The sequence below is a fragment of the Ostrinia furnacalis genome, unplaced genomic scaffold, assembly GCF_004193835.3.
Source record: "Ostrinia furnacalis isolate ACB-3 unplaced genomic scaffold, ASM419383v2 OfSCF1268, whole genome shotgun sequence".
Classification (NCBI taxonomy): domain Eukaryota; kingdom Metazoa; phylum Arthropoda; class Insecta; order Lepidoptera; family Crambidae; genus Ostrinia; species Ostrinia furnacalis.
In genome coordinates, this window is record NW_021131507.1 from 224,779 (window position 1) to 296,867 (window position 72,089).

Here is a 72,089-nt window from a genome sequence, read left to right on the forward strand (position 1 = left end):
AATTCTATGATCGAAGTATTATTTAAAAATGGACATAAAGAGAACGAAATATTGTGCGGCGTTCGGGTGTTTAAATTCGAAAAGTAATCTACCGGATTTATCTTTTTTTTTCGCTTCCCGAAGATGCTGAAAGGTATGTTGGCCATGTAGGTATCAATAATTCTTAGGATAGTATAGGAACCTAACCTACTATGACTACTGCTCAGAATGCGTTCGTTCGTTTCAGCTAAATGACGTCCACTGCTGGACAAAGGCCTCTCCCAAGGTTTTCCATAATGAATGCATACTTACCTACATACGTACCTCATTACAAATAAGTAGATTAATTATTTTTTCACTAGACAGCAACCCTAACAGCGTAAGAAGAGTTCAGAGGCACGCGATAGAGAGAGACAAAACTTGTAGGTGAATAAAATTGTAGGTACGTAGTGCTGTGCGAGCTGAATTCCACTGTATCGCGTCGTAGCAAGACTCGCATTTATTTAACACTAGAAAGGCCGCCGTCCCATTTTTGTCCCACTCGCGAGTTTGATCGTCTCTAACTTTTTTATTTTTCAACGAAAGTCCATGAAACTTTTTGACTTTTTCTGATTTGGTGAATTTTATCATTTTTTAATGTTTTTATTAATATAACATAAATAGAAAAACAATTAAAATCGGTTTTACCTAGAAGCGCCACTGGGTCATTTTTGTCCCACCCTGGTATTTGCAACAATAATTCGATGAAAAGTCCTTGTTTCGAGGAGATACGAGAGTGGAGAGGTGAGGAGCGTTTAGGTGACTCGTGACAATGCAGAAATGTAAATCTATTGTGCTAGTTTTTGCCTGTGACTTCACCCTTGAGAAATTAAGTTTATCATAGAAAGACCTAATTTCTTGACACTTATCGTTATTTTTTGACCAAATAACTGAATGTTATTCTAAATTACAGCCTATATTATGTTATTCTGAAGTATTAACAATAGAACGGCGAAGTTTTATTAAGATCGGCTTAGTATTTTTTGCGTTAAAGAGTGAAAAAACATCCTTCGATCTAACCATGAATCCATACTCACTTAATTCAAGTTCAAGGCATATATCCACCCATTCATCCTTCCTATCCATTCATCAGTCCATTCATCCTTCAATTCATCAATCTTGATTAACTTTTACATTTATGATATTAGTAGGAAAGTGGCTTCTAGACTTTGCCTAGTTCATACATTGTATGATTTGATACATTTTTAAAATGACTTATATTTTTTTTAAATTAATCTTACATACTTTTCATTGTAACTGGTAAAAAACTTCACTGTGTGTATACGGATAACAGAAAAATAACCATACCTATAGAAATTCCTAAACACATAGTACACCAGAAAGACAAAAACACTTGTAGATGGATGTGATGTATTTGTGATTGAAACTCGCTTTCTTCGATACTCAGCGTTTATAACATGAAATAACGTATACAAATATTTGATGTTCGCGGTTAGAGGAATGGTAGTCAAGTGGGGTAGGCGCCGGGCGCGATCGCAACCGTTTTCTGTCATTTTCGTGCGTAGTGATGTGCGCGTTCGCTAGTGATGTCGTAATCGATTTCTGAACATGCCCCCCGCCTTGGAGCAGCTGCCTCCAACGGTTATTCTTCTGGCATTAATGGGCATAATCTCTGGTAGCTTCTTCTTATGATTCCGCTTTCAGTTTTTACGTCTGCCACTCGAGCTAGTCCATCTTCTCCCGGGAAGGTTTGTGTTACTCTTCCTAGTCGCCATTTTAGTGGTGGCAAGTTGTCCTCTTTTATGAGCACCAGAGTGTTAGGCGCCAAGTTGTCCTGGTTAATCTGCCATTTGGTTCTGGTCTGCAGTTCCCCGATGTACTCCTTCGTCCAGCGCTTCCAGAAGTTCTGCCGCATTTGTTCGACGCGCTCGTACCGGTTCAAGTGAGGCGTAGATGCAGTCGTGATGTCTTTGTAGCCAGGCGCAACAAGCGGTCGGCCAACCAGGAAATGGGCTGGAGTGAGTGGAAGTAGGTCGTTGGGATCGGTCGACATGGGATACATGGGTCTGGAATTAAGGATTGCTTCGATTTGTGCCAATAATGTTGAATATTCCTCATAAGTGAGGTTCGCGTTCCCTAACCGACGCAAATGGTGTTTGGTCGACTTGACCCCTGCCTCCCACAAACCACCAAAATGGGGCGAATACGGTGGAATGAAGCTAAATTTGATATTCTCATTGGCCGTATAATTTATGATATCTGTTTGATTATTAATAAATGACTGAGATAATTCTTTTAAAGCGCCTACAAAGGTTTTTCCGTTGTCGGAAAATATTTCCGCTGGCTTTCCGCGACGAGACAAAAACCTTCTTAAAGCATTTAATTATGTTTATATCCGTTGTCTAGTACCCATAGTACAAGCTTTGCTTAGTTTGGGACTAGAAGCGCAGTGTAAAATGTCTAAGGATATTTATTTATTATTTATTTTATTTATTAACTTTTATTTCAAGAACAAAATCATTTTGACATATTTCCATACCTACAATTGGTGAAATATCAGCCCCAAAACAAATATCTTTTCTATGGCAGAATAAGAAACACCAAAAAATCCTTTATCAAAACAATGACACGTGTCGTAAGATGATTCAATGTTTAAAGTAGACACGCAGATATGAATTAATATATAAATAAAAATGAATTGATGTTCGTTAGTCTGATTAAAACTCGAGAACGGCTGGGCCGATTGAGCTGATTTTGGTTTTAAAATGTTTGTCGTAGTCCAGGGTAGGTCTAAACGGTGAGCAAATACGCGCGCGATATTGTTTTTCTGTAACAGACAAAATTCCACGCGAGCGAAGCCGCGGGCGGAAAGCTAGTATGTAATAGAAAGAGAGGTCAATAAGTCAAAATGACTAGCATGCAACTACTCGCGTATAAATTGTAATCACGCACTTATTACAATACATACATGATTAGTCCGTATGCGTACCTACTGGCGATGTATATTTTGGAGGAAGATAATTGACCTAAGTCACTACAAAGTATACGCGAGCAGTACGCAGCGTATGCGTACTGGTCGTGTATAGTTTGGAGGAGCTTAGTAGAAAAAGTCATATCCAAACTATACTCGATTAGTTTCACACCCTTGCGTTCTGGCTATGTATAGAATGGAAAGACGCCGCGAGGCCCCATGTACCGCGAGGCCGTAGGCGGTGGCCCACATCGCCCACGCTTAACGCCGCCTCTGTGTAAAACAAACAAAATCTTACCCTAAATGGGCACTTCTGATGTGAGTTTCGATGGCGACGCAAGTGTTGGTGGTGTGCCCGCAGCCGCGCCAAGTGCACTGATACACAACACTGTTAATCTGAAACAAGCCAAGATAACACAATAAATAAAAAAGTTTTGTTTACAATTCTACAGAATAAATTATAAACAGTAGGTACGGCAAAAACACCTTTTTTATCCACAAACAAGTTTTTTTTAGGAAAATACCTATATTTTAATAGCGGTTTCGATATTGTTTCGTTCCGCCAACGATTACTAAGAATACAAGTTTTTTAAATGTCAGTAACTGGAAATCTGAAAACAATAGCGAATTGTTTAACCTGAAAACCTTAAAAACACGTGACCCTATTCAGGGCAAAATTTGGCCAAGCTGATGCCTTTTGACAATACCTACTCTCCGGGATTAACAAGGTTGTCATGAGCGTCTTTTCATAACAAAACAATACGTTTATGAGCTTCGTTAGAACAAGCGAGCAGAGACGGAAACGGTTCTAGGTCGCGAGTGCGGCCTTGCTGACGCCGCAGCGCGCCTCCTGCCACACCCGCTCACCGTGACCATCGCTGCATCTACACAGTACCGTGCACTAATCAAACAGCACACGATAGAATCAGCGATGATTCTCAGGAAACACAATGCCTTTGTTAAATCGACCAATGATGTAACGCAGGACCAAAGTTTATTTACTCATTCTCAATGCACAGCATGGAATGTGCTGTAATTGGTTGCGGTATTTTTCTCGTAACGATCGCCAGTTGGAAATCGAAATGCATCTGAATGTGCTGAAGGTGTGACAGAGGCGCGCAAGCGCTCGGGGCCGCAGTTGTTCGGCTTGCCAAAGATTCTGCATCGACCTTCTGCCCAATGCCACATTATTTTGGCCACCCGGGCTGAGCTGCTGCCGACAACCGTCCTGTTGCCATGCCGCTCAAAGCTATAGTTAGATCTGACGTCTACGTACTTCGTTGTCGTTTTGCTTTGGTGAATTCTGGTGAATTATTTTCAGATGGCTAACGATTGTAACGCCGAGCGGTTCTTGTGAAACTGAAAAATTTTCTTGCAATTGTTGCAGGAATTTGATTGAAATTGAAGTTCTTGAATACTTAGACGAGTTTAGAAATAGGTCGAACCTTGGCTGTGGAAGGGAGCTGTGTCAGGGATTGTTAGCGAATTAGGTTGCGCGAGGGAAAATGCTGCTCTGCGCCTGAAAACGGAGGCTATATCAAGTGCAGTGGTAAGTGGGTCAGGTCGCGGGGCACCGGCGCGGGGGCGGCAGGGATCTAGGTCGCAGCACCACGGCCAAGGGTGGTCTGCGAAGGTTGCTTTCCTTTGTTATATTTGAGGGCACAGCTCTGCATACCTAGCAACAATCCACTTCAGTTTTAATTGAGGTGCTAAACTTGGTCAGCGTTTCCCGCAAGGTTTCAGAAATTAACAAGAACCACTTGAACTTGTTAATTATCAGTTTGCTTCCCTTTGTGACTTCATGATGCGTTTACTCATCACTAGCCATAATACTGACCGATGATTCATAACTATGACGCATATTATTTTGAGGTAATATCATCGCTGCACTTTGTACAAACTATATTGTTGGAATTCGGGTGTTTACTGGGTCATGCAGTATCAACATTTACAATTGGTGACGAAGCATAAAAAATAAGGTTTTTGAAGTCACTTTACATTTGCGGGGTGATTCGTGTCGTTCGACAAGCGGGCAGAATATGGATCAATACTGCGTCAAGGTTTGCGTTGTTTGCTATTTTATAGAACATTACGCACCTCCCATGGCTCCCATGGACTGTGTTAGAAGGTATTTCACAAGACAGAAGTTATGGAAACGTACCTATAAATAAGAATAAAGCTATTTGGAGTTAAGGATAGGCGCTATCCTTAACTCTACAACGTCTACTTACACTGGACCACAAAGAAAAAGGGTCGTTTAGAAAATCTTCTATTTATCTTCAAAAGTACCTTACCTAGCTTTATAAAACAAAACATAATCGTATGCATTTTTAGTCTCTATTTTATAAAGTCAGGTTAGGTACTTTTGAAGATATTGAAGATTTTCTAACCGACACAATTTTTCTTTTCAGTGTACTTAGTTGGTAACAATATTCGTATCTTTATAATAGTAGTTTAACGAAGTTCGTAATGTAGAGTTCACGGTATGATTACATCTTAGATAAAGTAAGCTGGCTTACTAAGAGACTGCGGTGTAGTTTGACTGGATCGCTATTTTAATATGGGGTACATTCCCTTGCGAAATAGAGGTGAGGAGGGCGGGAGGGTGAGTGACGCGGGACGGCTCTGCTTCGGGGAGCCTCCCTCCGCTGCACCACTGACCTACTTTCAGCTTTCAATAAACTTGTAATATGTATACCTAGAAAAGTATGTTTGCTCCTACTTACGTTGAAGATTATCTCCAAGTATTGCATACTTTGAGATTTATTTTATGTACTTTGTAAGATTCACATCGTCTAATGATTTCAGGAAAGCATTGTAAGTCGTTCGTTTTTGAAAGCTTTGGAAAAGGCATAAAATTAAAACCGTGAGTGAATCAAACGCCAAGTTGGTATGCATTAAACCAAAAATAAACCGATCACCACGACGTTAATCTTCGCGTGCCAGAACAATCAGCATAGATTCAGTTTTAAAATGCATGCGCGGTTATAGAGCGTCGTAGTTGTGGCGTCCTGAATAGCTGCACCGGGCTGCGCCTGTGTGCTGTGCAGACGGCTTACACGTGCCGCGCGGCCCGCTGTGTGCACCGATGCATCTACCTACCACAATAAATAGAGAACGTGATTTTTCGACGATCAAAGTTGAACTGCCTTATTTGTTTGAGTTGGGCGCTGATTGCCTTTGTTTTCGGAGAGTTCACTGCTTTTTAAGTCGTACTGCAGTAAGTGCTTCGATTTTTGGGATCGTGTTCTGTTTTTCTTACAAGGAAATGGGTTTTTGGATCGTTTCGAGTTTTTCATATTTATAAGGTCAAGCGTCAAAAATTGCTGGAAATGAATATTCATAAGGACTATTCGTGGCCATAATAAAACGTTATTTGTAGAGTCAATTCAGATGTTAGTTTCAAATCCAAATGTTTTTCCTTCTTTCATTCATTGAAATAAACAAGATATTCTTGTTTATTTTCGTTGTAGTCTTCCGTCTTGCGGTTAATCCGAATGAAATCATTTTTCTAGCGTTGGCACAGAACGGTAAAAGCCGATGGATGCACGTGTCGGAAGGAGGGGGGAGGCTGGCACGAGTTACACGAGGCCAAGAGAGGGGGATCGCTGTGGTACCTACTCGACTATCGAGAATCGAATTTTGCGTTTTAGTTCTTTTATGGAACTACTAGCTGACCCGGCGAACTTTGTTCCGCCTTGATGGCAATAAATAAGCAGACTTTTTTTTTAATTTCGAACGGGATAAAAAGTATCCTATGTCCTTCTCCTGGCTCTAAACTACCTCCCTGACAATTTTCAGCTAAACGGTTCAGCCGTTCTTAAGTTATAAGTGAAGTAACTAACACGACTTTCTTTTATATATATAGATTCCTTGTACAATGACAGCAAATCAGGCTAAATAGAGACAAAGAGCTATTTGTAACATGTGTATAAAAATGGTCGACTCTACATTATACTCGTAGTCTCGTAGTACGTCTACGTCTCGTAGTCTACGATAATTCTTATGAAAAAGTAGAAATTTCTTCGTAATGTCACTCATTGTGATGTTATTCGGCTCACAATTATTTTTAAATACTATTAATTTTATTTGCGACAGTGAAAATGCTTCGTGTAATAAACCCATAAAATTCCACAACGGTACCACCGAGAAAATAATTACGTTCTTGTTTCTAAGACTGTAAACAATATTCGTGTAGCGGAAAACTATGTTCAAGCACACAGTGGCAAGGCGCATATTCGTATAACTGTGTGGTATGAATAACGAACCGGCATAAAATGCCGGTTTGTTGTTGCGCTATCTCTTTCTACTGCTAAACGACGAGATGATATTGATTTGTTTGCATTGCGTCTCTTTTTCTCGCATGATTCGGCATAAGTCTGTCTCGCCGGCATGACCTTCCTTATTTATACTTCAAGTACGCGGTCAGATAAGTTGTTTTCGTGTCATCTCGCTCTAGCGTTAGAAACGAATGAGGAAGACGCCATTTAAAGGCTGATGTGTTGCGTTGCTGCGTGGTGCCGGCCGGTACTTTCGTGCGTTGGTGTGTGTCAGTGTTGTTATGAGAACGAGGATCGAAGCAGACGGGCGGTCGTGACGCAGCGTTATTTATCAGCTACTAGCTGGCTAGTTATAGAGCACACATAAAGCAACTTAAAATACACATTTTTGAGCTTCAAGGCCTTTAAATTCTTTGTTGGACTAACAATTTGAATAACACACGACTATTTACGCAAGTTTTACATTAACTAAAAGCTGAAAATGTATTGGATAGTTCTAGAATAGGTAAATATGTAGAGTGAACGCAAATAATATGATGAGCAGTAAAATTAGATTTGTACTACTAAACTACTTGCTGTTTAAAGTGTCTATCTAAAAGCAGGCGCATCTGCTAACAGACTTCCTGGTTCTATTTCAGATTCAGAATACTTAAGATTTAGAGTTATAGCAATTTCCTATTTGTATAGCGTTCCCAATTTAACAGCGCGTGTAGAATCAATAGTTGATGCCAAGTCATTCGTCATAATACGAGTTAAATCTATACTCGTAGCAGTTTAATAGTAACGCCCGTCTACTACTGAAAGTTAAGAGGGCAAAGACTCGTTGGTTGCTACCTATGCCGTTAAAGAGGTTTTTACAATGTCAGCTAAATTACAGAACTTGAAATTATCATTATTACCTACATATTGTATATTAAAATAAATCTTACTACAAAATATTGTTCATCAAAATAAGACGTAAACAGCGGTTTTGCATTTGTTTCATTACATCAAATTGATAAGCAGCTGCGTAGGTACTTGGACTTTATGTTTAAACAAGTTCAATTATCATTTTCCATAAACATATTACGCCTTAATTATGCTAGAATGATGTACGCAGATGTTAGCTTAGGAGATATAGAGCTGTGTAGCGGCATCACGTGGCCGCCCCAGTGCCCAAGCTTTGTTTCAAAACAAGCATTGTCCAACAACGTGTTTACAAACAAAGTTTTAACGAAGTTGTTTAAAAAGTAAGCACTAGAAAATGTTTCCGTACAAAATAAAAGTTTGCGACTTGATTTGAGGTTACAGTTTATGCCAAGTTCAGGGAGACAAAGGATAAAGGCAACCTGCTCAAAATAACTCAACCTAAGGTTTACCAGCTTTAAAAAGTATGAATGACGCAACTCTTGAGATAATTTAAACATTTCTGGGGTAAGATAGATAACAACCAGCCTCAAAAGTTAGTTCATGCAAAGTAAACGACTCTACAACTTGGTATCTGAATGCATAGATTGACAAAATAAACCGAAACTTGTGACACAAAGGAATTAGATGAGATAGCGGTATGTTTGGAGCGAGAGGGCGCGAAATGTGCCATGCAGTGGCACCGGCACCCCATGGAGCTAAGGGACTAAAAGCATTGCAGGTCAGTGAACTTACGATGGCTTTACCCCTACTACTTTCGCCATTCTAACTTAGGCCCCCCGGTGGTTCTTGATTTTGGTTGGATACAAAAGCAGAGAAAAGTTCCGATAAAATAATCTAGAAAGTGTTATAAATTGCCTTAAGATTTCATATAGATAGAGTCACCAGAGGCAGGTCGTTCAATAGCAGCAGCGAATAAGAAATTGTGATTCAGATTCAGATAGACGTTCCGTTATAAATCAAGCTAGAAGATACCATGCGGTGTAAAGGTACACTATTACTTATTGTATCAGATTATTAGAGGTAGTTGTGTGTGTCTATACAAAGAATATTCTACAGGTGGCGTCGCGGATGCATTGAACTCGGATCAAAAACATTCCCCTCAGCCGGCACCGGCCCCCGCCGTGCGCCTCCGGCTCTACCCCCTCGTCACTTCATGTTTTTCACTACTCTGCCTACGCACACACACAAAACTTGCACATACGTACATGAACCACAACTGCTACGAACAAACTACTTATTGGATACCGACTCTACTTTGATTATCTCAGAACATGATAGAGATCTCGATTGAATCAATTTTGAATTAGGTTTGCCAGAGAACCACTAATAGGTTACAACATTTTAAATTATGACAAGATAATGTTTGTAATTTGAATACTTTATCGATTTATTTTACTATTAAAGGCTACCTTATATTAAACAGCATACTTATTATTTATCAACCAATTGAACGTGGTTAAATAGTAAAGCTTTAATTAAATATCTGTCGTTAATGAAGAGCACGTGAGTGTGTCAAAGGTGAAATACGTCAATTGACGGCCGCGCCGTGTAGCGCTGCGTGAAAGTGCGTCATCGCCGCGCTACGCCGTACGTAGCACAACAGTGGCACTGACTTTTCATTATCCGTTTAAGAAACGATTAGCCCATTATGCCAGTCCCGAGTGGCTGACCATAGCCGTGCAATTGCAATAAACGCATAACGTGATTCACGGCTGAGAGGTGGTGAGCACGAGTGATGAATCAGCCGAGTGGGGCAGTCGCCAATCGCCGTGCGAGGACTGCCTCCCTGGTCACCGACCTCTGCAGGTTCTGACTTGTTACAATTTCACTTTTTCCTCTTTAACTCGCGGTGAGCCGCCGCTTGCCGGTTTAATGACTCGCTACGAATAAACCTAATCATCCAACGACGCGTGGTATCTTCGTGCTGGTGCAAAATAATTGTAAACCCACTTCGCAGTGACATAATGACTTTTGGCGAGCACTCAAGCGATTTATTTATTGTAGCGAAAAATTCGTGTTGCGACGCACAAGATATTGCAATAAACACGATTTTATTTGTAAAATGGGAAGTTTGTTGAACCCGCGGGACTACTCATTATCGCGTCTGATGAACTCGTCGCTGCTATTGTTCCAGCCGGCGATACTCGCTGCCGCATATAGCTATGTAATTTTGTCATTACGTACCCACTTACAAACAATACCTTCAACTTTTTAAAGCCCTGACACATTAAACTAAAACGAAAAAACAATTTTTTGTTCACCTTTATCTCTCTAAGTTATTTTAATAGGGAGACAAAACAGTGTCGCGCTATGACGTCATTGGGTCGCCGGTAACGGTACGATGTTATTAAAATAGCTGTTTTCTAACTGAATACTCCTAATTTTGAAAAACTGGATTACACTAAGTAAGCGGGCTGTCCTTCGAGATGCGAAGTGTAAACATTTGAACTGTCAAGAACGGACAGTGCCCCGGCTGCGGTGTCATTGCCCCGTCGATGCGGGTTAAAAAAACGCATTGCTCCCCATCTATCTGCCGTCGCAACTACACGCGTTTTGCCTCAAGAAATACCGATCTCTCTCGCTTGATGCTTTCTACAGAAAAGATTCTAAATGGCGAATGGATACTGGGATAATGGAGGGGCACGTGATGTGCAGACAGGTTTGTCAGGAATACGAGTATGTTACAAAGGGTTTGTGATCTCCCATAGTATATTTAGTAATATGTATTGTGAAATTCTATGTGTATATGGATCATTGGCAAAATATCGAATAGTAATAAATTAAATGACAGCCACCCGCAAAGTGTCGTGTAGCACGCAAACAGTAACCGTAGCACTTCCTTTGTTCACTTTAATTGTGCAAGGTAGCAGAAGTAATTGCCCAATGTGGTTACACACCCATAATGACCGTAGCCACAGCTGGTATACGTGCCCACCGAATACTGGTCAATGTCTTCGCTGACGGGGTGCTTGACCGTACCAAGGTCGCAAGGATAGGGTACATGAACCTTATGGCGCCCACCGCGCGACCCGCGCCCGCGCTTTGCTTTTGATGACCGATTAATTCGCGACGTGCGTAATGAGGATACTGGCTGGTTTTACGCGAAATGATAATTTGTAAGATATGAGGAGGGTTATTAGAACGGGGGAGTCGTGTGGGGCGATGACCCGTAGAGCGAGATAGAGCGACAACAACATTGAAGTTCGCGCGGGCTGCTCCGGTGACGCCGCAGCTATCCGCCCATAAAACGCCGATTCAAATCCATTTTAAAAGTGTGAAACATGACGACGTGCCTCTGATTTGGATTTCTTCACGCCTCTTCAGTATTTAAACGCACGAAAACAGAACTGTTTAGCATACAATTACGACAGTGGTCCAAAACTATACTATAATGGCCACGTATCGTTGACATAAATCACGACCGTGCATGCACATGCTAAGGCCCGGATCCACTATTTGAATATCAGTTTCTAAAAAAGAATGAATTTTACGTCCAAGGAAAATCCGGATGCATCATTATGTTTAAATTATCATAACCATTTGTCATGTAAAAATGCATAGCTCTACAATAATTCGGTTAGCATAGCAACATGAATTGATACAATTTGCTATGTAATTAATTTCACTTCAGAATCCAGGTACCTATTGTAAAAGTCATAATTTTGCAATATCTATAGCAATTTGCAGATAATAAGCACGTTATAATAAAAAACGCAGACATTAGCAATTCGATTTGGTGTTGTGTAAGGTTCGGTTTGGCTCTACATTATTGTCGAAAGAAGAGAACGCAACCGAGGCTACTGATCGAACACGCTAATGCAAACGAAATGACTTATGCCTCCGGTGAGTACCACGCAGCGCCGCGCCAGCACAAAGGAGTCGGTACCAGAGCCTAATGTAATCGCTGCAACTAGGTCACTCGTGGATGCTTGTAACCTATTTTAGCTATTGCACAACCCGATCTCACCGAGCACTCGAATGAGCCATTATAGCAACGTTCCAGTTACTCACTCGATCGATTATTTATTGAGCATGTATGTTGTAGGCTTGCCCGCTGCATCGCGTCTGGATTCATGGTACTGCCCCCAATGTGTGTTCAATTAAAACGTTTGTAATTAGCTTTATTATAGTTATGTATTGCCTTCGTAGTCAAGAGCTAAATGGAACGATATTGCCTTGAGTGTCCGTTCTAAGACCTACTTTTTGTACGCTTTATAATTTCCTTTATACTTCTAGTGTAAAGATTTGATTAAGGCGGCTAAATTCTAACAGCTTTGCAAGCAAAGTGACTGATACATTAAAGGGGCACTAAGTTATCAACAGCGTAAATAAAAAGGCTATAACTCTTGACAGCAAAATGCAAGTGTGTGCTCGGCCTACATTCGCGGCCCACTTCGATACCGCAATCGCGGCGTCGCACGCGCCCCATTTGTGCTCGTTTCACTGTCAGATTGCCGGGTATGCCACTAAATTACGCCAATGATAATGTCATATAACTCTTTCTACGCAACTGTGCGTAAACGTATGTTTTTTCCAGAAACTGCGATCAGAAAATCAGGTTTATAGTTGAACCATTACGATGCCATTTTCAGGAAACTATGTTTTCTCGACTGTCAGTTGTTTTTCTAGGTTTTATTTTACAAACGACTTATTGCAAAACAAATTATAGCACAATTAAGTACCTACCTAGTTTGTCTCGCAAATTAAATATTATTTTATTTACTGTAAACCCGGAAGACCACAAAATTAAACGTCTCATAAGTCTATTTGTTTGCTATTAAGAATATGCATTTCAAAACGATTACGACCAGTGAAGCGGTCGCCTGATAACGGCTGTCAGGAATTGAAATCATCATAGGTAGTTGTTCTACAGGGAATTGCGTGAGGCTGAAGTTGTTTACTAGTTGTTACCGTTAAGTTCATTATGTAATTTTCCATAATATGTTTGTTTACAGTTTAATAACGCATAGACATTTGAAAACAGCATAGGACTGTCATTATATGACTTTAAAACACGGAATGATATCGACTCTACATAATGATTGATATGACAAGTTAACAAAAGGCGTTAATATGTGTAGAGTACGTCACATTCTGGCTTTTATTATCAGTGGGATTATGTAATGTGATATAAATTGCCCGGTAATTGGTTAACAAAGCTGTGGCCGCGGCAGCGCGACGCGCGGGCGCAGGGTCGTGACACACCGGCCCTTGCGCGCCGGATGTCCCACCATACATTAGCACATTAAAATGGTATAATATACTATCACTCCCTAAATTATTTAACTTTATGTTGATTATTCACGCTATTGTTAAAAAATAGTATGTTAATACACCATGTCTACGGGCTGTGCTACGAATAATTATCTGATTATCGTATGCTGCATCAAAACATTAGCAAGTAAGATCCGGCTCGAAGGATCATTATGACTCCGTGCGATTGAATCGTTCGAAAAAGATTGTTTGTCTAAACATAATTTTATCAATGTTTAAATAAAACATTAGAATTAAATGCACATTAGTAAAATTTTAATTGACTGTGTGGCCTATATAAACTGTTTGGAGTTCATAGTACAATGCGTAATCAGGCGTTGGCGCATGCGCGCGAAGCGTGGCGGTGCCGGCAGTTGGACCAGTTCCGCGACTGCTATAACGCTGGCAGTGCTCAGTGTTGCCAGCACTACACTCCTTACAGTCCTAATATAACTGTTTACCGAGCGGGAGCGATCCGCGCGCTTCTATGCGGCAATGTCTTCCGCGTTTTATTATAGCCTGCGAAGGCCGCGCCACCGCTCAGTCGCACTAAACACAATGTGTGAGCGAACCTTGGAACTTACGTCAAAACTAGTTACTCGTTGTTTACTGTTAGCGTCGTAGATAAAATTTTCCGAGTAAAAAAATGTGTAGCTGTACGCATTGGCACCGGCCACATTGATTGCCAACGAAATAGTGAAGTGATGACATACTATCGCTGAAAGCAGTGTTGGTTGTTGAATATTAGAATGCATGAAAACATAGTATTTGTAGCCCGCCCTACTTATCGTATAATACGAGTAAATAAAATTAATACTGTTGAACGTGCGCTTTCCACTAGAAACGCATCACGAAGTGTGAACGCATACATGTAGCTGACGGCTCTACATGCCTATAGTAAACACTCAAGATGCTGCCAAGGTCTGGCAAAAGCTAAGCAAACAAATTGTCGTGTTCGCGGTTAGCGGTCACGTTGCGCACGCGCCCAGCTTCCCCGCTCACGTGAGCCGGCGAACCTGCGCCGATCTGCGGTTCTTATCGATAATCGTATCGCACTAATACTCCACACAAGATAGGGCATGCCAACTAACTGTTACACACTTCAGTCAGCGGAATATCACCAGCCGTAACATTTGTAACGGCTCTTGCATCTCGATTCATCAAAGAAAGATTGTTGCATTTCCTGCAAGGGAATTCCTGAAAGAACCTATGCGGAAGGGAATGGCTTTTATTTTATTTTTGAATACTCCAAAACCACTTTAGTTTTAAATTAGCCTCTTTAATTTACTTGACAAACAAATGAGATATTGCGCACTTGATAAAAGACAAAGATATTTTTTCAGTCGATCACCCGATTTTCAGTAACCCAATATGAAATACTAATAAGCAGATATTGTTAAAGTATCTAACAATGGATGTCGCTAAGCAAACGCTTTGGCGGAAGAATGTAGAGACGCCATTCATCCCGGTTTCCCTGCGGCGAGTCGGGACAAAAACGAAGGGTATTATTAACACAAAGAGAGTCTTTCATGGGAGAAGCGGCGACGAATGACGATTCTAATTAACGGCTGATTACAGTGGCCATGAGAGGCACACGGAAGTCACCTCGACAGCTATATAGATAACAATTGGTGTATTTTATCAGTCGAGGCGATAATATGGCCTTCGCAATCGCTTATTGCGACTCTACCGTCGAAGTTAGTAAGTCTCGGTTCGTGTTTCATATTTCACTACTTAGTTCGTTTATACCATGGAAGCTAATGATTGTGTTAGAAATTGAGCATGTATGAGTTAGTCTTCAATGAAAATTTTACAAACAATTTACACACAAGGCTAGTGATTATGACTCCGTTCCTTACGTAGGTACTCGTACTATTTCGCGACTCTTTTCAAACTTATAAATAGCTCATTATTTTTTGCGAACTTAGTTTTCTTTCGTAACTTAGTAACGATTGTTGCCTACATTATGTCAGGGTTCATCAGAGTTACATAATGTGAAATACAAATAAAATATGATATAGTTTTGTTCCAGATTGTGCATTTTTAGTTGTCATTATTTATAAACAATTTACTCGTAACTCTACATTTTTAAATGTTTTATGAGCAATTAAAACATAGAAATATTTGAGTTAATTTTGAAGACTACGATTGAGTGATAAATCATCGACTAATCAAATGCTTAAGAGTTTTTGCGACTGCAACTGCATTAAATTAGTGAAGTTGAATGTCATACAACTAAATATTATAGTAAACAACACAGTCACCTTGTCTGGCGGTGAGGTGATAATTTGTTATGCCTAAATTCAGGTTATCTTTAACTTTGATGATGTCCTCAACTTTCTTTGTTCGTTTATTTATTATTTATTTTGAAGTTACTCATAACATTTCAGAAATATTATTTTGTTTATGGATTTTTTATAACACGTATCGCCATTATCATTGAAAATTCTTTCAATGACTTCTAAAAAGTGTCTGAAATATCAGTCTGAATTCAACAAGTTGTTCAGTCTGAATATCTAGTGACTCTAGTGGAAAATGATAGGCTTCTTAGACTTAGACCATTCCCATGCTCTTATTACCCAAGTGGTGCGTTTAGAGCCACTTGGTGTGGAATCGCCGGTAGTGACATTTACACGTGAAACGGGTTATCAAGGTTTCGCAGCGGCCGTTAAGTAGCAAATATACCGCTCGTGATGTTTTGGTTTAATGTTACTCGACGGTCTTGACAGAAAGTACTTATTATAATTTCATTAACACATTGTCAGCGGCAGTTCACGGCGAGTTATCGGCAATAAATCATTTATGCAGGGTCGAGTGAGAATTTACAAGTAGGTACTGTTCAGCGTAATGTGGTTTCTTATCACTGAAATCACGTGAGAGCAGGTACAGCAGACGATAAGAAGGATGTTATCGACGTTCATCAATATAGTTGAAACTTTTACACTATACTTTTATCGAAATATTAGGAAACGGCAACGTGTACTAAGTTGAATCTGCTGTGTCCCATTGAGCTGAAAGTGCGTATTGCCTAACAGAAGTACAATGTCTTTGTGCTCAGCCAGATTACATACTGTACTGATAAGGGTTGCTATCAGCTGACGCACGTGCCGCCGTGTTCAATGTCGACTGTCAAGTGAATGACGCCCCGCTGTACTCCCCGACATTTTTAGCAATCTGCGTAGCGCGTAATCTAACTGGGGTTTTCACGTTTGTGTCCTTGATACCTAGTTTCCAAGTCTGCTTATCGCATTGCCTAGCAAAAACACTTCTAATGCAAGTATAATTGCGTCGATACCTCGCAGCGTTATTTACACATACACAATAATGTGTTAATACAAAGATGATTGCAGTGGAAATGATGTTTCTATTACCCGCAAATGACAACGGTTTCGTACGTAACAAACGCAAGTGCTTTGAAATTTCATAGTTGAACGCAGTGTGCTCAATACGAAGTCCGCGAGCACTCATTACGACCGCTGCAATAGTTTCGCCGCAATTCGTTCTTGGAAAGGAATAATGAAGCAAGGAACGGGTAGGCGGCTCGTATCACGACAGCAGTCGACATTAGCACCGCACGTTACACAGAACAAAGCGCCCCATGGGAACCAATGAATAACACATATTGCACTTACTATTCTGTTCTTTAACAGTTCATGTGCATTTCAATGTAAAGTAAGCAAGCCGGTTAGTAACAGCAAACATAAATAAATGCAAGTTATTACAAGTCTCATGTTAAAAATATCCACAGAATGTAGCATCTGCAACTCGTTGGAATAGCTCGGTTTTAGAAGAGTACATAAACTGTTTGCGTTGCATGCAGAAAGCTGGCAAGACCTTGCTTCGCTCTAATAGCTGTGTCCTTGTCCAAGGTCTGCGGCTGACGTCACACTCCTACACTCGGTAACAAGAGATTTTGCATCTAGCCGGCTGCTAACGACTAGCAAATGACTGCATGACATAACAATGTTTTATGGCGGGTTGATTATTTAGCCTACACGAGTCGTTGATTCATTAAATATTAATTAATTTAAATATCATAACCGTATAAGGCGGAGTCATTGAGCCAATCACTTGGATAAGCCTTGTTGATGGATGGAGGGATGTAGAGCTTCTAATACCATGATGTAATAATCGGTTTATTAATAACGTTTTTCTTGTAAGCTATTGTAAATGTACTCATGTTTTTTGAAATGATAGAGCCTGTTTCGGCATGAAAGTTACATGTTATTAGCACAGGCATAACACAGATAATGGAAAGACCCGGGCGTTCTGCTGTAGGCTGTGTAATAATGAGTTTTTTTTTCCGGCTAGAGCGGTGCGGTGGGCAGTGGCCGCGGCAAGTGGTGCAGGAACTGGTTCCGCACGGATCACATGTGCGGGTCGCCGACCCCCCGGACGATAATCCCGGCCGGCCGGCTGGTGATACCGAAACGAGGGATACTCAAACGCGAAACGCTATAAAAGACGCTCTATCGATACCACTAATCGTCCTATGGATCACCACACCACTAACATCAGTTAAGCCAACCAGGGCGACTAATCAAACGTGTCACGGATTAGCGCATTTAAAAACTATTTCTAAACGCGTCACAGAAAACAAATTCAGCCTGCACTGCGCTCGCGTCCTGTCAGTCGCGAATCTGTGACGGAACCGCTGCCAGCAATGCTAGCTAGTGTTGGCAAATGCGATAAATTCAGCACGGCGACGCCGCGTCTGGGGCACGCCATTGTGTCGAGCTGCATCGATAATAGCGCATAGTACTGGCCACGATGCGTAGGACACACGACAAAATAAGTAAGCTGCTGCCATGAAAGGACAGATTAAAAATCAGTCTGCGATAACGCGGCGAAAGATTTTATCGAACAATTTACGTCACTTAAGCTTCATTACTTCGTAATTTATTAGTCCACAACATGACCCTCGAAACCGGTGATTTCCTTAACAGGTAGATGCTCGCTCTGATCGCTCTCACAGCAAAACAGGTAAGTAAACATGCTTGCGTCATCTTCCGATGGAACAATACAGGTGTAATTTTGTTTAAAGGAAATGTTTGCGACCGTTAATAAACAATTAGTGGCGACCTGTAGATCTATGAGCGTAGATGTTATCGTCGCTAGTGTAAATAGGTGTTACGTAACCGAAGTATGTAATAGTAGCACGCGCGTCTCCGGTCCGCCCACGAGCTGCGTTTGGCCGCCAAGTGTACAAGGTTACAGAGCGTGGGCCTGAAAATATTGCCAATACGACAATATAACACCTATTGTTTTTATGACCAGAGAACTCAGTACCAGAAACCAGAACTTGACGCAAATCCCAAAGCTCCAGTTCTAAGCTAATATCAAGGATATTTTATACAATTACGCAGTAGGCTCGCAATCATCTGTCAACGTCGCAGCTCGTTGCGGCGACTGGAATGCATAAAATTGTAACCTTGATCAGATCGGGTACTGTCGTTTTTGCTTATTAATGCATAGTCGGCAGTGCATCTTACATAATAATTGCGCGTCATATTATAATAAGCCTCAGAGGGAATAAAAATTCAATTTGTTGCGTAGTTCGTAACGTACGCCTAAAAGGTTTTTAAAACAATGATTGCCAGTGTCGCTGAGATTGTTCTTGACCTACATTTTATGATACAAGAGCTATGACAGATAGTCGTTTAGATTTTGTCATGTAATTTATTTTATTGTCATTCAATTGTTAGGTTGCAGAACGCGCGCCATGGGGGCGGAATATTGTTAGGAAAGCTTGTTTCGTAGCTAGGTTTATTTCAGCATTCAGTCAACTTTAGAAAAGACTGAAATTTTCAGCCGGTCTCATTTATCGCGATTAAAACAAGCTATGAACACGTACTAAATCTCTGTAAAAGATGTCTCTACGACATGTTTTTCTGGTCAGTTAGACATGTAGAGCGCTAAAATAAATAAGTGTACGTAATTAAAACAACATGATTTCTAAATGACAAAATGTCATTAATCATACGCCTCTCGTAATGAAGCTGCACGATAAATGAAACCCGGTTGCAGCGTTTGCTTTATGCAACGCGTTATCGTTATCGGACGCAGGTTAACGTTGCTAAGTGTCACTGGGTAGTGTCTGTAACTCGAGAGGCATGAGCTCACGCTGATTGCGGCGAGCGCTCACGCACTCATAAACGTATTTATGACAATTTTACAATGGGTTGCATAACCGACGGCCGCGGCACTGCGCCTTGACATTGTACGACACACTGAACTGTGCACGTGGATCATAAATCATAAATAGTTATATGTAGGCATGTGCATACGCATACGTTACAGTCGCTGCAACCGAACAATCTCGGAGAACCGATTGATTTCGAATTATGCAAGGTCACACTTTTGGCTCGTGCAATTTATACTGTTCTCTGATATGAATATCACTAAAGATTAAGTAAAACAGTTTTGTACCATTTAATATAGCTACGAAAATTTTCCAGTAGTCGGAGAGTTATTTGTTTCTCTGCAAGTAAAAATGTAAACTGCAAGATCGTTAGCATCGAAGGCCGCCCACCTAGAACTTACCTTTAATGGTTTTCTAAAGCGATCTATAATCGGTTCCTGGGTTTATTAAAATACACTTTGTGGTTACGAAACATTTACCAGTAACCACACATTAAAATTTATTAAAAATATGAGAGTAATCAAGTAATGTAAAATAAGTTGCAGGTGCTGACTCCTGGACACAGTTAATTCTTTAAGTACATTAATTTAAACAAGCCTCAGAGTTCTGTTATCAATCACTATTTGCAACACGTGTACTCAATACTTTGACAAACAGGCAAGTAAATATATTACAGTATGTCAGTGACTCCTTATCTCCTCCACGACTTTGTGCACTGATAGGTTATTATATTTTATGGGTCATTACTACGTGCATTGTGTTTTAACAACAAATGGAATATTCTGGCCGTCTATCTGCCTACATAGAGTTAAATGCACAATGCACAGCAAGTTACACCAAAGTAAGCTCAATATATTCCACGGACATTACTTTGGAACTAAAAGCTTCAATAGAGCCGTAACCAATATGCGCTCAAGAAAATACTTAGAGAGTTCGCCATTTGCAAAATATGGCTAGAGTCCGTGCGGCTTTACGAAACCAGGAACAGAAATTACAGATACCTAAGAGACGTGATATAATGGCATAAATTTACTGACGGCAAACAGGTGTCTTGTTAGGTGAAAGTAGGTTTCTATTCAACGAAGGATAATATATGAAACGATTAGGCTGAATAAAGGAAAGAATTTCATAAAAAAGAGAACTTATCGTAGTCATACAGGATTCTCGAGTGCAAATTATCTCTCTGAAGGGCTTTGTGAGTCACATTCTGATTCATGACATTATCCCATTTCTCGTTAGGTTCATAATGTTGCGGGCCTGATCTTTACAATGGCCAGATCCTTGAGCGGAACAAAGCTAGGCCCACACCTCGTAGACTTTATGAAAGCGAGCACGAAGTGTGTCACGGTCTAATTGAAGCCTGCGCTGGTGACTGGGCACGTTCCACACGACATATCTCTGTAATTTAGAGTTTAGACTCCACGACGGACCGTTACGCCTCTTTGTGAAGCGCAACTTTATGAAATGGGATCGTAACTAATTGCAACAGTGCTGATTTTCCATGTTTTCGGCAAACTGAGATAATTTTGTTTGTTATTCAGAAGTAGGTACCTAATTACCGGAATCTCACTCTAATTGGTTTGGTTGCTACGAGGACGGATGTGGTGTGTCCAATAAATCATAAGCGTTTCAAAATCACTGTCTCGGTAGTTTAATAATAATTGATTCGAGATATCAATCTGATATTTAAGTTTGAAAATTGGTTTGCAATTTGTGTAATTACATTTTAATTAGGCGCCAGTCTTGCAGTCATTTGCTTGTTCCTGCAAAGCGGTTCTAGCTATGCTACGACAAGTTCAATTTTCATTTCAACAATGTAACAAACTTGCTATACTTTAAAAAATGTTTCTGCGTGTAAAACAGGCCTCCCCTTCACCTAAAAGTTAGTATTGTTTAAAAAGTAACTTACCCTCTTCTTGCGGGGAGGCAGTTCTTCATAATCCATGGCGATCCCCTCGTCGCTGAAGGAGGAGGATGCCGGTGGTGGAGAAGGTGTCCCTGAACGCCATGACGAGCCTGAGCTGCTGCTGGCGCCAGGAGACACTGATGAGCGACCGCCCCACGCACCTGCAGGGAAATGCATCATCAGAATACTGGTTGAGTTTCCTTGACCTAGTTGTTGATGATCTGGATTAACTGGGGCATCATCAGACAACTAGTAAAGCTTCCGTGGCGTAAGGCTGGGTTGCACCGTCTTACCAGTCTTACTTTAACTTTGACAAACGTTAAAAATCTGTCAAAATCCATACAAAAATAGTTACGGTCAAAGTTAGGTGGTGCAACTGAGCCTAAGTGTTAGATAATCTGGGTGATTTGATGTATCATCAGACTTAGACGAAAGCTTTACTAGAGCTTTCGTGGTCTAATTTTTTGATTTTTTGATCGGGTGCTAAGTCCTTACAAGACTCTTGAAAGATTTATCTGTGAAAACAGATGGTTCCTCTAAAAATCTTCCTAAATTAGTTAAGTTTCTGTTTATGGTATTAACTCTACACGTGCATGCAAAACCTGTTAAAAACTATATAAAATCGTTTAGTTTGAATGTGTGTTACACGCGTATAAGACATTTAACATCCGGCCGGAGGAACAGTTCGTTTAGAAGCATCTAGAGACTGCTATTGCGCAACAATATACTTATCCATGTACAGTTATGTGGTTTCCACGAGAAACCACTGAGCGGATAGTGTAAATGTAAACATGTATAATCATAAATCAATGGTAAACCGAATTTAGATGGCGTGCTATCGAGTTGTAACGGTTTATAGGAATTAAATGCAATAAATTACGAAACGGAACTACGACGGTCACTTTCACTGCAGAGCTGTTGCTTGCGGCTCGCACGAAGCACGGGCAGCGCCGTTAGATGCTTTTGATTATCACCTCAACTTTACGACGCGCCAACTGTGCTTATGCGGTTGCATAACGCATCTCCAGATCCCACAACTCACGGTATATCTCTCCTAATTAATCGAACCTTTACTTGGAGCTTAATTGCGTCCATAAATAACCTGCTGCAACCATTGATTAGATAAATCATATACCAATCGCATGCACCACTTATGAATGTGGCTTTGAAACGGATTTCACCATTTACGTAAGAAACGATACCGTAACAAAGGCTTTGTGACCGCGGCGCAGGTAAGTAGGCTATCTTTATAAGGAGCATATAATTGTAATGTAATACCAACTATTTATCACGCTTTCCTGGTGCTTATTACTTTACTTAAGAATTCAATGCATTAGCACTTAAATCGTTAGCTTTACTAAGTTATTAATCTTGAAATTGAGAACTACGCGGTTATTATTAAAGTCAGATGTAATAAGACACTTGAGTGGCTTTTGTTACGTTTAATGCAAGATTGTAATAAAGATAGTGGTACCAACTGGTAGAGATATACTTAAGTTAAATAAGAAGGACTCATTCGGTCGGAGCTCATCACGAGAGACGTACACCAAATACCTGTCTAGACACTGTCTAGACAGACTGTCTAGACGTTTCATACATTTTGCACTAAACACAACCTGGACCAAGTGCTAAAAGTATTATTTTATATTACAAAATCCACAGTCCCAACTTCATTTGTTGCGATTACGCGAAAAGAGCTTTTTCATATACACTTTGAGTATTTATATGTGTATTTTATATAAAGGTAGTATATACGAGTATGTATTATGTAAATGGTCATCGTAAACGTATCTTTTACGTACGCTGCGTTTACGTAGCAGATCTAAGCCTATGACGCAATATCACGCCTTCACATTATATGACGGACAATAAATGTAGAGAGTTAGAATATAATAAAATGTGATGTATTTTGTGTGAAATGTACCTATGTTGTGAGGGGATAGCTGAGACCAGTGTGCCAGCTATGGTGTTAAGTGACGTCACATAAAGAAGTCGTCGGTGACGTGGTGCGTGAAGACTTACTGGGCCGCGGCGAGTTTGGAGAGCAGCTCAGTGACATCAGCACAAGCGCAGCGTTGCACTCATTCATCTGTTCATCACGCTCTCCGTAGCCGAGGTCGCAGGAGCTGCTAGGACCTCTCTTGCGTGACCTGAAAAAGAAAACTCCATTAATTCAAATTCCGAACACCTATACTTAAAAACGTATGTAAACGCGACCGTAATATCTTTTTCCATTAGTGACTAAAACATTCACTTCATATGAAAACGATTTCGATATCAGACATGAAGTCCGTGTCCGCAAATTACTCCAGTCGCTTACGTGCGACAATGTCTAAGCTACCGATCGATAATTCAGCGAACGGTATACCATTCCGGGAAAAATCGATAACAAAATGCAGAAGACCTGGCCGTAGTACGAGTGTATCAAATATTAAAAGTTTTACAGAACTTCGCTAATACTCTGTATTTATTTCGAATTCAAATAACCTATATACAGAGCGTCTCCGGCTATTTTACAATGAAATCAACAAGTCTAGACTGGTTTGTCGACCTTTGCACTATTAAGTTTGTGGATGGTATTGCCTAGTGTCGGGGCGGTGGCTTGAGTTGAGGGAGGGTATTGCGCAACCGGCGGCGACCCAGAAACACGTGCAGCCGCCTGCAGTCAACGCTCTCGGCCGGTCTCATCACCCCGTATCACCTTCACAAGGAGAGCCGTTCACCTCCGCTGGCGCCCGCCGCATGAACCAGCTCGCTCTGTCCGCCCGGGTCTTGTAACTACAGACTCTGCCGACTAATTTGTCGGCGGCCTTCGTCTTGCGATCCAACATTTAATCTGTGTCAATAAGCTCAATTATGTTCCATCGACACCCTGGTACCGCTAAGCCTACACTTTTTTTTATGCAAGATTGGAGTTCGGTGATAATGTACGAGCTCATGTTTGCCCTTCAAATTCATTCAGCGGAAAGGTTGAAAACGAAAATCAACCTTGACTAGGTGCGGTCAAATCGCAAATGACGAGGAGCCATTCACAGCAAGCACCATGTACTGTAAAACGTTGCAAAAACTGAGTTTTTACGCAGTTTTACACAGTTCGGCATATGATTCAATGTCAGCTTGAATGGGAACACGCTAACAATGTTACGCTGCCAATGACTGCGATGACGCAGATCAACCTATACTATTCGCAAACAAACAGTTGGAAATGCAAATAATAAGACAAGTGGAAGTGTTTGAATTGATTTACCTACGTAATAATTTCGGTTCAAGAAGTGTAAACCAAATAATTCATTTACGTAGGTTGTTTATGCAGCGATAAAAATAAAATAATCATAATTATTGTCAGAATCGATTTGTCTTCAGTTATATTAAATAATAGAAAAAACCCAAACCTAGTAAGTACTTCGCAACGTGAATAACAAGTTTTAAAAAATTCATAGGCGGAAGCCTTGGCCACATTGCCTTGGCCCTTAAGTTCTCAAGGCTCAAGGTTTAGGAGTTCATATTGAAAAACCGTATACTGGAAACGGTTTTGTAGCCCTTTGTTAAATACATTTAAAAAAAAATCTTAAATATGAAACATAACAAAATAATAAATAATACATGTGTACTTACATAAAATAACAATAATGAGTATAAACAACCTATCGCTGGCATGTAGGTATACATAAACAATAGTCTTATTAAAACATAAAGTACGTAACTAACTTCTGCACCACGTTTAACCTACCTACAACAATACTTCGCAAAAGGCGTTCAACCTATGCACCAGGCTACGAAGTACATTCACATCGCTCCAACTTTGTACAAAGGTCGATATCACATAACTTTCCGCAGCCGAAAAAGTGACGTTCGAACTCGTAGACTACCTAGTTCAGATTTGGGGTTAAGGGTCGGAGGCTGGGATGTGTTGGCCGCCCTTGCCGGGGGCGCCCGCCCGCCCAGACCGTTGACTCGTAGAGCTACGACCGCCGGCGGTTGACGACTCCACGCACATTTCCAATCCCAGCTAGAGAACGGCACCCAGATTTCAAATCTCCCAAGAAACAACTCATTGACTTTACAAAGCTAAAGTTGTGACCTGCACTTGGGACTAGACTTTCAGTCTGAAGGGCAATTACCAAATAATTGGCCGATTTAAATTCAAGCCGTAAAAATGTTACTCATACAAATTAAATCAAAGCTCTTAAACTTATCAGTATACTCGTAAATGGCAATTAATTTTAGTGTACACTTTCTCGTCTTACTATTCTTGGAAAGGTGACATTTAGCAGAGAAATATATTTAAAGAAAACAAAGAACCTTTGTGATTGATAATTGAGTAAAGACGAAATTCGTGATGAATGATTTCGTTGACCTGCCGACGCACCCTGCAAGGTGTATTCACCCGGCTCCCGGCGCGACCTTCCTTACTAAATCGTGGGCATCCAGTCTAAAATAGATTGTTGTAACACATCCAACGCAGGACATTTATCGCGCACTACGCGTTAAAATAATTCGAATGTGATGACAAGAAGTCCTGTTAAGTAGTCATGCGCTCAAAAGTTAAAAATACGCATAATGTAAATTAAATTTATCTTTACCAAATCGTTCAATTATCTACATAATTTGTAATCAATTTAAAATCTAAATGAATCGCACTTACTCGTATGTAGATATTATTAATATATTCAGAATACAAAAGTAGGTAACTGCTACCGTCAATTATCGATTCTTCACCTTTCGTAAAGGCCGTCTAGGTGTCGTAGTACAGGGGTTGTTATCGGTTACTGGCGAGACGAGGTGACATTGCTTATCCCTTAGCTACAGCCAGGAGTGCTCACTCAAAACAGATATAGAAATAGCCGTGACATAATACAACAGGCTACAAATGTGTAGATAGTTCGATAATTCGTGTGGGTTACTGATGACGATAATTTCTTGAGAACAGTCAGGAAGTTCTCGGAAGTTTTGTGCTGTAAATTGTTGGCGTCGCGTCACGAAAATGCTCTGAGTTTGCTCGCCTTATTGACGTCAAGTCAAGACATGATGACTACACATCACGCGCACATTATTCACCGAGCGTGCGTCGTGAAAGCGTACACATTGCAAGTGCGTAGGTGAGTGAAGCTTTGATACATTTAGCCACGGTCACCGGCCGGCGACAGTTGTGCACACAGCGGCTCCGGCGCCGGTGCTGCACGCTCTAGCATTGACGACGACCTTGCTGCTCGCCTGTTCTCGCTGCCGCTACATCGATTCGATAATAACATCTACTACGATAAAAAACGAAAACAAAACACGACACGATCTTTAATTTATCAATCCTGATATTTAAATATTTTAATGTGTTTATATTAGCATGCATTTTTATGACATCATTATTGGGGCTCAGTATAATGATTACATTATTATTTATGTAGAGATACGACTCTACAACTTTGTATTTAGTTGCAGCACGGTGCGTAACGCCTGGTATCTTCAAACAATGGTTTCTTTTGTTATAATAGCGGTAGCAACCATTTTGCTCGAACAAATATTCAAAAACAAAATAACAGCCTTCAATAAAATGTTTTCTTTTACCAATCACGTCACATTCCTTTCCCGGATATCTTTCTCACCGGACAAGACTTCAATATCGAGATGTTAATGATAATTTATAATATCAATCGTAAGACTGTATCCGTTTGAGTGCAAATTACTTGTACGATGAAATTCGGCGAGCTCGAAAGCGACGGGTTTTTTGCAAGCGTTGATGTAGGTCGGGGCGCATTTTTTAGTGCTGTAAAAACAAGGTCCGGTGTGATCGAGCTAACTACAGTCCCCCGCCCGGCTCCACGGTGAGGTCATCGCTGAACTTGGCTCGCTGCTCTGCCGGCTCAGCACTTATGATAGCTGATCTTCACGCGTACCTACCGCCATTTTTGGTAACAGAAACAATGTAGTGCCTTAATTGTCCCTTGATAATTCCGATCATCGCCCTCAAGCTCAGCTTATAGGATTGAAATAAATTATTCATAATGACATTGAATCCGACGCTGACAAATACAGGCGCGTTATGTCAAGCCACGTAACGCATTGAACTTGAGCATTTGTATAAAAACAATAACGAGTTACGTTTGACTGTTGTCCGGTCAAAATGGAGGTCACCTTCGGCAGCCGTAGCTTGGCAACATTAGTACTTGTCATGTTTCAAACCGCTTCCACCGAGCGAGCTACAATCAGGCGGCTATTAGCGCCGAGCACGGTCTCTTTATCCTAACTGCTTCCAAGAAACTTGCGTGGTTTTTGTACCTTGTCCGTTGGAATAACCTGCGGGTCGATTGAAGGAAAGTCAAATATGAGTAATCGTACCCAGTATCGAAAATTACCGGGATCGTAACAATTATATGTTAATGCGCATCCCTTTGTGCGCGTCTGGCTTTTGTTACTTTCTTTAAGTTTCTCGATGATCAGTGGATATCAGCTTGAATTGATTACATTAGCAAAAGTTTTGTTATTTATTTTACTTTCGTCTAACTTCCTATTAGGCGTTGGAAGATCTCTTCAAGAACCTTCCGTCTAATTTTGGCGTTCCTAGAAATTTAGATTGGCTATAAATGACCAAAGATTGTGTAGTATCATGTAAATGAGTACATGTACATAGAAAATCCTTAAAGTGCCTTGAAAAATGGAACCTGCATTGTTTGCATAATACATATTGAATACAAATTATTGCTGTAACACTTTCTCTAGACGAAGGCGGCATACCAGCACCTGCCAAATGAGATAACGGGCCACAACACCAACGAAAGCAAACGTAGGTATACCCACGAGAAAGTGTGGCCCCACCACCGCTGCGCGCGCCTTCTCTTTGCATGTTACGCAAACGCTTGCGGAATTTGCGCCGGCGCAACTTACAGGCTCATAGGAAAAGCTAACCGATGTCCTTTTATTTTCCTAGTAGATTCTAACAACAAAACAAACTGAACATCCTCCTAACATGATCGTAAAGTTTAGTAAGCTCGTTTTAACATTGCTTTAAAGATTGAACTGAGAGCTTTATCAAACATTGCACTATAATAAACGGCATTGAGGAGTCCGTAGCGACAAGGCGAGGCAAATCAACGTTTGCTCGACAGCGAAGGCTTTTCGACTTACAACATCTGAATGCGGGCCACGTTGCGACCTACTGTACTTAGGATACAATCTGCCAGCCACAAGTACTGCCACACGTCAATATCTAGACATTCGTCCAAGAGACACACCTATCAGACCAGGTAGCGCCTCACCAAATACGTATCAAGGTACGCAAATTATTTGACGCGCGTCCTCAGTGACACGCTCTTCAAGATTCATGTGATAGAAACGAAAGTCAAAGTCATTAGCAAGTATAAATTCATTACATTGATTATTTTGGTCTCGCTTCATGGCGTCGGCACATTGTTCGATATCACTTTAGCTAGTGTGTGTGGCATTCCATTTTGAAACTAGGTCACTGTGTCAGGTGGTGCCCGCGCCAAGTATCAGTTGTAAGCGTGGCATTTTGAATTTGGTTGATTTATTTTTTGTTGACGACATTTTAGAAACGAAAAGCTTATAATATCTCAGCTACAGCAGTGTTCGCAGATGTAGCTGTTCTTAGTTTTTCATGTTTCACAAAGTGCAGACTTATTTCTTTAGTTCTCTTGCAAGAAGTTGCAAGTCCATCGAGTCAAAAGAAAACGATTGTTGGCAAACTTTCACTTCGACGTGGTCCGGTCCCGTGATTGCGAAATTTGTTCCAATCACGAATAGAATTTCAATCTTATCTATGATACAATTGCAACAATTTATATCAATGACTTACTACTATCCGATCAATCACAGAATGTCGGTTGTCTCTGTATTTCTAATAAATCAGATAATGTCGTCAAAGCCTTCACTGAACTACTCGGAGAAAACAGGTTTTTAGCTTGACTCTGCCTTAAATATCAACAACTGGCTTTTAAGATTACTCATAATAATAATAATTTCATGCCGGCTTTTCTGATTTTCCGTATCCGTCTTTTCATGTCACGATGAAGGTCAGTTCCCAAAAGGATATTCCTATAGGTCGAGATCATGTCATGTAATGTCATATCTACTTTATGTTACAAACATGCTCAACAGTTCATTGTGTAACTTAGAGACCCAGAGTAGCTTTTGTTTCCATTTCAACAATAATTCTGACATTCAAATTACCTATTGAGCTTTACAATGAGCTGTTAATTCTCACAAGAATAACGGTGAGTAGTTGGTAGAGATAAATCGTTTGTGGCGATTTGAGCGCAGATTACCCTCTCGCGTCGGTTTCGGCTGGTGTTGTGAAATTTGGACCGCTGAGGTCTCGCCTCTCACCGCGATCATGATGAAAAGTGAAACTGCGCGTCGACGAGCGTCACGTCGCGCAGCCATTTGATGCCGTTTGTTCCGGTTCTATTCCAATGCATTATACAGTTCTCCCGCTGACCCCAACAAAACTTTCAAGAAAGCGTTTGTGCACAGGCAATTCAAATTCACGCGTCCACGGCGGCTTATTACTTATTAGGCGTTATCTTTCGCTGGATTTATGGTCGTAATAGAGTTTATGTAATCTGCTGGAATTTTTTAATCGTTCTCACAATGTTGCATTGTCTGTCCCTGTGTGCGTAGTGGGGAGCGCGGGGGCCGCGGGCGGCGGGATCCGGCCGCAGAATGTAGGCAAGTGTGACAAGGACACGCCCGTACTCCGCGCTAACACTTCCATCCAGTTTCTAACGTGCTCGGTGCGCATTTCGCAACGGCCCGCGCCCGCGCCAGCCCCACTTCACTTCGCCGATGCACGCTTCACGAGCGACACCTAGACCTGCAAGGCAACCCACCGCTGTATACATACACTCGCACACAACAATAACCCAAACTAACTTCATTCGAAAGTGTCATGCAAAACAAAAAAGTGAGGTTTCCGTCTCGGTCGAAATTGTAATGAGATTTTTCAGCCCATCGTGACTATTTGACTTTCGGCGGTGTACATTCTTTGGAAAGGTTTCATGTAATCTTATTTTATACTTACGGCCTTAGTGAAGTCATTTTCTACCGTAATTGATCACTTTCTTGTCATTTTCATCTACATTTAAGTCAAGTTGAGCGCTAATCGGTTATAGTGAGCCGTGTAGAGCAGCTAAACTGCGGGTATTAGAAAAGTGGTGGCCTTCCTTGCCTTCGGCGCGAGGCGAGCTTGCTTCAAGGCGAAACAGCATCGATATTTGTTAATACAGACCCGTAATATGCAGATTTACGGCTCTGTAGATAGAGTCGTGACTGTGTTGCCCCTCATTCTTAAGACGGTATTGCTTTGCTTATTTCGTAAGCGACTGCTGATGTTCCGGCGAACTGAATGCGATTTTAGCGATGCAATGCAATCAATTTTACGTTATTATACCGCTATGATTTTTGATATTTATACCAATTTTTTAACAATGACATCCCAAAAATTTATTGGATTAGGCTAACATTACTGGTATTGCAAAATATGGGCACTAACATTACAGTAGAGCTACTTAGGAGAATACTTCAGCACATTTCAGTCCATTCCTAATCTAGAAGAGTAGTCTGGTCGCGTCCCTGAACGTAGCTAAAGCAGCAGATACTGGTCTTTTCACCCTTGTTACTTACCCTTGCATGGGATGTGTCGGCACCTCGATGGTGGCGGAGACGCGGCGGCGGTCGCCGGCCATGTCGGCCAACCGGGCGAAGTCGGTGTCCACGTCGGCCAAACGCGCCGACTTGCGCGACTCCAGCAGCCTGATCTCATCTAGCCTCTTTTTCAGCTCTATTGGCGCCTGAGGACAAAAGAAAAGGAATTTCAGACATTGATAAATCAAGAATTTTTATAGGACTACGAAAATTTATAATTAATGTAGAGTTGCCGAAACCTCATTGGGTTTTACCACCTCAAATATAGCATATAATAGCTCAGTATGATAATATCACAGTTTATCAGAAAATCATGCTTTGAATAATTTCTGGGAAGAATCCATTGTAATATGAGGTCATGAACAACATGGCCGCTAGCTGCGCAGCGTTCACGAAAGTGTAATTTGTGACTGATTAATAGTCAAACTGGTTCGTGTCAAATTAATTAGACCATACAAAATGTTGCATAGTTACAGCACGGTACGTAAGAGATATAACATTGCATGCATGCACCAGTAAGTGGGTGTGAACACGAGATCAATATGGCGACCTTCGCGGCCCGCCGGGTGGCGTGACGTCACCGCCGGCTTGCAACTGGGCTGAGATGAGTTTCTATGTTATGAGCTCCGCATTTATGACGACATTGTGCACTTATTCAGCCGTGGAATATGTCAGGAAATTTCATACAAATACAGATTAATTAAAACTGGAACGTTCATGTGAGGATTTGTCGAAGTTTTGATTACTTGCGGCTAAGATTAGCAAAAACTGCAATTACCACTCGTTATGAAACTGCGTTTTCCAACCTTCAATTCAGGATAACACCTGTCGGTAAACTTATTTGCAACTCCTAATGTACGAACTAATACGACATGCTTAGCGTAATAAATTCTCATATGACCGTGGAAACTCAATCAAACGCAGGCCCACATGATTCAGATCAGGAAATATCTCGCTGTATGTGCGGTTATGTAGAGGTGAACTGGTCCATATCTCCAACTGTGCACTTAATGTGTTGCTCGGCGAATGCTTATTGCGTTTGCACGTGTAAAATGACATTGCATTTCCGCATAACGCCTATAACGTAAAGGTCAACTTTTCTATCTAAGTGTACAGGCTGGACTGCGTCATACTTCACTATAAAGGCGGGTACAACAATAAAACTTACACGTGCAAACTCAATTGTAAAGTCGGTAAATATTTTAGCTCAGAAACCTTTATATTAAGCTGAAGGCCATACTTTAAAAGCCTTGTTTAACAGAAAATTTACGAGTTGTTCACTCATTAATATTAACGCTCAATGTTTAAAGTAGTGTGGTATATGGTAGTAGACGGCTCTCAGTAAAATCACTGTCACTTTCGGCTCGGTTGACGTCATTACTTGTCATGTAATGCCACTGGGTTACTTGGCTGCACACAATGTTAACTCTGAGGTACGGGAAGTAACACCTACAAAAATAAAATTATCATGACGATATCGTCTTCTCCGTGCATGGAAATACACGACCGGTTTTTGTACGTATATATTATTGTAAGTCACGCATTTATTATGTCTTTGTATTAGATAAGCGATTAAACAATCGTAATACTTTATTAAATAGCGATAAAATTAACGTAAATTGACGACAAACGCATTTAGCCTCGTTAAGTAAATGGTTGCGATGACCTATTCCAGAAAACGTTAACCTGAATGCGCAGAGCTGGTTTTGTTAACTTATGTGCGTATTTGTTTAAAGTACATAATGCTAGTTTGGGTAATTCCAGTCATTTGAACAAATCAGAACAATCATTTTGAAATGACCAAGTGCCAAATGCATAACTCAAAGTAATCCTTGGAACTCGTTTTCAAAATTGTGTTACGAAATTACACTTTAAATATTCCTTTCACTTTAAAACCTCACGCTCATTGAATTTCATCTCGCTCGTTACATTTCCATACATGGCAATGACTAATATGATGGACAGAGATTTGTATATTTGACTGTTAATAACGATTTTCATCAATATGCATTAAACCGCCTCGTTAGTGCGAGTATTAAATCGTTTTGAAGCATCATCAAAATTAATGGTGCTGGTATAAATTGAGGAGGCGTGCACGCACGAACTTCTGGTTCTACCAGCGATATATTGTTGCAAGTATTTATTGCGTGTAATGCTAAATGGCTAAGCCGGGTGCGCCCGCGCCGGCGAGCGCTGATCACATTATACTTTCACTTTTAAGCGATTTCGTGTGAGTGTGCTTCTACACCAAGACCCCGTACCGGAACAATGAAAGTTGTTTTATTGACTACCTACCTCGAAATTAACTCAAGAAAACAAGCAACAAACGACTTAGAGGCAGCTACATCAGACAATATAGTTTTAATTTAATAGACCACTCACCACATAGCTTGCTGTATTTTTACAATTTCCAGCTAAAATTGTGTTTGGTTTGTTACAAAATTTATCTGGAACAGTATATTAGATTTCTGGCGTTCATGTAAAGCAAACAACCGGTAACAAATATTAAAATTCTTTATATTTGTTTATTTGTTAGTATTAATTGTTTTATGTTTGAACCAGTTTTTGTTGTAATTAATTGTCAAAACTAGATATAATAACGTAATCGGACAATTAGCTTAAAATTATTACGTCTTGAAAAATGTGGATAGTTATTATATTTTTATTATTGACTTGATGGATTCTCTTGTTGGTTTCTTTTGGCAGAAGCCTGTTTCGGGCAAAAACATCAGCGGCGATATAAAAAGTGATAACGAGAGCAATTTGTCTGACATCGGTTCCTCTATCAGTCGTCACTATCGCCTGCTGAGCTGGCGTTATGTAAAAAGTGTCAACTATTGCACAATGGCTTTATCCAATGGCGAAACTACGCAGCTACGTCGTGAAAGCCACCGAGTGACTTCGGCATGGTAACACTGCACGTTAGAATGGTATTAGTTCATTAAGGCACAGACTTGTTGTTATGACGAGTTTGCGTATAACCCGTTATTAAGTAGTTGGTGACAATGATACTGACATTATTTCATCTGCCCTACATTTCATTCAAGATCAAAATGTGCTCAGTCGAAGAGGTATATGCTCTTTAGTGAAATTGCTTAGGTTTCGTATCTTAAAGTCCTAAGTGTACAAAAGATTTTAAAAAGACCAAAAGTGTAGAGAGTAATAAGCGCATTGTAACATTTGGTTTCTTTTTTTTGTGGACTGTGAATACACTTTCACTAAGACACCTTAGAAGTAGAAAGGCGTAAAAAAATTGGATCTTTCCAATTGATAGTCTGTGATTCAATCAAGTTGGTTGAAAATCTATATTTTAATTTATTGAAGTCCATCTCTCTCTCAGATTGTAATAATGCAACAATCATTCTATGTTTTGTAAGAAGTCGTTAAATTATCATTAAGAAAAATAGATATCGGACGCTTGATTAAGAACATTAAATGAAACAGAAAAGGTAATTGATTTTAAACGCTCTACCAAAAATTCTACGGACTAACTTTATAGATAGATACACAATCTAAAAAGAGAGTTACTTGTTAATGTGATTAGGTTAATATAAAATATTGTTTCAAGTTTAGTAAGTTCAAGGCAAAGAGTTAGAAATAATAACGAGCGCACACAAGGGCCGGGCGCCGGCACCCGGTTGCGAAAGCCGGCCCGCTCTACTGCGCATCGATGTTGCCGCTGCCTGCGCAGAACGGATTATCCATGCCTGTAACGTTTCTGTCGAAACTGCACTTTTATAAAGTGCTTTTATTAATACAATAAAGCAATTTTAAACCAATTAGCCACTATGATTGACACGATACTCTATTAAAATGCCATACTCTCCTGCGTAGCAAATTTCTTGGATTGCTCCAATATTCGCACGATTCGATAAGCAGTTTTGACACACGCATAGTTTGCGGCGAAAGTCGATGCAGTTATCAAACAAGTGGCATTGACTGCATCGGCGTGTCATTGGCTGTAGGCGGCCGGCGCGCGCCTCGCGGGTGCGTGACGGCAAAATGCCGGCCGGCCGGCTTCAGCTAGTTTCTACCTACACCCCGTCGACGCTCAAACCCGACTATCAGTCTTAGCTCCCCAACAATAAGACTCAAAACCATTTTGCAACAGCGTTACGCACCATATGTAACAAATGATCCGGGATCATCGTTAATGCTAGTTGCGTTGCGACTCGCGTAGAAAAACTTCTTTCTAGCCAGTCACTTTCATCTTAATTTAACCAATTGCCTGTTTTTTCTCCATTTTCATCTGGCCATATTTTTTTGTAATGTGAAAAAGCGACTGTGAATTCAGATGTGACATTTTAAATTTTAACCTCGTTCGGTGAGGACAAGGGTTGACAGTTGACAGCTTGATAAAAAATTCAAAAATGTATCCAGTCAGTAAACGATGCTCATTCAGGGATTGTTCGTTGTTAGGTATAAATATTTTACGACTATCGAATACAGGCATGACGTTTCTTCGTTGCAGGACAATGCACGCCACACGTTGGGGTGGGGAAAACAATAGATTACTTCGGCAGCGTCGACCGATAAAACTAAGGCTTTGAATGCATCGTGATTCATAAGCAAAAGATCTGGAATATCATTTGTCTGTGTAACAAAGTGCATTAGTTGCTTATCAATTCTAATCTTTAAGATGCCATCAGTGGGGTCGAAGAGACTAAAATATCGAACGGAAATTCTGGGTGATAGATAGACAGCGATTATACTCTTATTTGATATTCAGTGAGGCTGCAGCCCGAGTCACGTAGATACGCATGCATAAGCAATTCAGTTGTCGCCGGCAACCGTGCACTAGTAAATAGGCCAATAGCTACGGACACAAGAGCTCACAATGGGCGCGTTGTGAGCCCCTTCTGTGCGTTGCACGTTATTACTCAACCCATACTAGGTATAAACATTAGAAATTGGAACCCCGAAAATGCGTCTTAGCCTTAAAATTGCTTTCATATAACGCTGTCGTTGTGTTAATAAGTTACCAATGTTACCACGTACCTTTGAAAGTGTTTCGGATGCAGTTGTCCGAGAACACGTTCTAGCGCTACGTAAACACAAAACGGTAGAAAATGTTGCGTGGGTAGACCTGAAATCCGCTTGGCATTAGCGACTCTACGCACGTAGGTAAGATAAATAAAGCACGCCCCTACATTGCCTGAGCTACTTGACATTTAAATGTCCCTCTATTTTTAAAATACTTTTGACTGGTAATCGGTTTCAAGATCTATTGGTTAAAGTTCGGGACAAATGAAGATCCAATGTCAATTGACGACAAAGGGGTAGAGCAATGAACTATGTAGAGCAAATGTAAACGCCCGATAGCTTATATATTTTTGTAATAATCAAGAGGTATTGTTGAACTCATAAGTCATGAATGAAACAAGAATGTAAAACAAAGTTGCATATCTGCATTGCACTGTAGAGTACTTTCTCAACAGGTGTCTAGGTTTCATCACCATGTGAGAATTCTACGATAAATAAATTATGCATTGGCAACATTAACAAAACTGAATGGTTACGTAGTATGCGTCTCTGTTAATGTTCTTGGTAATCGTATGAATCGTAAATCTGGTATTGTTGAAGTAAACTGTTATTAATCGTTATTGCAATATGTTAATCTGATAAACCAAGGTTATGGTTGTTCAATAAATCAATCTCGATTTGACCCAGTTTAGAACTGATAATTTCGTAATAGCGGAAGCGCTAATGTCTACATTACGCAGATTTCAAGACCAATCAAGTCTTGCAAACATTCGCGCTGTGGTTTTTAATGAAGCGTAATTGACAAGTCACGTTGTGCACATACATATTGATCGGCGTTGAATTAGGCATTCCGATCGGATGTGTACGGTTAGGCCGGGCAACCAATCGGCACAGCCTTGTACGATTTGCGAATACAAACCCCGAGTAGCGTGGCGGATGCGGTGGAAGCAGAGCAACCACGCAACGCGCCGGCGGCGTCGGCACCGCTGCAAGCCAACCTTGCCCCAAAAATCCGTGACCCACATTTCAAACGTCAAAATGCAGTCAGCGTTTTTATTACAGTAATTCTCCTTGAAAACCATTTCATTTACTGTTAACCAGCACATAATTTGAACAAAAAATGACCTCTTAAGTAACGTGATATTTCTAAAGCGTTTCGTCCAGACGCATTCGATTTGTTGCACAAGTGTGGAAACAATGGATTTACCATTGCAATGATTCATCGATATTTCCCATTATTCTGCACGCAGAGTTATTGGAAACTGAAACGGGTCCATTGGGTCAGCGTCATCGATTGCACAGGACGAGCCGGCGGCCTAGTTGGCGCCGGGGCCGCAGGTCGCAGTCCTAGCATCGGGCGGCCTGTATTTGCAGCCCGGCTAACCTACATGCTCTATTTCTGATTATCTGTTCACCAACTGCAAAGTACTAGCTGTCCTATTTACGCAATGCTTAACCGTGACATGCAATCGTTTTCATTGCCATTATGTCATCTGTCTTTATTTCCTTAAACAATGGATTCAAACGTGATGCAATGCAGTTACCTACTCATTGCGATTAGTCGATTCTAAGCAGATAATATGATCCACTAAAGTATCGTATTTGTACCTACTTTTCTTATGATAGATGTTGTAAGAAATCTATTTAAAAGTACAATAAAGCCAATCGACTATGTAGGTCAACGTCAATCGGCGTCAGGAAACTGATATTGCGTAGCACTGACAATGATGCAAGACGTGTGTACGCTAATATTTTATCTATGGCTCGCTCCAGATAGTGGGTGTTCAGAGGTTTTAATCAGAGCTGTGACGTCACAGACCGTTCAGAGCGAAATTATTCTCCAAGCGACGTCATAGTGCGTTGGCGAGAGCTATTCGTGTAGGCGCGTCGCGGCGATGACGTCACGGGTAAAAAGCTACCTCGTCCCGCGCCATGGAGGGCGCGTGTGGGCGGCGCGTATCATGGGTAGTCGGCTTACACGTAAATAAAATCATGCCGGCGTCCGTCTTACGTAATTGAACGTGAAATCTGCACAAGGACGCGTACTCGGTGTTTCGACACTGCAACAGCCGTGATGCCATAATCGCATCGTTTACGTGCGACGCTTAGAAAAGTGAGCGTTTCACCTTGAGATGCCTGTAAGCATAGTCCCTCTCTATTCTTAGATATCGAAATAGCGGTGAATATATTTGAGGGGGCGAGTGGCGAGCACGCAGGCGTCGTGACCCAGCCTGACCCAAAAACAGAGTCCGACCTACCGCGCCCCGAGTACCAGTTGATAACGGATACGGGAACCTGTTCACTCATATAGCGCTACGACATACGCATTGCCAATACCACCGTTACTCAGCTGACCCGAAGACGCTCTACGAGCTTTCCAATCATTTAGTTAGCTGCAGGCCCATCTATCCTTGGATCCTAAGCTCAGTTATATTGTATTCATAAAAGGCAGAATAATGATTATCAGGTCCGGTTTCTGAATTAGGAATTACACTCGAGCCTGCTCAACTTCTAGTCAAGGATGAATTTAATATGAAAAGTTCATACTTGATTGGAAGATGAGCACTCTCAAGTCAAAAATCTCAATTCAGAAACCGGGCCTAAGACTTGCAAATAATATTGGGGTAGGTAGGTATACCTACATACAGATCGTATGTACTCGTAAATGAAGTTTTGAATATGCTTCTCGAAAGAAATCAAAATCTAAGAATTGTTAGTTTTTGTTACGAACGCTGATTCAAGGAAATTGATATTTACAAGAAGTAAAACTTATGGCCTTAATTCGCGTGATACAAGCTGTTTAGCGAATTATGATACAAGGAAAACGCAAGTGGAGGTCGAGTTTCGAATACGGGCTGTGCGTCGCTGGTTCAATATCAGCTATTCTGGGTCAGTGGGTCACCGTGCCGGAGAGGCCCGCGGCCCGCGCCCCGCCACTGCAATTAAACAACTCTTCACTCGTATAAAAACATCCCGACACATTAGCCGCGTGACGCAGCAGCCGTACCAACACCAACACATGACGCTGAGAACGACCCTCGACTATTTGACCCTACCAAATCTGCATAGCGCCCATGGTCGTGTCAGCACGACTAAACCGACAAACAACCTTCGCTGTCTTAAAACCGAGAACACGTACTAACGTTCCATTGTTTTTCTACTATCTATACTTCTACTTCTAACCCATGTTTAATTGACCCCGCACGCTCCGATTGGGAAGGATGCGAGCGCTGTCGTAACTGTTGTAATTTGTGACATTCGCCCACGTGGTAACGGTTGTGGTGTATTACTGTTAGCTCGAGCCCGAAAACGAGTAATTTCGTTCGCTGAGTCAGGCCGCGACGCCGTGCGTGACGCGAAACGCCTCGGACCAGTTATCCGGTTACAACCTCAACTCCCGATTAGGATTCAGCCTTATTCGACAAAACTTTCAAATAAGTACGCCACTTGAAATCACAATTGAGATTCACTTCGTTTGCCAGTTGCTAGATAAGAGTGCACGTATCGTGTAACTATTCCAAGGCGATAGCAATGAGGTCACCCACAAAGGGCCGACCTTGCCTTCGCTGGTAGCTGGTGGGAGGACCATTACTAGGTGCTCGACGAAATATATCAAGGTCTTAGAGATTCACGTTTTATTAATAGTTTATTTACTACACAAGCTTTTTATATTGAGAGGAAGTATTTTTGTGTTGGTCTAATTTTAGTTTCTTGGTTGACAACAATGATTCATGAGATGATAATTATGGTTTTCACTGGTTTTCACAGTGAGAAACATCTACATCTCAGTGTAGAGAGTAGTTTTATTGTATAATGCTTGTAAGTAGACCGCTGGGAATGGGATCAAGGATCAGACTTGGTAATATGAGAATTATTGCACTGCACTGGGAGCAAAGAGCAAGAGTACAACTTAAAATAAAAAGCAGAAAAGCACGTCACGTGAATATGAAATTAGCACACAGACGATATAAATCGCAGTATTAAAATTCTCGAGCGTTTTTTGTCTTCATTAAATGGTCAATCATCCTACTCGAGGCAAATTGGGTCGCATACATTGTACTATTTATGTGACCACACACAACCGTAGCCGATAAGACTATTTAAAGCTTCGTTGTAATTAATTACGTGTGAATTTTATGTGAATTCCTTTTAATTTTTAATTAGCGAGTCAATTTAAACTACTTAATTACGGAAACTTCAACAACTTGTACCCAAGCCTCGTTTACTGCATTGAACGGGGAATTTTATGTCTGTAATTAATATTGTAAAACATTGGTATACGTTAAGTTTATTAATGATTACGTGCATTATATTATACATTATAAATAGCTTGAGAATTTTTTCACAAATACTTGGCCGCAGTGAGGGCAACCTAATCATGGTACCGTTACGAAATTTTTGGAAGCGTCGCGGCGTCGCGCCGGTGACGCAGAATGCAAAACATTTTTTGTTTGTAGGCACTTTGTTTATGTAGATTTAAGATGACGCTCTTGAAAGAATCGAATACATTATTTGAACAATAAACTTTTAATTACTCTTTAAAATTATACTTGTGAACGTGTTATTATTATATTTATGATCAACAATACAATATCAGTTACTTTATTTCATCATACTTTTGATTAAAATTTTCAAATCAGTGTCCATCTTTAAATGATGCAACAAAAGCTTGTTTGCATCAACGTTTGAGATGATGCAACAATGGGGCAGGGGCGCGGGCGCAGCGCTCGAGCCGTGGCTGCGCAGGCGGCGTTTTCTCTTCCCATGGTTTTCTTCACCAATAGCCGATACTCGCCGGTTCCGTTAACACATTCACACACTATGGCAAAAAAAACTCACGTAAAGCTAGAAATTATCGAGGGAGAAACTTGTAAATTGTATCGGATCCGGCGGCACACTTGCAGTGTTGTAGCGGCATATAGTGCGTGAGATACACTTAAGTTTATTATTAGCCGTTCATGGCAAAGTTAAATAGGGAAACATGCTTCGAATAAAAATGAATTTACTGCTACATGCAAGATACATTATAATAATGTAGAGTTCCTATTGTTTTTCCGGACAGGTTGCGTTGCGTAGTCGGATTTATAGCTGGTTCGTGATTTTGGATGCAATTACGGTTATTATGTTATTCCATTTGGCTAATTATGAAACCAATTTGTCGCTTTTGGAAGCAACATGAGCTACGCAGAGTACAATAAGTGAAATTCGCGCCAAGCACGCGATGCTCCACGCAAGGCTAGTCGCCATGAGCGTAAGTGTCTTTCGCTCTATCGAAAAAAAACTCAACTGGACTGGAAAATCTGGAAAACGCATCTATAATTTACTTTTAAGTCGTAACTGCTTTCGCCTGCTATTCAAGTAATGCGATATTAATTACAGCGTTGGCCAGTTCAGACCGCTCGCCTCCGCTCGCGATTCGGAATTGTTGTGGCACGCGTAAAAAGAAAACTGATTTATTATGATACCAATTCATGCTTTAATTGAGACCATGTTTGGTATTTGTATTAGCGCAAGATATCACGCATTTTCAATTCTGAACGTTGGTGAAGTATTTCCAATGTATTAATTATCATCTATGTTTATTCTACCTTTAGTCAAATTTGTTTTCTCGCTTTCAAAAAGACAATCACTTTTCATTGTTCACAGTAACATTGTTCAGTTGTTACAATGTCGCATTGTTTTAAAATAAGTGAATCTGAAACAAGCTATACCTACATATTAGTTACACAGGTGCACTTTCACACTCGTAGAGCCGCGTCCCGTCGACCGTCCTCTTTAGGGACACCCGAGGCTTGTACGAAATGTCCATAACTAGGCCGCGGGAGATCACGATTGTATGAAATTACGCAAAAGTTACAGCTTTCGCGAATGGCTTTCCTGATACTTGACCTCCCGCAACTGTGGCGCGATTGAAATCAGAGTGAGGTTGTTGTTTATTTTCCGTGCGAGTTGTCATGGACATTAGCGGCTTCTTGTGCCACTTAGCCGCGGACAACCCGCCGGCCGGGTTAGCTGATGTTAGCCACCGCGGCTAACGGTCCCGCGACCGGCACCGCGCACGTGAAAATAATTCTTGACGCGATTTTGTAACGAATACCGTTACTCGGTTCCGGGCCTGCCGCTGACCTTATTTCTCGGCCGCGCACTCTTTATTTCTGTATCTTATTGCCCGACACATTATAGCCGCTGACTTGCTTACCGTTTACGTTATTTTGAGTGCTATTAAAATTAACCGAAACGCTGCTCCGCAATCGGTATTACGCATGAGATAAGTAGGGCGCGGATCGCTTTCAATCGTCACCTGAAATTAGCTCGGTTCCGTGACTGAGCCACTTGTTAATGAACCGCTATTTGGTTTGCTAGTTGACAAGTTGCGAATGTGTATTTTTTGCGCGCTACGTAACGCTATTCATGTTTGCTTTGGAAGCCGGTAAAATAGAGTGAGGTTGTTTACGAGCTTCGCCGGCCGGCGTCGGCGTGAGTCAGTCGCAGGTTCAATTGAGCTGATTTCGCGTAGCATGCGAGCGGATTTGCCGGTCGCCGCTCGCGCCCGTGTAAATATCGAGTGACGCAGGCGGCTCCGAGCGACGCGTGCGCATACAGCGGGGAATACCGCGTCACAACTCTGATAACGATGACTTGTGCATTGAAAATTCCAGTTTCAGCAATTATCCTTAAATTGATGACGTCATTGTTTGGCTTTCCGCTAGTGCGCATTTCATTTAGCTAGAGACATAATTATTTTATTTGTTATCTTCCGACTTGTTTTGATGATTCGAGAGCCATGTTTTATCTGAGCGTGACGTAAACCACACTGCCTACACAACAGGTTACACGATAAATAGGCATAATAACCAAGGTGTAAACAAGTGGTTATTTTGTTTCAAATAAGCCAATACTTAATAAATATCAGATTTTAAATGCGTTCAGTGTCGGCGTTATGTAAAAGTTATCGACGCATTGTAATGAAAGTCAATTACCTGGCGTGGAATTGCAGTTAACAACGAGCCATTGTTATTTATTGTTGAATAAAATTAAAAGTGATAGAGAAATGGTCGAAGCGAAAAATGTGAGTAGGAATCCGTTAAGCGCGTGTTTGAAAGCATGCATCGTTAAATAAGTTGTAAATGTTATTTTATGAGTGAAAAGTGCAGTGGCACGAGGCGCGTCATGCTAATATCGCGTGCTACGTCACTATCTACGCAGCGCGATGCGCGGGCGCTGCCGGCCGGCTTCCTAGTTGTGTCACCACGCTACACTACACCTCTAATGCGCCATCATCATAATTTATTCTAACTTTCATAAGTCAGGTTTCTATTATGCTACTTTAAGACACATATTTCGTAGCAAAAATATATTAGAATTAGCCCAAAAACAATTAAATGATAATCGTATTTTACAAACATCTTCATATCTTATTTGTAAACGTTTATCGTTCCGTTGGCCTTGTGAACGGATTTTATACATTTTAACGATCGAGTGCATTACCATAAAAGCAGTTTTTACTCAATATTGTAAATAAGAGTCAGCGTCCGCGTAATAAAGTTGAAATCAAACCTTCGAAAGACCTTGTCGATCGCAACCGGCTGCGGGTAGCGGGTCAAATGGGTGATTATAATTTATCTCGAAAATGTGTACATTCGATATTGTTGTGTACAATACAAATAGTTGGGACTAATTGTCGACCAATATTCGGGCGATAAGCGCACGAGATACGCGGTAATGACGCAGGAGCTCGCCGGCCGGCGCTCATTCTTTTGAAAACATTCACGCCTAGCCTCGTTGTACTCAGTTGCTAACTACGCTATTTGAAACCATTAAAATATTTAAAAGACCAATCAAAAGAGTGTTATTCCAAAGTACATTTAAAAACAATTGAAGCAAAACTCTACAATGGCTATAAACATGCCATAATGGCGTAGCGACACAAAATTAACAACATAGCAAAAGCTCTTCTAACAAAACAAATGACTCACGTGCTACGACTGAAATATAACACAAAGATTACATGAAAAAGTATGAATTCAATTGATTTGACCATTAGGTACATTTATACTGAGTTGTTACGTTATGTATACGGAGTTTATTGTAGAGTTTGGCAGATTTTTGACGTTTGTTAAAGATGGTGCAATCCAGCCTTAGCTTTACTGTGGTAAAGTTTTATATGATTAGACTCTACAATAGGATGTACCGGCATTATGATAGTTATTAGCGCTGGCAGAGGCGTCTACCTGTTACTAAGACCGGTGCGTAGAGTAACGGTGCGGCCGAATTTAAGAATTTAGCGCACACTAGCCATTACGAGCTTCGGAACGAGCGTTGGCTTTTAAGTAGCCCCTTGTTACTGAAGCACAGAAGCCCATCATGAGAATGCTTATAACTGAATCACCGTTTTGTCTCTTTATATCTGAGTGATTTGGCTGAAATTAGTAGTGTTTCAGACATATCCAATATACTTGAATGTTAATAATATGTTAATTGTGATTGATTAGTGAATTGTCTTACGTCAACTGCCTGTATTTATTCTATGCCGTTATTTTTTTTGCAAAAAAACAATGCAACAGGAAGTGTGCATAGAATACAAATGATTTGAGCCATGTTACGAAGTATAATAGTGAGTATTTTGTTAAATTCTTACTTCCTACTTCTGTAAAAAAATATTAGGATCTCTCTTACTACTGCGCCGTAGCTTGTAACTAAAACGCAATATTTTTTATGATGTTATATTTAAATCACTTTTATCAATGAAAGCAGTAATGTTTTTGTTTGTTAGTACATATTGCGTAGCGGAAGCCATTGTATATCTTATCTTTAAATAAGCAGTGCATACTTTTTGAGGTGCCAAAATGTATGTTGCGTGGGTAAGATGTGGAATAATGATAATATTATGATAACGTTAACCTTCGCCATTATCAAAATAATATACTCTATCATTAATATAAATTATCTGGTAAGAGAAGGATTACTTTCAAACCCGATTACTGAAGGAACGTGCCAATAATCTTAATTCAAAACGTGTCAAATCGGACCTTGTACGGCATTCATGTGGATGCTTCATTACATATCATAATAGTTACATATGTCACTTCGGCTTCTAATGTATTTATGTTGTCATTTATTACGATAAAGTTATCTATCGAAGTTACGGAAAACCGCATAGTGGTAGATTTAAAGGCTGTTTGCCTACCTATTCATAGATAGGTACTGTATCGGTCCACGATAACGTTTATCACACCGCAGCATGTTTTACAACAAAGTGGACCATGGGACTCAAAACCTAAAACTACATGCAAGTGATATGATGACCATTATGCCGAATGACAGAAAGGAAAATACAAAATAAATTATAATGAGAAAGGTGTGATTAATTTCTGTGAAGTTGCTAATGAATAATTATGTTTCATATTTAACTACGAAATTTTAAGTTGCACCACCTAACTTTGACCGTAACTATATCGATTACTTACTACTTTTTGTATGGAGTTTGACAGATTTTTGACGTTTGTCAAAGTTAAAGTAAGATGGTGCAACCCAGCCTAAAATGTTCGTCGAAATATTAAAAATTTGGGAATGTATCACACAAGTTATACTGAAAACTTACAAAGAAAGATTGAGGTGCATAACTTTTAATTGCATTGCAAATTAGGAAGCCAGTACGTTAAAATTAAAAAGAAATGAAACAAAGAGACGAAGTCGCCATTGATATGTAAACGGCAATCGTGATCAAGACTTATGATAAATGGAACAATCGGTGTCATGAAAACGTCGAGTTATTACCAAGTAATTAGTAGTTAATCTTGTAGCATGCGTCAGATGCACCGCGGGGTGGGGGGAGGGCTGCTACACGTGTGGAAGGGTCAATAGCAGCGCTTTGTCCACGCACCGCGCTGCGCCCGCGCAATGCGCATTCGTCTTTGTTTGCGTGCAACATTGTTGCCGGTGCGATTAGAGCGCGTGTAGAAACAGCCCTTTTTATGCCTTAAATTTTGAATTTACATATTTTCAGCGCAGATCAACCGACAGACTTAATTTGGCATTTCCTTTCATTGGATTTGTGAGCAGGGAATAAACTCAAGCTGTTTGTAATATTGAATATGCAAATTAAAACTGACACGACTTGATTAGATCACGTAAAACGTCACTCGAAAATTGGTTTTGAGATAAAATTTACTATTCTTGAACCTCTTTAACATAATTTATATTAAAAACAGAAATACGATTGCTAAATTAGCACTATTGTTGCAAAAACAAAGCGAGATAACGAAAAATATCACCGCACTGAATAATTAATTGAAAATAATTTTGAAAAAAATATTCGTTGATGTCTTTTCTAGGGCCGTTTTGATTTCGGATGCGAACGAGACAAACGAAATTAAAAATTACTAACTTATAATAATTATTTAAATAAAATATTTGTATGGGGAAAATACCACAAATAAACTATTCAGTCATTTATTACATCACAGCTTGTTATGATATAAAACGAATTGTCCGCAATGAATCACAGCGTCGCATCGTACGCGTTTAAGTGTTATTTAATAATAAATAAATAAATAAATAAATAAATCTTTGGACAATTTCACACAGCGCCAGCTAGCCCCAAACTAAGCAACTTAATGCTTGTGTTATGGGTGCTAGCTTAACGGATATACTACTTATATACTTTTTTTTTAAATACATAAATATTATACATAGTCACACCCATTTGCACATGGATTTTCCAATTTCTGAGGTATAATAAATATTATGTGTTAAATTCTATGAAGCAACACGTAGCTCACACAAACATCCTAGGCATGTAGAGACACGCTTAAGAAATCTCGGCCGGCGCGGATTGTAGAGGGCTTTGACAGAGGGATGAACAAAAGGGGGTTAGTCCCAACGGCCCCGGTGGATCTGCCCCGTCAACGGGGTGGATGGGAAAAGGTGTTTCAACGACCCCGGTAGTCATAGTCTTAGCTATACTCTATAGCTATGACTACACACTTTTTCCCATCCACCCCGTTGACGGGGCAGATCCACCGGGGCCGTTGGGACTAACCCACAAAAGGACAAAAGGGGTACCAACCTCGGCGGCGGGCGCATGCACGAGGACGCCGAGCTCGTCGGTGTCGTGGTCGTGGCTCTGCACGTCGGCGCGCACCTCGCGCCCGTTGTAGGTCAGGTACACGCGCTGGCCGGGCCGCAGCCGCACCCCCGCCATGCCCCGGAAGCCCGGCCCGATCAGCTCCGCATCACGGTACTCCCGGGTCAACTTGCCACCATCGAAACGCACGGTATAACGAGTATTCGGCGTCAAATTAATACAGTTGTTGTTCTCCGCGAAAGGAGCCGGCGTCTTCACTGCCTGAATCATCCCCGAGTAGTATAAACCGTCCTCCCCGAGGGCCGCGACGCGGGTCCCTATGATGGACCGCTTCGCCAGCCGCTTGCCTGTCGACATCGTTGCAGTCCACACGGCACTGTCCAAACACCGATACACAACTTCAAATCGCCCGGCGAACGCGTTTCGCGGGGTAGCCGTCGCAGAATTTCAGATTTCGACGCGATTCACGCTGCACTTCCGGCACTTCAGTGGGCCGGGGCTGGTCGCGGGTCTCGCGCGGAAACATAATACGCGGGCGGGTCCTCGATTGGGACAAAGGGGAATCCTTTCGCGATAGTAAACTTCGCACGTGAGCTCACAGCGAACGACCTCAACTGACGCGGTTCGGATGAGAACTGGCTGGCGTGCGTGTGGCGCGAATAGCGGACGCCGACACCGGCCGGCCGGCACGGCGAGCGGAATCGGCGTCGGCTATCTCGCTCTTTTGTTTTGATACTCAGCTGTTTGCTGGAGCGAGACGCCGCGCGGCGGGCACGATGTGAGGGAGGGGGAAGGCTGCACTCGTGTGTACGGTTCGGGCAGAGCCGGGAAAGTTCGGTCACAGTAGATATATGAGCTAAAGCAGTACGGAAACTTAGCCCTTTCGGCGAGTTAAATACCTACACCTCAACTGAGTGTTAGGGTTGGCACTCTTAATCTTTATAAAATTAATAAGGTTCTGACTTACTTATTTGTTAAAACGTTTATTTAGGTTTTTTAATTATCAAATAATTAGGTTCTATAATGATTGAATACATAATCGAATAAATTGATTAAGTACTATTAGAGGCCGGTAGAAGATATTCTATTCTCATAAATAAAATACCGGATACTTACTTTCACATAGCTATTGACTCATTTTAAATACAGTTCATCACTTAGTACAAAGGCGCGCGGAGCAATTTATTTTATCAAATAGAACACATTAATTGTTAAAAAGCGTAATTACGTAATTTAAAAAGAACTATTACAAAATCAGATGTAAGCACTTTATTTAAAAAGTAATATTTATTCATTTTTACAATTCAGAGTTATTACGAAGTTTAAAAATTAAAGTTCTGGTTTTGAAGATGCCGAGTTAAAGTTTTGAAAATACAGCGGACAGTGCATGCAATAAAATTATTATTAGAAACACAACGCGCGCGCGCGACACTCGCGACGGATGGACTGCGAGGTTCGCTTAGAGCTCGTGTAAAGCGTGCGTCTGTGTGCGTGAGTCTGATTTCGAGCGTTTGTATGAAGCTTCCGTACTGTTTGATTTATCTACTGTGGTTCGGTCGGGTTCGGTCGCTATTTTAGCCGCCCACGGGCGACATTGAGGCGCGCCTCGTTCGCACGTGGAGCACTAACGGGATTGCACAACGCACCTCGCCGGTGCCCGCTCGCTGTTAATTCGTGACACAGTTTCTATTAGGATTCGGGGTCGATTCAAATGTCAAGCAGATGCACCCACTTATGCAACTTGCGTGACCCCGCCGACTACGCACTGAGCCATTAGGCTACTATGCAATAACGATTACATACTAAGTATCATCCAGAAAGTAGAGCTGATAATCTGTTTATTTCATTCACTTTACGAGTACTATCACTATCAATCTGCATTTTACTAGTTCACACGTGTAGAACATGCAGTCTATACTACGAAAAACGACTACAAGACATGCAAATTAACATAATCGTAAAAGAAAAACACGCATTCACTCTATATTCATATAGTAGGTACATATGCGGACTTGCGTCATTTTATCTCATTAACAGTATTTGTTTTAAAGCCATTACTTAAAACATAATACAATTTGCTTGTACGTCTAAGTAAATATAAAACTCTATATATAGTACATGTATTTTTAAACTGTCTCGAACTTCAGCATTTCTCATCAAAATATTCAAAAAGTATTTTTATGACATAATTAACTTAAATAGTTCAGTAACTATGTCGGAATTTACTGCTCTACATCTTATAGTCACCCGGTAATAACCTTAATAAGGCGCATTTTGAGATTTAAAATTAAAATGTTTACTTTTTAAACTTAAATAAGGCGCATTTTGAGATTTAAAATTAAAATGTTTACTTTTTAACCTTAAATAAGGCGCATTTTGAGATTTAAAATTCAAATGTTTACTTTTTGTCAAGTTTACGGTTAGCATAGTAAACAGAGCCCACACTGCCCACGTTTCTTTCACATTTCTAAGGCAAATTGATGGTCAGTTGTTTACATAAAATTGTTGACGAACTCTACCTATCACGTTAGTGATAATTTGTTGAAAATTGCTGCGTGATAATTATAATTATTGGTGTTGAAGTAAAACTAATGCAATGGAAACTATTCTCACGTCAATTTACCAAATACTCTTTATGATACTTTTTATTTTTCGTCTAAATATTTCATGATTGAATTGTTTACTCAAGGGCTTTATGTCGTAATATTTTAATTGGTACTAACGTAAACAAGGGAAAGTGTTTGAAGAGGTTTCGTAATATGCCTCCTCCATGAAACAATGAAATGTCAAGGTTGACGTACCGTAGCGGTGATGTGCGGACGGAATTTTGGACTTGTGAGCTACGAGAGAATGTAATCGATATGACGTAGCTGAGAGACGAGGCATGTGCGTACTTAGATATCAAAGCGAACGAGCGTTCAAGAGATTTGAATTAGAAATTTTATTACATAAGCACGCATCATTACCGTTTATTTCGCAAGCAGTTTCACAGCTCATAGTAGCTAGCTTCATTTAAAAGCAATTTGTAGAACGAATCCGAGAACAGCTATTATTTTAAACTAAACAGATTCTTAATTAACACAATTGTCACCTTGCATCAACATAACGTGTGCAATGCCAAGTCAAGTAATTCTGCATATAGGGAACTCTACGGACTTAATTACAAGATAGGAAAATTGTTGAAATTACCAACTGTAAACTTAACTCAGGAAAACCAACTTATCTCGTCGCACCAGCTAATTGATCTTGATATTTGCCAAGTAACAGGACAAAGGCAATGAAGATAACACTTAAGTCGTCTTCGTCTTAAAAGGGCAGATAAAGTTTTCCGCCTCCGGACCGCTACGTAGATTCCGCAGAATAAGCCCAATGTCGCTGTAATACGCCCTTCAATATTTAATTCATTAACATAGGATTAAAAACTATCCAACAGATATATTAATTGATAATTTGATAAGCATGTTTACGTTATTATTATCGGACAAAGAACGTCATCTATCGCGGTTGGGGAGCTCTACATTCTACACTATTATTTACGTCTTATGAATATTTCTCCCATGTGTAATCTACCTATGTGGAATATCCAGATTAATTTTAGGAATATCCAAAATTAACGATAAATACTGACATAAGTTGATAATACCTACATCTTGATAAATACAATTATAGTCTTATCTTCGTGAATGGTGTTTGTATTTAGTTATTAATTGTTGTAGTTATTAATTGCTCTTTTTATATTGTGTCCTGAATCTATCTTCTCGGATGGTTTTTCTTTTAGCCTAACTTCTTAATGTCGGTGACTAAATGTCGATGTTTTAGGCACAAACATTTTATATCTCAATGAATAGCTACAATTTTAAGCACATGTACATTAATAATGTTAATAGGAATGTAATGGTCTATTAACTAATTGAATACAATTAAATTATTGCCATAAGGATCTGAGAAGGCTACACTTTTACAACATTGATTCGGATGCATTTAATGTTTGTGTTAAAGATAACTGTATATTATGAATAAATCTATCATAATGTCAACGGTGTGACATTGATCTTATCGCGGTAGCTTGGTAACGCGAATAGGTAGCGCGTATGGAAATCTTATCACAGTTTAATAATATCGCGAGGAGAGCGATTGTTTCAAGAGGCCAATGTTGAATCTAACAGGAAATAAACTATAGTTATAATGGTTTGTAATAAATCATTCAGTTTAGTTATAAAACTGGAAAAATGTGCAGGTTTAGTGTAATATGTAAACACTAGGTTTGATAGTCATGTGTGTTATAAGTATGGTTTTCCGAAACACCCCAGCACATTTAAATAAACTACCAAAAGATAGTAAGAGTTTGATTATAATTAATTCGAAAGCTTATAATTTTATTGAAATGTTAATACTACCCAGGTAAGTTAGTGTTCTCTAAAATATGAATATTGATTGGCAATATTCAGATACCTTGTAAAATCTATTGAAAATCTATAGAAAATGTAATAAAGTTACATAAAGTGACGGGAAATTATAACTAACTATATTATACTTATGTAGAGTCGTTAGATAACCGTCTGTAAGGACAGGAACGGAATCGGCGAGATGTTGATAAAACAATCTGGTCACGGACCGATCCTATCACTGTACCTTACACGGCGTTTGTGATGTAATCACAATTCATTTAAATTACTGTATTCGTAGGAATTGTATTAAATTACTATGATTTTAGGCTTCCAATGGCTCTATCAAGATTACAAGTTGGTTAACGGTTGGTCTGCAACTTCTTCAAGTTAATAAACTAAGGTAAGACAAGCAATGTTTAGGATGTGAGTTAAGATACCCTGAAAAAAAGAGCCAGCGTCTTAAGGCCGGGTAACAGAGAAAATGGCGAAAATGAGGTTTTCATTTTTCATTTTTGAGGTACTAAACAGTAAAATAAAAGGCTAAGATTTTTTTTGGGCATAGTTGAGGATATTTTCTAGGGCTATTAACGGATGGAAACACGATTTGATGAAGTTGACTCGATAGAATAAATTCCCAAAGTTACCTCTATTCGTTTTCTAATAATGGTTTTATTTTTAAAATAAACGATTTGAGATTCTGAATCTTTTACTAAACTAAAGTTCAGAAATAACTTGAGGGCTTTTAACGNTGGATTAGTTTTTTCGATTAAGAAGAGAGATAAAATTCTGTTAACGCAGTCAAGTAACGATTATTACAAAGTGATTACAAAACCGCTGAAATGCAGATATTATAAAGGCATGTCTTTCTACACTCACTAGTAAATGACAATTCTGCAATATTTTCAGCTAAGAACATTGAATTTAAACCTGCAATTTATCGTTATTTTGTAGGTGTGCGAATTAGCTACAGTAATCAAAAGTAAGGTAACAGTTACGTAACTTCGCACTCACGTTTAGTTACTAGCCAGTGTTGCCAGGACACCTGTTCTTGTACTTTATAGCTGATAGGCAGATTAACTCGTAACTTACATCTTAAGACACAACTTGCATTACTTTACGATGACAATCTGTTTTCTGCTTTTCTCTGTTGTTTTCAGTTAAATATTGAGGTTTATGTTTGTTCGACATTGTTGAGAATATGTTACGCGTATCACAGTTGGCAATGGAACAGTTTATTTGTCTCTGATGTCAGGTTCACATGTTTGAGATTCCTCGCAGACTGTAAAGTGAAAATATATTTCTTCGTAAGGTCAAAACCTTGACTGGCTTGCAAGGATGAGCTTTTACTAGATTAGAAGAGCTGACCTTCCCTTTGAAGGTTATACGTTAGATAAATCAGTTTATACTGGTCCATATCTGTTGAGTTAAATCAATAGCGTACCTATAACGTCTCCTGCAGGAGTGCAACTCAGAGAAAGTTAAAAGCAATAAAAAATCTTAAATTCTCGACGTGTTTCTTTAATTTTTAGGGGTTCTTGATTACTTAGTTTATTTAGTTATCTTACAAGACTGAAGGAAATACGAAGACACAAGGTTAAAATTAGCACTGGTTTGTGAGAAACATCGTCGCCGAGACTGGCAAGCGTTCATTTTAGGGTAATGAATGCAAATCGAGCGAAAGAAGGTTTCGATACTGGTTTCATATCCTCTTGACTGACGATAAGGAACGATTATATCAGAAGTAGCCTTCATATACAAAATTGCAGACTACATTTTAAGAAATAACTTTTAGTAATGAATATTCATTTTAAGATATCGCTGTCAGCAATGATAGGTAGCAATAATACCCAGACTTTAAGGGTCTACAAAAAAGGCAAAGATAGAAAATAACTTAAATGAATATACCTGCAATATCTTAGGAATTGTAACGAAATCAATGAAAAACTAAATAAAGATAAATGCATTTCTTTTTTTTTCACAATTTCTCAAGCATTCAAAGCAATGATCACGTAAGGGTTGCATCACGTGTGCACTAATCTAATCTGAACACGTTTTGATGTTTATAATAATGAAATTTATATTCCCCTAAAGCACGTACGACCTGAGAACGTTGCGTATAACTTAAGAACAAACGTACGAGTGTGTTGTTATTGCACTTTATGATGTACTTCTTCAGAAGTGCCAAAGTAGATAATTTACTCAACGATGTGTAAGCTCATTACTGACCTTTACACCTTCGGTTTACAAAGTTAACCTTGATGATAGAAATAATTATGTGCTCAGAAAAAGTTTTGAAGTCAGTTGCATAATCTGCAGAATTCTCAGTACAAACTTTACTGAGAGAGCTTTAAGACGGTAGAGACGATTATTTGAACATGGGAACTCAGCCAACTATTCTCGCAATACCTTAACCATTTTTTGCAATTGCAGCCTTAGCAAAAGAGGTACCTGCCCATTAACAATAATCAAAGGCAAAGGCTTCCCAGTTAAGGGGGTCAGTAGTGAAAGTCACTGCGGCGCAGGTACCTATTAAGTAGAGATTTTGAGATAGCCATCAGCAACACGTAACTATTTTCAAGATTAAAGCACATACGCCATTGAAAGTAGCGGCACAATTGCTTTTTTAAGTTTCTAATTAAGTGAATGGTCATCATTCACACATTCAGAAATATACGAAATTAAAAGGAGCAGATACATAATTAGATGCTACTGGTAATTTAACTGGTGGATAATAAGCAATTGTTATAAGAGAGAATGATAAAAATTACAATTTCGTAAAAGAAATATCTAAGTAAGTACTTAGTTTATTGAATCCCAGTTCTATTTTAGCGTTGAAAAGACAAACGATATTTCTCAGAATATTCAAGATATTCCATAACCAATTTTCGACGGTGTCTTTAAACTACGACCTGAAACTTTGTTTGCTAGACTTTACTTGAAATTCAAAATTAGTGCCAACTACGGACAAAAAAGTTAAAAGTTAGATGTTTATTATTGCTAATCACGAACAGAATGTCTAGAGGACACTGTTTTACTTTAATAGGGTGATTTTAATAAATATTTTTCCTATCATCTTGTATGTAGCCCTTATAAGAGCAAATACAACATACCTACTAACATAAACATACATTAAGCTCAAGAATAAGTTCAAAATTGCTAATTTTGAACTTATTGTTGAACTATATAACCTTAGAGGCTGATTACACGTATTAAGTAGGTAGGTAGTTATGTAACTTTTTTTTAATCTTAATTTTAAGTCTATCGTTTCGTTTCAGCCAAATGACGTCCACTGCTGGACAAAGGCCTCCCCCAAGGTTTTCCACAATGAACGGTCCTGCGCTGCCCGCATCCAGGATCTTCCCGCGACCTTTACCAGATCGTCGGTCCACCTAGTAGGAGGCCTGCCCACGCTACGTCTTCCAGCCCCAATTTTAAGTGTATATCAAAAAGTATTTAAGTACCTAGTCAAGCTCTTGTTTACTATGAAACTGCTTGTCAAAACGTGTTAAGTGATAAGCCCCGCCCACCAACTCAACTTACCCGAAAAATTAAGTAGGTACCTACTTATCTACTTAACACGTGTAAATCAGCCTTTAGACATAAGATGCTGTGTTCAGCTTGTATGTATTATCATGGATACCACCAACAAAAGTGGCTCGATGAATGCACAGAGTCCTGTCTCATGCGCGCGCGCCCTCTCATCGGCCAAACCGCCCAGGTGTTTGCGTTTTTATGTTTTTTTGTTTACCCTCAACAACCTGTTCCCGGCCCCTGACGCATATCGCGCGCATGGTATCCATGGTAACCATGAGATAGGTTGGCTGATAACTTTGTGGTTATTTGGAGCTTTAAGCTGTGCTTTAAGTTAGGGAAAAGTAGTATGACGATTATACCTTTTTCAAGTAATTACAGTTGGTTTCTGATTGACCAATAGTATGAGATTAATCTTGAAATAGACCTAACTATAGGTTATGGCTAATGGAAAAGTTTCTCTAGATTAAAAGAACAGTAAACTAACAAACAGTTCAGTCTAGCATAATGATAGGATACCATTCAATGTTTAGGATTTAACAAGGTTAGGTGCATTCATCTATACTTATAATAAATCTGTAGAGAGGTCAATTCTGTACATGAAATATATTTTCAAAATAACTATCAGGGGGTGATTAGTGATCGATACTGATGCCAAAAATGCAATCAGTAAACTTTTTGTCTGTCTGTCTGTCTGTCTGTCTGTCTGTATGTTCCTTATAGAAAAAAAAACTACTCGACGGATTTTAACGAAACTTGGTACAATTATTCTTCATACTCCTGGGCAGGTTATAGGATACTTAGGAATTCCCACGGGAACGGGAATTAGCGGGAAAATCCTTTTGTATGAAAAATCTAAACCGCTTAAGTTAGACGCTTGAAATTTGGCATGCAGGTACCTTAGTAAACTTAAAGCTTAGTTACAACAGGATATTGCAAAATTCCCACGGGAACGGGAGTTAGCGGGAAAAAACATTTGTATGAAAAAATCTAAACCGCGTAAGATAGACGCTTGAAATTTGGCATGCAGGTACCTTAGTAAACTTAAAGCTTAGTTACAACAGGATATTGCAAAATTCCCACGGGAACGGGAGTTAGCGGGAAAAAACATTTGTATGAAAAAATCTAAACCGCGTAAGATAGAAGCTTGAAATTTGGCATGCAGGTACTTTAGTAAACTTAAAGCTTAGTTACAACAGGATATTGCAAAATTCCCACGGGAACGGGAGTTAGCGGGAAAAAACATTTGTATGAAAAAATCTAAACCGCGTAAGATAGACGCTTGAAATTTGGCATGCAGGTACCTTAGTAAACTTAAAGCTTAGTTACAACAGGATATTGCAAAATTCCCACGGGAACGGGAGTTAGCGGGAAAAAACATTTGTATGAAAAAGTCTTAACCGTGTAAGATAGATGAAGGGGGTAAAACGGGATCCACGCGTACGAAGTCGCGGGCGGCCGCTAGTCGTGTATAAAACAATAGTTAGTATTAGTACAATACATGTTAGATCTATTAAGCTTATTATTTGCACATCTCTTGTGTTGATTTTATAATCCATTACTAATTATAACCGTTGAATCAAAACAGCACGATAAAAAATGAAATCGTAAAATATAGTTTTTACTTACAACTACTTTTACATTAACAAACCAGGGAATTAGCCCCGGATAATTGTTATTTAATAGGTAATTAATTAATTCAACACAACTTTGTGTGTCATCAAGGCTTTCACTTTGATTGGTTACATACATACAAGTCGTTAAATTTTTGCACAATATTCCAAAACGCATTAATTACTCATTGCGAGTGACCTCGTTTCTTGATCAATTGTTATTACAAATACAAGCGTTAAATGTACCTATCTTGGTTTATGAAATTGAATTTAGTTCATTACAGGTGTGCAGTAATAGTGATTGATGATCTTTCATTGGCTACTCACTCATCTAGCATGCCTCATGCACTTGAATCTGGAAATCTTACCTACTAACAAAAATAAACGCGATTAATTTTAAACCCCACTGTTTATTTATCTAGTTATTTTCCTAAACCTATATTTTGTTGTCCAAAAGTAAATTATTTCTATCCTTTATTTATAAACTTGCGAATTATCCAGACCCGGCTTTACTATGGTGCAAGGTGTGCAGTGCACATGCGATCCTAGAGTCTCACTTCACCTCTAAAGAGACCGGTGTACCGTGTACTTTGCTACGATATTAAGTTATTTGAAATTGCACCTTTTGTACCCGAATTTCCCTTCACTGGAGAATATTCCATTTTGACTGGCCTACAAAAGGGCGCCAGGGTATTGATTGCACGCGCTACATGGGCCAGAGCCGCCTCTGAGTTTAGCGCAGAATATAGTCAAAAATTAATAGCATAGTTACTAAGGATAATGAATAGGGCGTTAGATACATTCAAATAATTTGGTCAATGAGTTTTTATGGCACAGGATAACTATGTCATTAACAGAGTTAATGGGATGAGCAATAATTCACCTAACACTTAGAAAAATATACAGGATATTCCAAAAATAGTACCGAGCGGAAGTTCAGAGATAGAGCACCCTAAGGGATATCCAAACCAACCCCAAGTATGCAAACCGATTTCTTCAATTCATTTTGTTACCATAATGCCTTGTATGTAGAGGTAGGTGGCAAAAAGTATACAAAACGAAAAAAAGTGTACACTAAAAAAAAAGTTGATTGGGCGCACCTCTCGAGTTTCGTTTGACGCGATTTTTGGGACAGCATGTATATTTTTTGTCAAAGACGTTTTGTGCCTAATTGCCAAACACTTGGTGTGGGAGTGTAGGGTGGGCGGCTGGCTGTAAAAAAATTGCTATTAGTTTTGCAGCATGCAGAAGTAGGTATAAGGTACGAGTATCGCATGAAATAGGGAAACATGTCGCTCGACATGTGATATTCTAAAATTGGACAAAATATTACCTACTAGAGACAAAGCAGGATAAAGGCCCAAAATTATTAGTCGATAACTGCAGCAGAATGCATTTACAAAATTGCCTACAAAGTACCCCTCTTGGAAGGTTTTATGTACCTGGACATTATTCTTGTAAAATGCCGGCCGAAAAATTTAAATTTGGGGTGAGTTGAGCCAATGGGAACCGGCACAACCGGTCACGTGGGTTTGTTGTGCCGATCAGCTGTTGCCGGAATGTGAACAAAAAACGTCAACAAATCCTGCGCCGGCGCAGTCCCTCCACCAGGTAACAAAAGACAACCAATATTGTTGTTGAAAACTTTCATCAATTTTCATCTTTACACCACCCTCGTAGAGACTACAATGCTTCAATCGTCTGGAGGGACAAAAAATAAAAACCATTGCAGTCGGAAGGACAGTTCAGATTTGTATCCGAATAACAAAGGTGCCCATAAAATCTAATATCGTTTGAAGGGCGGTTTGTCTTTCTTTTTCCAGTAACAGGAAAAAGAATGCTTTCAAAGAAATCAATACAATGGCCTCAAGACCAACGAAGGTCTCTTAAAACGGATTGCACTTGTAAATGAACATATTTCTGGTGAAATGGTTTCATTGTAAATGCCTCCTGCGTCGCCTTTCAAAAGATCACTAAAACTCGAAAACTTTGGTAGGTATAAAGCAATTTATTTCTTACCTTTTTATTTCTTTTAACGTTCATATTTATTGTGCCTATATTAATTATGATTGACCAGGAAAAAGGCAGCAGGTAAACTAAATTAACCTCTAGTAAGTAATTCCAGTTAGTCGATTCGCACTCCTAGTTTATTTAATAACACTGTTTGCGCATGATTCTTCCTCAGGTCATCATTATCATCCTTTTCCTCGTTTATTACGCGGTCATTTCCTGGTGGGCCTGGGCAAATGACAATAGGGCAATTATCCTCCCAATGCGAATGTTGCGGTCAAATGTAAAATTGTCTACGGCTTTCCTCTATTGTCCTTTAAATGATAGGTACTATCTAATTACTATCTAAGTACTCGTACCTACTTCATATGAGTACTCGTACTTCGCATAAGTTTTAGAACTGACGCATTACATTGTGTTTGTGAGTAATTGATAGGTTTGAAATGTAGGTATAATTTAAAATATGTATAATAATAAGGGTAAATGAATGTACACAGTAAACTAATAAAAAAAATATAGTGCACTGTAAATTGTAATATCTAACAATTAAAAGATACATGGTGGTTGCTTCAATGCTTCAATCGTGGCGAATGACAATCAATAGATATAATAGTTACGAAGATGCTTTGTAAAAATATTGTTTTACTACATATCTACGAAATTGTTAAAATATCCTAATTGGTATCTAATTAGGTACTACTACCCTTACGAACAGTGACGTCAGAAGTTGCGAAACGTAAAATTCATTTAGGGTCTGCTAATAAGCCTTTAAAAGCACAGTTTTTAATTCGATGACGAAGCATTATTTGTTACAATATCCGGAATAAAGTTAGTTCGTTCAAGCTATTTTTAAATATTCTTGTTTTTCCCAACACTGCACTATTATGACGCAGTCTATTCGACCAGCCACAGCGCGTTGAGTTTCTTGGAAAATCATCTCTTTGTAATGGCGCAGTTACATGCGGGAAAGCCGGGAAATTGATCGAACTGAAGCGCGAGCACGCGCACCGAAGTATGGGCGATCCACGGCGAAATTAACTGAAGTGCGTGTTTACATTATAGGTCTCGATCAATTTCCCGCATAGTGTAACTTCCCCAAGGTAGGCAAAGCTACCGCGAACACTTTCGACTTGCTCTTGCTACGTATCGCTATAAATCAAAACCATTAAAGAGCAGCGAAAAGGAAGATAGCAAGCGTGTGAGGTTAAAAATAATATGAAATTATGTAGTGTTTTCCCTGCACATACCACAAAGGGCCTTGATATAAATAGGTAACGTGTGCATGGACGTATCTTTAACGAGATAAAGCTAGCAAACCACGATTATTTTCGATAACAAGTCTCTGCGGCTGCAGACTAAACAATTTCAAAACCACAATAACAAACCATAAAATTCGTAAAATACTGGGAATTTTTTGTTTTTCCAATTTTTCTATTGTGGTTGAATTATTATTAGTTTAGAAGTCAGTCAGTCCAAAAGATAAAAAATATTTAAGTCGTACTTATTCATTAGTTCATTACTTACTTACCTACGTATGTAGGGACAAATCACCAAGTTTACTACACTTACTATATATGACAAGGATTAAAAATTATAGCAAGAATAGGTATTTATTTTTATATTATTTAATAAAAAAGAAGCATATTATTTAACAAAAAAAAAGAACCAAAAAGATTGGAGGCGCCGGGTATCGATCCCGGTACCTCTCGCATGCTAAGCGAGCGCTCTACCATCTGAGCTACGCCCCCTGATGCTAGTAGTAGCGAAATAGTCAATAACATTGTGCGCGCGTCGTGTCGGTGTCAAGATTGCGTAAATTTACACAATCTACGCAGCAAATGGCTACCAATGCGAAGTTTACTTTCACAAACGTGCCAAGGTGAGCGTTATCATCATGGTTATCTACAAGGCAGTTGATGAAAGGAGAATGTGCGTACCTCCTGCAGTGCTACTTCCGCCGAATACGGCCGCTTTCTTATTGACCTCGTCACGCCTTGTCCTTAGAAAACGGTTGTAAATACCTACGTATACCGACGCCAGCATTCAAGCAAAGTACTTTGGGATCTTAGGAAGTTGTACGAGTATTTTGTAGGTTTTATGAATAATTTGCAACAAAAAGTACAATCAACGTTATTTGTTCTTAGTTTTGACTTACTTGACTTATGGTCCTATGTCCCCTAGATGGGGCAGAGGGCGTCCACAACAGTCCTCCATCGCGTTCGGTCTTGAGCTATGTGTTTGATCTCGCTCCAAGTCTTGCCGATCTTCTTCGCCTCGTCTGCCACAGTGCGCCGCCAAGTTCTTAGTTGTTTTACAAATTACGTAATACTTAGTCTATCAGAAAAATATTATAACATACATAATTATTTATTTATTATATTTATGCGAGTTCAGGCATCAGCCGATTTAAGTGATCATTCATGAAAATCGACTAAAGCTGTTATGAAAAATTAGAAGTTGTGTAGCATGTAAGTAATGGTGGTTTGAGAATGTGTTGTTAAAAACATAGATAACACATATTCATATTTTTTATTTTTTTATCAAATTAAATTGAATAAACAGCGAACAAACAAAGTATTTGCGTATAACAAGAAGTAATCGTTTATCATCATTCGTCATAAAAACATTTACTTAGGTAAATCTTACTTCCCATTGTCTTTGTGTAAAGGTTGAAGAAATAAATTTCTTTGTCCAGTTTTGGCACTGGGCCATAATTTTCAACACGTGTTTGAATACAATTAAGTGACTTCAAAAGACAGTAACCATCATTAGTGAAATTGTAATTTGGAGTCATTAATAATATTTTCCAGGTACTAATTTAATAAGTAATAAGTATCTTTTGTCCTTAAAAATTCAAGGAAATGATTAACTAATTTGTTTATTAGTTTATTGCCCGAGGTCCTCGAAGAAACAATATGGCACGTCGTGATGACGTCACTTAATGAATGTGGTCTAATCGGTATTGTCGTCACAAAGCTGAGCTACGTATGTACAGTCGCGGAATGAAAAGGTTCGTCACCTTAGTGTCGGTTTTCGCTTGCATTAGGTACTGTAAGAGTCAAACCTGCCAACATAACAGTGCAAGAAACAGTGCTGCTAACATTTAAATAAATATGACGTTTGCTTACGAATAAGGTTTTGCTTGTTTATTTTTCTATCCCATCAGTGCAATGTTACAAAATGTAGTTTTTTTAATTTAATAGATAATGGCAGGTTGAACCAACAAGAAGGTTTTAGTTTATCAATCATAATAATCTTCTTGACAAGATTAATCGTCAAACAACTTTGATCTGAATAATTTTGAACTTTACTGACGAACAGTTAAAGATTATTTTCTCTAACTCGAGATTATTCTGTAACATAGTTTCAAAAGGTAATATGTGCTCGCGATTCGTTGAAGGAATCAATTTGAAAACTGACGAACCTTTTCATTCCGTGACTGTACTTTTAATTTCACGATATGTAAAGAAAGCCGTTACTGTTTTATGTTTTTACGGATTTAGGAACAGTGTAAATAATTTATAATTTTGTTTGCATTCATTTGGATATTTATAAATTTTGTCATAGTCAATGAGTAATAATATCTATCACACTGTACTTTGTAATTAGGTTAAACTTTTTATAAAAACGCATGGTATCTTAATAACAAATATGTATATTAAAATTTTTACAAAAATATAACAACAATATTATTTAACATTATCACATAATTTCACCCGTGTGCTTTCTGATCTAATATGTATTATAAAAATTAAAATATTTATTTAAAGGCACATATTGATGGCAAGTCAATAACACAATTACTATCATTACTAAAATGAACATAGTTTTTGGAAGACTTAGAATAAATTCAGATATTCTTAAAGAATTCATTTTGTACATCTTTGATCTAAATAGTTTAAACTTACATACTAAATTAAAACGATGACTTCGGTTAGAATACACCAACTAGGGTACTCTTTGACAGCGGTTTCATATTTTTGGATTTTTAAATCCTTCTCTGTCGTAGCGAAATGCTGATATGAGCGACAAGGACAGCTAGATATTAAAATTTTGGTAGAAGTCGATGTCGCTTGTCAATTAACTAAAGGAATGTGAACCATTAAGTCTTATATACTCTAATTAAATGCTTTGACTATTACTTTGGATTGTTTGGATATTTCTGTTCAATTTTCTCCTTCTAGCGTAACAATTTGTGCGCCTTTGCCGACCGGATCGCCGAGTTTGACCGACGCAAGCCCGGAGACCACGCCATCTCGCGGCGAACGAACTACGTATTCCATCTTCATCGCTATTACTACGAATAGAGGCTGACCTTTCACTACCTGTAAAGAAAACAAGTATGATGAGACATTGTTACAGGGAGTGTAGTAAAAATAAGTACCTATAAATGAGTTATATTGCATGACACGGGATTGGGATAAAAACCCCACCATTCAAACTCAAACTGGATTGTTGTGAGTGGATTAAGGAATGGGACTATTCCCAGTGGCTGCAACTCCTGCGTAGCCAGAATCTACAGCTTGATCGCCAATAAAAAACCCAGCGAATTTAGGTCAAATTCGCCCCGGGTGAAAGCTAAACTGTAATTGGACTCACAACGAAATTAATCAGAACATAGGAGTTCGAAGTTAAGGATCGCCTCCCCCAGTGCAAAGCTGATGGATGACATTGACAAACAAAGGTTTATGTAACCTTTAAGTTACAAGTTCGTAGACAACTCTACGCAGCAGCAGCAGACGACGTGTCGCCGCGACACACAGGTTTCTATGAAATACCGTCATACGACGTGTCGCTTACAACGGGTGGTATTTCATAGAAATACATAGTAACCAGTGGTGTCGCGACACGTCGTCTGCCACTGTTGCGTGAAGTCAGCTACGAACTTGTACCTTTAAGATAAGATAAAATGGATTGAGGAAAATTGATGGTGATAGGGACTTTACTTAGACGTACCTTGTCTCCCTTCTGCACCATGATTCGCTCGAGTATACCAGGCGTGGTCGAGCTAGCGCTATCAACAGAGGCGGCCTGATACTTGGGCAGCGGTATTATTGCTCACCAATCCCTTGCTGTGCCGTCCCGATATGTGGGCAGTCCCAAAGTGGATCAAAGTAGGCGGATGATGATGATAGGGTCTTTAATCAGTACCTTGTCTCCCTTCAGTACCTTGTCTCCCTTCTGCACCATGACTCGCTCGAGGATACCAGGCGTGGGCGAGCTCACGCTATCAGCAGAGGCGGCCTGGTACTTGGGCAGCGGTATTATTGCTCACCAAAAATCCCTTGCCGTGCCGTCCAGATAATGTGGGCAGTTTCAACGTGGATTAAAGTAGGCTGATGATGATGATAGGGTCTTTAATCAGTACCTTGTCTCCCTTCTGCACCATGATTCGCTCGAGGATACCGGGCGTGGGCGAGCTCGCGCTGTCAGCAGAGGCGGCCTGGTACTTGGGCAGCGGTATTATTGCTCACCAAAAATCCCTTGCCGTGCCGTCCAGATAATGTGGGCAGTCCCAAAGTGGATCAAAGTAGACTGATGATCTATAGGGACTTTATTAGGCGTACCTTGTCTCCCTTCTGCACCATGACTCGCTCCACCAGGCGTGGGCGAGCTCGCGCTATCAGCAGAGGCAGCCTGATACTTTGTTCAGCGGTATTATTGCTCACCAATCCCTTGCCGTGCCGTCCAGATAATGTGGGCAGTTTCAACGTGGATTAAAGTAGGCTGATGATGATGATAGGGTCTTTAATCAGTACCTTGTCTCCCTTCTGCACCATGGTTCGCTCGAGGATACCGGGCGTGGGCGAGCTCGCGCTATCAGCAGAGGCGGCCTGGTACTTGGGCAGCGGTATTATTGCTCACCAAAAATCCCTTGCCGTACCGTCCAGATATGTGGGCAGTCCCAAAGTGGATCAAAGTAGGCTGATGATGATGATAGGGTCTTTAATCAGTACCTTGTCTCCCTTCTGCACCATGACTCGCTCGAGGATACCGGGCGTGGGCGAGGTCGCGCTATCAGCAGAGGCGGCCTGGTACTTGGGCAGCGGTATTATTGCTCACCAAAAATCCCTTGCCGTGCCGTCCAGATAATGTGGTCAGACCCAACGTGGATTAAAGTAGGCTGATGATGATGATAGGGTCTTTAATCAGTACCTTGTCTCCCTTCTGCACCATGACTCGCTCGAGGATACCAGATATGAGCGAGCTCGCGCTGTCAGCAGAGGCGGCCTGGTACTTGGGCAGCGGTATTATTGCTCACCAAAAATCCCTTGCCGTGCCGTCCAGATAATGTGGGCAGTTTCAATGTGGATTAAAGTAGACTGATGATGATAGTGACTATGTATAATATGTATTTAAGTACCTTGTCTCCCTTTTGCACCATGACTCGTTCCAGAATGCCAGGCGTGGGTGAGCTCGCGCTGTCAGCAGAAGCGGCTGCGTCGGCGCCGCCGGCGGCTTGGTACTTGGGCAGCGGCACTTTGAGAACTGTCTGGCCGTTCTGGAAATAAAATTAGAGAAATAACGAGTTTATCGCCATCAATTGGAAGAATAGGAGTGAATTGGATCAGTAGTTTAGAAGTTGAGAGGGAAAACCTTAAGTAATACAAATTAAAAACCACTCGAAGATTTTATGACGCGTATAATCGTACAACTGACAATAGTCGTCTTTTTTTGCCTGTGCTTATTGGATATAGGTTGAAACTAAGTTTGTTGTTGCTCAGAGACGCCTCGACTTGCTTCCACTTGCCGTCATTTACTTGGAAGTCAGTAGCTGTTGTATTCTTACCTCGTCATAGATGTGTACTTCGTTCTCAAAGGTCAGCAAGCCGACTTTGGTGGTCTTGTCTCCGAGTAGCGTGTAGAGCTGCAGCCCTTGTTCGTTGTTGCTCAGAGACGCCTCGACTTGCTTCCAGTCACCTTCGTTCACTAGGACTCTATAGCTTTTTTTGTTTTCTTACCTCGTCATAGATGTGTACTTCGTTCTCAAACGTCAGCAAGCCGACTTTGGTGGTCTTGTCTCCGAGTAGCGTGTAGAGCTGCAGCCCTTGTTCGTTGTTGCTCAGACACGCCTCGACTTGCTTCCAGTCACCTTCGTTCACTAGGACTATACAGGGTGGAAACGATAAGTGATCTCATTCGATTATTTCTTAACTATACAAGATATCGAAAAACAGGTTACTGATCCTGAAAGTGCTTCACGAGCTCTAACCAACGGTACCAATATTAGGTTACAGAATTAACTGGATCTATCCGAAAATTTAATGTTTTCAGCCTCCATACTAAATGTATGCCAGCCAAACAATAATAGAAGTATAAATTTTTTTTATTAAATAATAAACACTTAAAATGAACTCGTAAATTGCATTCTTATTTAAAATTATTCTTGGAAAACATTGGTTTTAGGCTTTACTTGCTATAATATTAACAAGACATGAGTGCCATGACTGTGGCTGTACTAAATGTATGGAAGCTAGAAACATTGAATTTTCGAATGGATCCAGTTTATTTTGTAACCTATTATTAGTACCGTTGGATAGAGCTCGTGAAGCACTTTCAGGATCAGTAACCAGTTTTTGAATGTCTTGTATAGTTTTTAATATTATGTGGTTTTACTAAATGTATGGAAGCTGGAAAAAATTAATTTTCGGATAGATCCAGTTTATTCTGTAACCTATTATTGGTACCGTTTAAAAGAGCTTGTGAAGCACTTTCAGAATCAGTAATCAGTTTTTCGATATCTTGTATAGTTTAGAAATAATCGAGTGAGATCACTTAACGTTTCCACCCTGTATAGCTTTTTTTGTTTTCTTACCTCGTCATACATGTGTACTTCGTTCTCAAACGTCAGCAAGCCGACTTTGGTGGTCTTGTCTCCGAGTAGCGTGTAGAGCTGCAGCCCTTGTTCGTTGTTGCTCAGAGACGCCTCGACTTGCTTCCACTCGCCGTCGTTCACTTGAACTTTGTAGGTGTTGGGGGCGCTGCCGTATTCTACTGTCACTTTCAAGTCTGTGGATTAAGATAATGCATCCTACTAATATTATAAATGCACAAGTTTGGATGTCTAGATGTTTGTTAATCTTTCACGCAAAAACTACTGAACGGATTTTGTTGAAACTTCACAGTATTATTGTTTATAACCCAGAATAATATATAATACTATAATTTATGCCGATCTGTGACAAACTGAATATCACGCGGGTGAAGCCGCGGACAAGAGTTATGTGTGATTGTTACGATTTTACACCTAAGGCCCGGTTTCCACCAAGGCGCAGCGGAGCGGAGAAATGTCGGGCGTCAAATTTTTCTATCGAATTTGATAGCGGCGGCGGCGCGGTCAGAGCGGAGAGGAGAATTGAAAATAATGAAATCTGATTGGTTGTTCAAAACATTTCTCCACTCCGCTGCGCCTTGGTGGAAACCGGGCCTATGCTGCAGAATGTGATACGAGTCCTAGTATAGTATGGTAGTCATTTGTTTTTTATAAAAACAATGCTTTGTCTTCAAACTGACATTTCACGGTGGGGAAGTGAACTCACAAATAAAGCCAACTTTGTAATCCAAGTCAAATAGTGGCTGTATGATGATTATCATTAACAACATAAAAGTAACAAATACCGCAGTTACCTTTTTCGTCAAACCTGAGTGGAATCGTTTTTTTGAGCTGGTAGTTGGGCCTCCAGCCGGCTGGTTCTACGGAGATTCCCTTCCAACTGTCATTTACTGCTTGTTGTCTTTGGGCGTTTAAAATCTGGGAAAAGAAAACCATGTTACATTAGACATAATTCAGTAAGTTCAACATCTTTAAGTAATACAAATAGGTACAGATCGAGCTTCTAATCAAAAATATTTTATTCCGTTTAGACCAATATTTTGGCACTTATATGAACGTCAAAAAAAGGTGCCCCATTTTACATGTCTCCTTATCTTTTGGGCTCTACCAGCGCTTCGAGACAAACATATGGGATCGGATTTACTTGCGAAAGCCACCGCCACCAGTAAAGGTGCAAATAAAAGGCGAACATAATATTCCACCAACAAAATAAATAAATGTGTAAATTATTCATTGATTGATGAAGAATGACGCATTTCGTTTTGTGTTGTCTATGCACATCTCTATTCTCTCCGGTCTATTGTCACGGTGTGCGCGTTTCTATTGTTTTATTTGTTTGATAAAATAAAACTAAGTTTAATTAAAAATAATTATTCCACACTTTCTATCAGACGAAATGCAAGCTAAGAGCTCATATCCACTGTCTTAAAACCACAGATCACAGAAACTAAAGGGAGATGTGACAAGGGGGCGGGGCCGGTGTCGCAGCAATATGCCCAAAAACAGAACACATTGCTCGTGAGAGCAATGATGACAGCAGCGACGTCATAATGTAAACAGTTTACATTGTTTGCGTAGTGCGTGCGTATTATATTTTGATTACTTTGAGTGTGTGAATTTTTAGTTAGCATTTCTTAACAATACAAAATACAGTTTACTTACAAAACCAAGAGCAGCTTGGATGGCTTTTTCTTCCACAGCGGGTTCACTAGTCAGTGGGAACAGCTCCGCTTCATGCTGTGGTATGAAGGCGGTGTGGACGTCACCCTCTACGAACGCTTTGGCGCCGCTCAGGCGTAGTAGGAAGTTCACGTTGGTTTCTAGACCGGCTACCTGGAAGCGAAAGTGAAATTGTGGATAGATAAATCGATACATATTCTTTAAAACAGAACAGTGTCTAAACAGACAAATAAAATAGAAAACCTAAACGGCACCATTTAAGCCCTATCTCTTGGAAGAGATTTGTCCCGGACAACCCAGAGAGAGGATAGTTGTTTATAATAAAAGAGGAAGGCGATGTATGAACAATAATAATTATTTCAAACATGATTTAAAATTGACAGTATCAGACATTTTTTAAATTAGGCATAAAAAGTAAGTATTTGTACTACAGCCACTAGAGAGCGTGCAAATCTTATGAGGGGTTCAAAAGCCAACCATGTGGTTTGTGTAATACATACAGTGCGTCTCTTCACTAGAACTTGGCTTGCCACTCTCTCGCGTGTCTAGATTCTATTTACTTACTTTGTATTCCGAGAGCTTGGCCCTGGTCTTGGCCAGCGCCTCATTGCGGTCGCGGCCCCACACCACCAGCTTTGCGATCATTGGGTCGTAATGCACTGATACTTCCTGGCCTTCACGGACGCCGGTTTCTACCTGAAAAAGCAAACGAATGTGTTTAAAATTCGAAAAAGGAAACTATAAATTAAGTTGTGTTTTGTTTTTGGAAAAAAAATAAAGTGCAAGAGAAAACAAAAAGAAATTATTTTAAATGTAAAGTACACTCTGTTTTGTTTTTGGAGAAAAAATTCGACTTTTAGGCTAGGCGCAGACCACCGACTTTTTGTGGCCGATAGTTGGTTCGAGCTGTTAATAAGTAGGACATTGTATGAAAGTGCGCACATTACGTCGGCTGATTTTTCATACAAATTAGAATCGGGCGCAACAATCGGCCGACTAAAAATCCGTAGTCCGCGGGGAGTCTTAAGTTCAGTGTCTATCTAAAGCTTCAGCCACACCAACGCGTGCAGATCGCCATCGCCGACGCGATCGTAGGCCAATGACAGGCCGCGCGATCTATGACATTACATGATAGAACATTGTCTATGTTTGTTTTCCCAAAATTGGAAAATAAACCTGATACAAAATAACTCAAACACTTCGGATTGAAATTGAACTCACCCTAACATGTTGCTCCTTGGTAGGCTGCGTGAGGCGATGCAAAGTGCCCGCGCGAGGTAGGAACCCTGCACCTGGTTCCTCCGCGTAGATACGACACTCCACTGCATGTCCGCGGCGGATGATCTCCTCTTGGGTTAGAGGTAACGGCTCACCGGCTGCTACTCTTAGTTGCCACTCTACTAAGTCCGTACCTGTTAATAGTGACAATGGTTATACATATTAAATGTACTAGCAATATTGCTTAGGCCTGATTTTCTCCTTTACGCAACCGACGAGTAAGTACCATCCATCCAGGTCGTCCCGCCTCGTTTTAGCTGGACAGTCGGAAAAAATTGTTTCATCGACCCCGTTAGCCGCGACCCCGTCGTTTAACGGGTCGCGTAAGAACGCTTAGGGGCCATCCATAAAGTACGTCACACGAATTTCATGATTTTTTGACCCCCCCTCCGTCCTTGTCACAGGTGGTCACATTTCTGAGACCCCCCCCCTCCCTAGTGTGACGTCACATGTTTTGCAATTTCACATCGAAAAATTATTAAATTAACAGCAGTTCCGAAATTAGTTTTATTTCCATTTAAATTAAGTACTTTTTTTATGAAATCAACATTAAAATATCAAATATTTGAAACAATTGAAATGTGATGTCACGAAACTTAGGACCCCTCCCACCCCTTGTCACACCATGTCACACTTTGTCAACCCCCTCCCCCCCTCTTTACGTGTGACGTACTTTATGGATGACCCCTTACTTTTTAGCAAACAAAGGTAAATCAATCAAGTTTTATAGGGTTTGTTTTATAATCTGTTTAGGGGCAACCGATACGGACTACTAACTTATCTAATAACTAGCTGCTCAAACCACTGAACGGATTGCGTTCAAAGGCAAGTTGCTATCATAACATAGGCATCCGCTGAGAAAGGATTGACCAAATTCACGCCTAAGAGGATGAATAATTAGTTCTAAAGTTTAAACCGAGCGAAGCCGGGGAGAAAAGAAACACATAAATAAACTCTTACCAGTAATCATCTCAGTGATAGGATGTTCGACTTGCAGCCGAGTGTTCATCTCCATAAAGTGGAACTCGTGCGTCTGTCTATGCAGGATGAACTCCACGGTGCCTGCGCCTACGTAGCCCACAGCCCTAGCTGCTCGCACCGCCGCCTCGCCCAGAGACCGACGGGTCTCTTCGCTGAGACCGGGCTAGGGGAAAACATAGGTTGAATTAGAAAAGGAGGGGAAATTGTGGTAATGTCTGGTCGCGGAGCACGTAGAATTTTGTCCAATGATCCCAAGCTACCTATCCTTATCGCTCGCGTGTAATTATATTGCTGTCGCAACTGTGCGACGGGCGGCAGCAGTGAGTGTGCGAGCCCAAGCTACCTATCCTTATCGCTCGCGCGTAATTATATTGCTGTCGCAACTTTGCGACGGGCGGCAGCAGTGAGTGTGCGAGCGCAACAGCAATAAATTATATTGCGCGAGCGATAAGGATGGGTAGCTTGAGGTCATTGGACAAAATTCTACGTGCTCAGGGACCGGACTATAGAAGGATACCATCGGGTTTTAATGGGAATGCATGTTCATGGTTTTCCCGACGGAAAAAGGACGGGAACGCTCACCAGTTGACGCTACTGATACTGGCGAGTGATAAGACTTTACAGTGGCACTTCAGTGCTCACGTTGGCGCCACTGTCTAATCCAGCCACTAGGCACTAAGCAAGTGACAGGACTTTACAGTGGCGCCACTCGTTCTCACTCGCTTCAGCGCTCACTAGTGGATGCCATTGTCTAAGCCAGTAGGGAGTGACAGGATCTTACTCTACAGTAGCGCCGATGTCTCTCATTGTCCATTATTATTTACTGAGACTAGACTTTTTTCAGTTACTTTTTTTTTAATAGGCATAATCGGCGCCACGTGCCATGACATAATCATATCATCTCATAATTTTATTTTTCAAATCACCATTTAGCTTTAATCTTTGTTTCGCGTTCAATAAAAACATAGGGATACATACCGCAGGTGCTTCTTCTATGATTTTCTGATGCCTTCTCTGAACAGAACAGTCTCTCTCAAACAAATGGACTACATTGCCGTGCTTGTCAGCGAACACCTGAAAATATTGGATACCAACATCAAAACTGAGAAAACATCGAAGTTTGTGACAAGGTCACTTAACTTTAAAACAATGTTTTAGCACTTGTATGCTAAAATAGTTTTAACTTCTATAGTTTTTAATAAACAGACACGAAAGTGCAAATAATGTGAGTCGAAAACATGTCGCTCTTTCCGGCGCAAAAGGACTTTGGCAGCCAATAATTATATTCTGGTTTTATATTATTTTAGCACTTATGTACCTGCACTTCCACATGCCTAGGATCTGTGATGTACTGTTCAAGTAACATGTTGTCATCTCCAAAAGATTTCAGCGATTCTCTCTTGGCGGACTCCAGTTGTGGCAAGAAATCTGCTTCCGTCATGGCGATTCTCATACCCTGAAATAAGCATATTTTTTACAAAAAAAAAAAGAATTGATGATGAAATAATATTTTGTCTTTCTCTTATACATTCTTAGTGATGGATAAGATTACTTTCAATTTGAGCACAGCTTAAGCGTCAATAATTTAGATGTTATTTTATAAGTGTAATT

The 72,089-nt window shown here is 40.1% G+C and overlaps 2 protein-coding genes and 1 non-coding gene across 3 annotated transcripts in view; all 3 read right to left on the reverse strand.

Annotated features, from left to right (window-relative positions):
- Positions 1-1,621: 1,621 nt before the first annotated feature.
- Glut4EF (Glucose transporter 4 enhancer factor) lies at positions 1,622-47,844 on the reverse strand. Its single transcript, XM_028303730.1, has 6 exons — positions 47,146-47,844; positions 31,074-31,240; positions 23,463-23,590; positions 21,444-21,601; positions 3,249-3,346; positions 1,622-2,045 (listed from the first exon to the last, which is right to left on the reverse strand). The coding sequence occupies exons 1-6, from the start codon at positions 47,518-47,520 to the stop codon at positions 1,622-1,624; spliced, it is 1,350 nt and encodes a 449-aa protein (XP_028159531.1). The 5' UTR covers positions 47,521-47,844.
- Positions 47,845-60,380: 12,536 nt separating this feature from the next.
- On the reverse strand, positions 60,381-60,453 carry TRNAA-AGC (transfer RNA alanine (anticodon AGC)). Its single transcript has one exon. It is a non-coding gene; the product is annotated as a tRNA-Ala (tRNA).
- Positions 60,454-62,385: 1,932 nt separating this feature from the next.
- The window catches only part of Mccc1 (Methylcrotonoyl-CoA carboxylase 1), an 11,740-nt gene continuing 2,036 nt past the window's right edge, over positions 62,386-72,089 (reverse strand). Inside the window, exons 5-14 of the mRNA XM_028303694.1 lie at positions 71,797-71,934; positions 71,457-71,552; positions 70,458-70,641; positions 69,441-69,631; positions 68,784-68,915; positions 68,202-68,372; positions 67,334-67,457; positions 66,522-66,715; positions 65,070-65,207; positions 62,386-63,030 (exon numbers count right to left, since the gene is read on the reverse strand). Of these exons, the coding sequence (XP_028159495.1) occupies positions 62,872-63,030; positions 65,070-65,207; positions 66,522-66,715; positions 67,334-67,457; positions 68,202-68,372; positions 68,784-68,915; positions 69,441-69,631; positions 70,458-70,641; positions 71,457-71,552; positions 71,797-71,934 (1,527 nt within the window). The 3' untranslated portion in view covers positions 62,386-62,871. The remainder of the gene's footprint in view (positions 63,031-65,069; positions 65,208-66,521; positions 66,716-67,333; positions 67,458-68,201; positions 68,373-68,783; positions 68,916-69,440; positions 69,632-70,457; positions 70,642-71,456; positions 71,553-71,796; positions 71,935-72,089) is intronic.

Coding starts and splice junctions, on each gene's coding strand:
- Glut4EF (XM_028303730.1), bottom strand. CDS start 47,520: ATGTCGACAGGCAAGCGGCTGGCGAAGCGGTCCATCATAGGGACCCGC. Junction 21,602..23,462: donor TCCAAACTCGCCGCGGCCCA/GTAAGTCTTCAC, acceptor ATTTCCCTGCAG/GTGCGTGGGGCGGTCGCTCA. Junction 3,347..21,443: donor TGCCTCCCCGCAAGAAGAGG/GTAAGTTACTTT, acceptor GGCTTGTTTCAG/ATTAACAGTGTTGTGTATCA.